At 35.9% G+C, this 72,089-nt stretch overlaps 1 long non-coding RNA gene across 1 annotated transcript; it reads right to left on the bottom strand.

Annotated features, from left to right (window-relative positions):
- Positions 1-34,802: 34,802 nt before the first annotated feature.
- LOC116588484 lies at positions 34,803-71,527 on the bottom strand. Its single transcript, XR_004284963.1, has 3 exons — positions 71,441-71,527; positions 35,226-35,517; positions 34,803-35,110 (listed from the first exon to the last, which is right to left on the bottom strand). It is a non-coding gene; the product is annotated as an uncharacterized LOC116588484 (long non-coding RNA).
- Positions 71,528-72,089: the final 562 nt, after the last annotated feature.

The following is a 72,089-nucleotide window of genomic DNA, read 5'->3' as shown; positions in this document are numbered from 1 at the left end:
CCCACTCTTCTGAGACTGAGGTCTATGAAAAACTTAACAAAAAGCAATTATGTAGCATTGACCCAAACAAATTAATAGAAGGTGCCCAGGAAATGAAGGAGGCAATAGAAGTGTATCACTATAAAAAGTAGACACAAAACAAAAGGAAAATATACTAACTAAGAGGATGGAAAGCAGTAGCAGCATAAACTATTGAACAGGGTAATTTGGGGGGATAAGATGGTGGGAGCAAACAGATAGTCTAACACTTATAGTCATAAATTACTAATTTAAAAAGGGCTACTTGAAAGGATTGTTGATAGTTTATATTTTAATCCAGTTAAATATTAAGATTTTTCACTCTGTTGGAATCTTAAATTTCTCTAACCACTGTCCCGTGTGCTCTTTTTTTGAAGGGCCAGTTTCCTCATGATTATTATATTCCAATTATGGCGTTCTCCTGCACAACATCTCGTAACTCTTTCTAGGTAAAATTATCGTATTGCTTCTCTCCTTTAATGTGCTGTAACACTTATTTTGATGGTGTCAATGTCAGTAACATGCTGCCTTCATGTTGTCATTTAACTATCATATCTGAAGAGCAGAATTACTCAGAATTTGTCTGTAGCCACCCGCCCTTGGACTGATGATAACATTACACATTTGGAATACTCCTGGCAAATTTTATTGCGTGAATAAATGCCTGGTACAGTTTTCTGGACAGAGGTAGTGGGACACAGACTAGAAAACAAAATGCTATATTAGGTGTGAGAGAAATTGATCTCAGCTCCAGTACCTCAGTTATAAACCAAGGTAGTCATTCAGGCCTCTGGGTCCTTATTTCCTCATCTATGAAGGGATCTCTAAAGCCTCTTCTAATTCAAGTCTTCTTGGAACCTATGGATCTTATCTATATATTGGGATAATACCTACAAAAAAGTACAGAAAATGACTAAGAATATGGCCTCTAAAGGAAACCATACGATTAGAGATTTACCTCCTTAGTGTGTACTTAAGATTTATGCCATGAGATATTTCATTGTATGGCACACAAATCTGAAAATAATTCACCGTTAAATATGCTACGTAAGCTGTAAAACTCCTCTGGCTAAAAATGTCCCAACTACCCTAAAAAGCCATGGAAACCAAAAGGAAAGGCCAGTTTAAAGGTGTGGAAAGTGATATTAGGAAAAGGTTACTGATACACAAGTTTCTTTAGTGAATAAGCTAAGTGTGGTATCATAAGTGTCACTTTGCCAAAATAAAAGAGGTTGCAATCCACTTCTGTTGTCGTAGCTTGTTATGATTCTCACATAAAAATGATATATGTCCAGGAACACCTCATTATTTTAATAGTATGCAAAGCTTAATGAGGCAAGTATTAATATCTTTATAACCCCTACATAAAACTGGACTTGAATTATATATATGTAATATATGTAAATATATTACATTCACTTATAAATAAATACACACATATAACATCTTTTTAACTTTGCAATGATGAGTCAATGGCATAATATAATTAAAAGTTGTATAGAGATTTTTTAAAAACCAATCTGATTATCAAAATATAGAAACAATATTTTCTGAGCCCTCACTTTCCCTCTCCTGTACAAATCATTTATAAGATCTTGTATTTACTGAAATATCAGAATGATGCCCCCATCTTCCTACATCTGGAAGATATAATCTTACTATTAATTCTACCACCATAATCAGGGTGGTAGAATTAATAGTCATAATCATAATCAACTATACTCTTTATAGAAACTTTTAGATAAATTTTGATGCTGTTTTTTCAGGCTGTCAGCCTTATCAATTCCAGAGAGTATAGTTTTGACCAGGTGCTGGAATTTGTATCTTGTGTACATAAAATAAAGGCTGAATGTTCTCTGAAGATCAAGGTATAGAGCAAGTTGATTAACTTGTGGATAAAATAAGGTCGATTTTTAAGGAACTAGTTAAATATGTGTGATTTATTTATTTATTTTCCCCTGAATGGTTGAATATTAATTCTCCATTAGGTGCAAACTAAAACACTAGAAATTCAACTATTTCATCAATATCATAGTCTAAGTTGAATCCTCCTTAAACTCCAAAATAAGAAAACAGTGGAAAGAATGTGGGCCTTGAAAGCATCCAAGCCAAGGGCACACATAGAACTTACCGAGTAATGAAGATGGCTAATATGTGTGTGTGTTTGCTTGTGTGTCATACACATGATGGAATGCTACTCAGCAATAAAAAGAAGCACATAGTGATACTTCTGAAAACATAGATGAATCTGAAAGCCATTTTACTTATTCTAGATCTTGTTTTGGTTGGTAGATACCCAGATGTAAGCAATTTAGTCAGCTTCAGGTGCTATTAAAAAATATACCACAGTCAGGGTGGCTTAAACAATAAAAACATTTATTTAAACAATAAAAATATTTATTTTTTAAAGTTCTGGAGGCTTAGGAGTCCAATATCAGGATACCAGCAACTCAGTTCCTAGTTGCTGGTGCGAGCTCTTTGCTGGTTTGCAGAAGCTCACCTCCCTGTAGTGTTGTCACATGCCAGGCAGACAGCTCTGATGTCTCTTCCTTTCCTTATATGAGCAATTATTCCATCATGAAAACTCCACTGTAATGACCTCATCTACACCTAATTATCTTTCAAAGGCCCCATCTCCAAATACCATCACATTGCGGGTTAAGGACTTTACCATATGAATTGGTGGGGGGACACCTTTTAGTCCATAGCAGTAACTGAGAAAATAACTGAACCAAACATTAATAATTTCTGAATTTTATTTTTATGTAAATTATACCTCAATAAAAAATTGTGACACAAATAAGACTAAATTTTTGGAAATATTTGGCAACTCTGAAACTCTACATCAGAGATGTCTCCAGAGAGGTCTGCTTCATAGCATTCTGCCTTTAAGTAGGGTGACATATATCCAATTTACCTGTATAGGCCAGTCTATACATGTTGTCTCAGCATGAATATGAATGGCTTTTCCTTTCACTCTAAAAAGTGACCACTTTGGACCTTAAATTATATTTCCCTTCCTAATAAGCACCTAGACTCAACCTCTGAGTGACAAGCCTAGGAACTTCTTTCCCCTCTCTGGATTCTAGTGATCACCAACACCAAACTGGGTGTTATGACATACTCTACCTCACCCACAATGCTGTTGTTTGTGACATAGGTGAGTGATTCTAATATTGGCTCAGAAAATATCTCAATCAGATAGCTCATTCCCACACCCAAAAGTTTGAAGGTAGAAATGTAAACCAGTCTCCTTTCCATTTAATCTAGATTTCTATTTTTATTAATTCTCTGAACTGCCATATTTTTCCATATTTCTCCAACAGAATCTTCTCAGACATTTATGAGCCTCATGCACCAAATAACATATTATTTCTTCCATCATCACCCCATTCCAAAACTTTATTATCTGCAAATTTTAAATCATCATAACAGCTGAAAAGATCCTCCATCTCTTTGATCACCTCTTAGGGGTATCTGCCCTAGATTTAGAAATAAGCTGTAAATGAGTGCCACAGGGTATAATTTGGAAGATGGCATTTTTATGTTTGGATTTTGTTGAAAAATGAAAGGGAGGAAAGAGAGAGGTGAAACGAGAAAAAGAAGAAAGGAAAGACAGAGAGAGTTTCTACATCAAATTGAGTGAAGAATTCGGTCAAGCTGTAATTTCAGCCACAGTAAAAGTCTACAGGCTTTTCATTGAAAGTTACCAGACACTCCTTTGTTTAACAACACATACCATGTGTTCAAAAGTGTGCCATTCAATTAGGAAAAGAAAAAGCTAATTGTCTGATTTCTTTTACACAATATGTGAAGGAATAAAAATAAAGATTCTTGATTCCCCTGTTTTGTTCTGTGATTTTCCACTGTTTAAGATGAATATTAAAGATGAAGAGGAAGAGAACACATCAATGAGAATATTGCAAATACTTTCTGCCCATAAAAATGGATAAGCTTTAAGATTCTTCCCCAACTCGAAGATAAAGCAAAAGTAAGAGGCAGAGATAAACCCTTGAATATATGCATAGATATCCACATGCATTTATTTGGTCTCCTGCGAATTGCATGTGGTTTTTAACTATATTGAGGGCCTCTAATAAGCCAAATAGTGAATCAGAGCCAACGGTACAACCAGCTGATTTAGAAAATTCATTCCAAGAGCTGATCAAATCCAATAAAACCAAAACAAGAAAATTAGCCACGTGAGCCATTTGGCTGAAATGGTTGATTGAGTTGAAAAATACACTCCACAGTGCCAGGCAGACTAATACTCAGTCCCTCATAGACAAGTTAAGGCAGCCTCTTATGAATGGATAAGTAACGGGTCTTTGTTCATCTCAGTCTGTCTTGGGACAGACCCAAAACAACTCCTGAGTTGCAAGGTTTCTACTTTTAAAAAGAAGCTAGAACAAACTATTATATTTTGCATAGAATTTTGACTGATGACAAATCTCATCACTCTTCCCCTTGGCTGGGTGTCACTTTCAAGGTTTATCTGAATATTAACTGCCATCAACAACTCAAATTTTCAGTTAAGTTCACTGCAGCCAAAGCACTGTGATATTAGAACATTCATGATAGAGATTAAACTGTGTAGCAATGACTGCCTGTCATCTTAACAACAAGGAGGCGTGCCTTTTCAGGGCATTAGCCATTGCTTGTTTCTGTGCATGAATAGGAAATATTGGTAAAATTTGTACTGTGAATGACAAGAGTAGGAATGAAAAAGTATCATTAAATGGTTTTCTATACTGATTAAGAATGAAATTTTTATCACTTTAGCTCTGCTCTTACATCTGTTTCCTGGAAAGAAAGAATTCAGTGCCAGTAACAAATATGCTAATTGCAATTTGGGCCATAGCTTCAAAATCTTTAAGTAAATGCTGAACACTTTAGTTCAGTCAGGAAATTTGCTAAGACACATTTCTTCTGACAACTGCCAAGGAGAATGTCTGTTTTTAATATTTGAAAGATACACCAGATTTGCACTTTTAAATAACCACAGTTTTATAGCTCCTATTGGAGTCTTATTGAGCTCTTGACTACACTTTCAGCATTGAATGTCAGAAAGAAGCCCACTTCAAATGGGTATTTTTGGTGCCAACCATACAACTACTCTAGACGGCATTTATTTCAGAGTCAAAGAGCTAATTATTTTGCTTTTCTTTTCCATGTAAATTCAGCATCACTGAACAATGACAGATATAAATGTCCAACCTGCTGGTATCTAGAGTGCCTAAGTCTATGAGCCCAGCCAGCCCTTTTATCATGACTATCTTTAGGGGCAGGGCTGTTCTTCATACTCAAATTTATTGTGTCGTGGTCCTCATTATTTTTAGATAGGCAGAAAAATCAACATTGCTATGTAATGATCTCTTTATTTCCCTCACTTAAAACTGGCATAGTTCTCCAAATGAAGCAGCCAAATTGGTGACAAATGGTAGAAAAGATTTTCCAATTATAGTTTTCCGGCACAATATGTTTATGAAGAAAGCAGTAAAGGCAAAAATAGGCTTAATTTCAAAGGACTGAATGCATTAATGTATCAAAGATTTGTGCAAATATTTCAAATAAACTTCTTTCTAGCCTCCACCTCTTCTTTCTCATGAAGATAAAGAAACCTAACTCCTGTTCATCAAGAAAGATTCAAATTTATTTACAACTGGATTTGAGCCAAGCTATGTTTCCTTAACATGACTCTGGCTGTCTTTTCAGTACAGGCCTACTCAGTATAGGATTTCAATATAGTTGAGATAAATGCCAACTTTCCTACAAAGACAATAGTCTGAATGTCTTGGCACTTTATGAGCAAATGGCATATTTTTCTGCTTGTTTCAATTATTTGGTAAAACCTCATGAGAAATAGTAAAAATAGTCAATGCCTTAAGATTGTTCTTTTCACATCTATAATGTTCCTTGGAACTTGATATTCTTCAGAGAAGAAGAAACAAACAGGTACCACTTAATCATCCTTGTCAGCATCATCAGAATTGCCCTCACCATTCCTAGAACCTACTATACACCAAGAATTGTATACTTACAGTCTAATATCTCAATCAATTTCCACAAAAATCTTATATAAGGTAAATACTATTATCCAATTTCATGGTTGAGGAAACCAAGCTTCAGAAAAGGAAAGGTCACCTAGCTATTAAGTGGCAGAAATGAAATTCATGTCTAGGTTTGTTGGATGAGCAATATTTTCTCTTTACATTAGGTTATCTCAGAGGAATGAAAGTGAAAGAGAGCAAGGCAATTTTCTCTCAGGGAGAATAAGGTAACAAAATATATGTCCACATTTTTTCCTATCTAATCCCCCAATGGTGTCTGGGCTTAAAATATTGGTAAAATGTATTTTGAACTTTGTAAGTTAGAAATCTTGCCTTACATGTCTCATATCACCAAAACATGGAACACACGTAGGGGTTTCAGTTTAGAAGATCTAGGAATACTTACAATTGGCTGCAGACTATGTCCAACCAAAGGTTTGGTCAGAAAGAACAGCCACAGAAACCACAAAAAAGTAGAGATGTATTATTGGAAGAATAAAGGACAGCTTAACTTAAAGAAAAATCCTAGATTTTCAGGTAAAAGGGATTCTAACAAACCTTCTAATGTGTAAACTACTCTTCCACATTTGATAATTTACTTGCGTATCTACCATGACAGTCTATTTTCTCTTGAGTCATTTATTTATTTACTCATTCAACACATCCCTCGGTATTTCTTGCAATTACTGCATGCCATGAACTGTGCCAGGCACTGAAAGGATAGACAAGTCAATCATCTTTTTCTTCTAGGTCTTTCTTATGTTGTCTCTTTCACTGCTACTTCCGATCTTAGGTATAAATTTTATCCTCTGAACTAAACAAAATGTGGTGTTCAAGGCAAAGCATTTCAATATCTTAAGTCATCCAACATGCCACTTTGGACGGGAGTTGGTCTTTCCTCCATTTTTATTTTTTTTATTTTTTTCCCTTCATTTTTAGAGAAATGAAAGTAGAAAAACTTCCTCCTATGGAGGCATCTTTGGTTTTGAAGAATGCAAAGGCCCAAAGGGCAAAGGGGAAGGGGGACAAACTGGTTGTTTAATGTGGCTCTAGTTTAGCTTCAAGGGATCACAATAAAGGGCATGCTAGATGTATTTTAGTATTATCCAGCCATTTCTAGCATTAGAAAGCAGAGGTTTGAAGGAAAATAATGAATATGTATTGGCTAGAGAGGCATCTGGGTAGCTCAGCCCTTTGATTGTCTGACTCTTGATGCTAGCTCGGGTCATGATCTCAGGATGGTGAGATTGAGCCCTGTGTGAGGTTCCACATGCAGCGGGGAATCTTGAGATTCTCTCCCTCTGCCCCCCCCGACCCGTGCACACTGTCTCTCTCACTCTCTCTCCCTTTTTCTCTCTAAAATAAATAAAATAAATGTTATGTATTGGCTGGAATAATCCTTGTCATATACCTCTTGAAGATCTAATTGCAGATATGAGTGATTAGATGGGGTAGAAATGCAGCAAAAGAAAGGATATAGTAAACTCATTTCCTCATATAGCATGGCATGGCTCCTGATTCTATACCTCTGAGTTTATTCTAGTTTATCTATATCGATTATTAAAGAAGGCTCCCCAAAACTGAACTCAGTATTCTATTTTGAATGTGAATGGAGGAAGTAAAGCAGAACAAATGATTACCTTGTTCTAAATACTGTATCTTAAACTAATATAACCAAGTCTTGCTTTGTTTTTGTTTTTTGTTTTTTTGGTCCCAGCACTGACTCCTGTAATAGGTTTATTTTTTTCTGTAACTCCATACTGTTTGTACCATCTACTTCTATACTAAGTTCCTGTCATCTTTTACATGTGCAGCTGCTGTTCAAACTTATTTTATTAGAAACTGTCTCTCACTCCAAATTTTCATCCCTAAATAAACTGTTAGCCAGAATAATCACACTATCTTCCTATTTTATTATCTATAAATTTGATGAGAATACCATATATAGTTTTTTCCACATCTTATTTAAGAATGGAAAAGAAACCCAGGGCCAAAGGTGTGACATTCTAACAACTACCTACGCTAGAGGGACAGAAATCTTACAATCAACTACATTCGCCATTAACCTCTTATTGTCCATACAGCTGATAAGTTTCTTCACTTTCTTCATGAGAAGATAAAAGTAGATGTCAACTCCCTGCATAAATTGTCTTTGTTTTTTTTTTTATCTAAACAATTTATTTAAACTAAAAAATAGAGTTTACTCATTTCTCCCTATCCTTTACCTCTTACCTCTGATAACTAGCAAACTGTTTTCTGTATCTATGAGCTTGTTTTTAATTAATTAATTTTTTTTGGATTCCACATATAAGAGAGATCATATGGTATTTGTTTGTGCTTTTAATTTTTTATCACACTTCCTCATGGTCCAGAAATCCAATCAAAAAAAAAAAAAAAAAACCAGAACATCTTATTAGAGAAGCATTATGAGCTCAAGAATCCCAATTTTTTCTTATAATACTTAAAAAATGTTACTAATAAATAATCACACACTACTGTTCATGAATAACTGAAAAATAAAGGCATGACTGGTGTACTCTTGATAGTGGAAGCAGATTTCTCTCTTGTTTTTTGTTTTTGTTTTGCCTTTTTTTTTTTTTTGAGAATCAGAACACATGCCAATTTTCTATTTCCATCTTATCTCATTCACTGCAATTCTTCAGAGACCACTGCCTTTATCTATTTAATATTTTATTTGTTCAGTGTTCTGAAATACAAATATTCCAGAGCAGGGGACTGGTATAAATTTGGGGATTCTAGAACTCATTGATAATGTCTTTACACTTTCTTCTACTTTGACTGACCAGTACTGAATATACCTCTGTCATATAGTGATCTATGGCCATAGAGTCAGTATCCAAATAGGAATTAAGGTCTTATGAAGTTGGGCCTGCTTTTTCTTTGAACAACTTGAAATCTTTACTAGGATCTATGGAGTTCAAGAAGAATGAATCAAAAAGAGAAAAGGTCAGGAATTCAGAAACAGCTTTCAGAGAGCTAAAGACAAAATGACTTTATAATTCTACTGCCTTACCCATCCTCACTATCAGACCAGTACATCTCACAAGTGTTGTCCCAAGACCAGCAGCAACAGCAACTGCTTAGAGCTTGTTAGAAACACAGAAAGGAATAAGGAAGGAAGGAAAGAAGGAAGGAAGGAAGGAAGGAAGGAGGGAGGGAGGGAAGGAGGGAGAGAGGGAGGAAGAAAAAAAGAAATACAGATAATCAGGTCTCTCCTCTGATCTACTGAATGAGAATCTCCAGAGGTGAGGTCTAGGAATTTGTATTTGATCAGTTTTCTGGGTGATTCTGTTGTATGTTAACTAATACCTTTCATTCCTCACATGTTTGGAATAGCAAATCTCCTAAGTGAATTTAAGGTGCATTAGTGGACTGAATGTGAAATCTGTATTAAGGTTGAGATTTCCTTACTCTTTGTTCAGACCCAATCCATTCATTTTCTATTCCTCCTCAAAATTCTCATTTGCCTTTTCTGAGTAATCCAATGGAACTGCTTTTTCCTCACTAAACTTCAGGATGTATCAGGAGCCAGATCCAGCAACATCTCTTTTTTTTTTTTTTTTAAAGATTTTATTTATTTATTTGACAGAGAGAGATCACAAGTAGGCAGAGAGGCAGGCAGAGAGAGAGAGAGGAGGAAGCAGGCTCCCTGCTGAGCAGAGAGCCCGATGCAGGACTCCATCCCAGGACCCTGAGATCATGACCTGAGCCGAAGGCAGCGGCTTAACCCACTGAGCCACCCAGGCGCCCCAGCAACATCTCTTTAAAATAATTTTTCTTTGGTATCTTTTCTATTAAAAGATCTTGCCAAGACCTTGTATTCCACTGCGAAATCATGTTGGTTCAGTTTACCGAATGTTTGATTGAGCCAAACCAGGGATGTGCTTTAGGAAGCGGCAAAGTATGGTGGAAAGTGCACCAGTTTCAGAATCAAATAGATCTAGATGCTATTTATGGTCTGCCACTTACTAGCGATGTAATCTTGGGTAATTTTTTTAATATCTCTGAATTTCAATGTCCTTGTCCATTGGATTTATTGTGTAATAAGTATTTCCTTATTTGCTTATTTGTCTGTTTATGGATTTATCTGCATATGTCTATCTCAGTACAAACAGCTGATGAAGCGAATATGAAGTGTCTAGCCCTTTGCCTGGAGCCCACAAGATGTTTAAGAGAAGTTAATTCTCTTTTGTGTTTTTGCCCTTATTTCTTTTGCTGCTGAAAATCTTTTCACAAAGAGTTAAAGCATCTGCAGAGCCAACCAGAGGTGTGCAGTAATTGGCAAACTGAATATCATAGTTCAGATAAAAGGATGAAAATCTAAGGTTTGCCACTCTACCTTTAGCCCTGTGGTATCCCATAGCTGGTCAAGTCTTCTTGAAGACTTGAAATGAGCCTAGTCTAAACTCAGATGTGATAGTTAGATGTAATTATAAATATGTAATAATACCAGATTTCACAGAATTCATGTTAAAAATAATGAAAAAAATCTCCCTAATACATTTTTATGTTTCTTAGGTATTAAAATGATAATATTTCAGATATATCAGGTTAAATAAATGTGCTACTAATTTCACTTGTTTCCTTTTACTTCTTTTAATGTTGCTATTAGAAAATTCAAAATCATATATGTGGTTCACCTTTATGGCTCTTTTAATATTTCTATTGGACAGAATTGCTCTAATTCATGGGGCTTTAGACTACATTTGCTCACCAAGTAAATAGTTTTGCATTTTAATTCTATTTGACTATTTTAAGTACAGCAATGCCAATAGTCCCACATTAATGTACTTTCAATTTGTTTTTAATAGCTACAGAGAGGACAACAAACTCTCAGTGAACTTGCTTACACAGCGCTATTTAAGAAATCAGAGGCAAAGGCTGGGCAAAATCAATGCATGCAAAAAATCTCTACCCATCTGGTTATTCCTAAGAGAAAAACCATTTCATGGCTGGTTTAGTAAACTTTTTACGTAGGTGCAATGCCTTAATGCCCAAAGTAGAAATTACAGCCCTGAATGGATATGTACTGGTAACGTATCATTCTTTTAACAACAAACATGATGGGCCAGAATTTGCATAGGTAGTACTATTTTTGAGCACATATATTACATTAAAACGATGAATAAAATTATCCATTTTCCCTTCACTTCTTCCCCCACATTAGAAATCTCTGTCTTCATCACCTTCCTTTGTCTATACCTTATCAAGACCAACATCACCTTTACTTTGTACCTTCCCTCATCCACCTTAGCCTCTCTGTTATTGGCAATCTTGTAACACTTGTTATTTGCAATACTTATATTAGCCTTTCACTGAACATGATTTTGTCAGTTTTTGTTTTTTAGTGTAGGTCTTATCTACCCATCCACCCCCTGATCTCCCCAAAGGAAGAGACATATCTTATGTGCCTTTGTGTCCCTCACAGCCTTTGTTTAAGCAAAACAAGTAGGTAATGTTGACTGTAATAATAATGATGAAGGTCACAAAGAACAATATAAAACTAACCCCTATGAAAATGTGCAATATGATGACAAGCTCCTTAGGTTCAAGAAATGTCCATGGTGCATTTTGATCTTTAAGTTATTTCTACAACTCCAATTTATCAGGGCTAAAATTAAATTCATTAATTTCCCTTCCCTAACTTATTTCTCTTTTGCTACCTATTTTAGTAACTGGTGCTACTGACTCAGGTTAGAAATGTATATATTCTTAGCTTACCCTATGCAACTAGTCCCCAAGTCCATTCAGCTAGTTCAGTCCTCACAATTAATATCTTATCTCATGCTTCCTGTCTTTTCCCAGCCCCTGGCCCAGTCAGTCTGAGCTATGAAAACACAAATCTGAGTATACCATTCCTTTGCTTAAAGTCCTGATACTTTTCCAAGGGATAAAATCTCAGTTTCCTCGTAACATTGATGAAGTTTTTCATTATAATGTAGTCCACTTATACTACTTCAACATTAAGTCTCACACCTTTTCTCCTGACCCGAAATATGCTAACATTATTTTGTCTGTTCTAATCAGGCTTTTCTTCCTTTATCTCTGGGCCTTTGCACATACTATTCCCTTCACAGAACACATTCATTCTGTGTTGCTTTATTAACTCTTCCTACCAGCTCCAGTCTGTTTCCTCCACTGAAATGTGAGCAGAGAAGTCAGGGTATATCTCTTTTGCCAATGTATTTATTACCTTTAGCAACTGTATCTGGTCCATGAAGGGGTTCAATATTTTTTGAAGAAAGGAAAAAAGAGGTAAGAGTTGGCTGGGGGCGGGGGGGGGGGGCGTGAAGAAATTAGGGAGGTATGGAGAGAATGAGAAAGAAAGAAATTTATTTTACTATTCTGCTCACTTTCAAATACTTGAGGGTCATTCCTTAACCACCATTTTAGAGAATACTTGTAGGCTGTTGCTTTTTATTCTTGATTCAATTATAGTCTCCTTCTTGCAATTAGTCTCATGCTTTTGTGAGGAATTGGTTGAACACAGTAGCCAACATTCATAAATCAAATTATTCCACCTAGGGATGAAGACCCACCCAACTCCAATGGACAACTACACTGTGCTTTTACAAACTCAGCTCACTGGCCTGCTCTAAATATCCATTTATTACTTCCATGGAGTCAGCCAATAGCCAAGTGAACTCAATCAATTAAAAACTTAATGGATGTTTGTTATACACTCAGCATTGCACTAAGCACTCAGCAAACAGTAAATGAGTGTGTGTCTTGAGAATCTGGAACATGCTCCTAAGAAATTTTGACAAACTAAGAAAATAAAGCTAAACAAAATACAAGAAGCAATCATAGAGAAATAGTGTGCCAAATACATGCTTCTGAATTCATGCATCAGAGTAGCTTAGAAAGAAATATCAAATTGATATTTGATCAATGAGTATCAAAGAAATAACATCAACTAGAACTTCAAAATGAGAAAGCACAAAATATTAACCTATAAAAAAGCCCAATTGAGTTAACAACTAGGTGGATGTTTATTCACCAAAATCTCTCAGTCAGTAAAGGTACAATCGTGAAGGCCTGCTCTGTTCTCCCAGCTATTTACATGAAAAGTAGAACACCAAATACAGGGCATTCAGCAATCACTGACTCAAGCCATCATCCGCAGCCAAAAACACCTCCCACATGTGTGGGGGCAGCAGCCAAGGTGTTTTGGTCAGGCCCTGTGAAATTGCCTTGGCTGACTAGGCTCTATGTGAGTCCAGCAAGGAAATAATACCCTGTCTTGTTGCCCGACCACATGTGCTCTAAAGGAAGAAATGATATCAAAGATTCCAAAACATCTTATCGCATTTTGTGCTCAAACTTTCAAACATGAAAAGGTAAAAGAGTATAAATGCTTTTGGCTACTTTCTTTTTCCAGCCAATAAAAGACAGTATTTGTTAAACTGTTGAAAGGAAACATGCCAGCTTCTAGTCTTAGATGGGGCCATTTCACTCTATAAACACTGAGTTTGATTAGAAGCCGCAGTTAATTCTACTACCTATAGAGATGGCTAATATTGGGGGTTAGGTGTGCAATGGAATGAGGCCATAGTGAGTAAAAATAGAAAGAAAAGGACAAGAACAGAGAATGTGTTCTGACGATACACTATGTTGGTTTAGTCATTAAGGTTATTTCTTGACTTGGGTTAAATATTTCAATACCTTATTTTCTTCTTTTAATAGCATAAGTGAGGGGCCCCAGGTGGCTCAGTTGGCTAAACATTTGACTCTTGGTTTTGGCTCAGGTCATGATCTCAGGGTCCTGGGATGGAGCCTTCTGCCTGGTTCTCCACTCAGCAACGAGTCTAACTCAGGATCTTCTTCCTCTCCCTCTCCTTCTTCCCTCTCCTGCCCACATGCACACACACAAATGGATACATACATCTTTTTAAAATAGTGTAAGTAAAGCTTATTATGAGACCAAGCATAAAGCAAAAAAAACTTTCTAGCTAACAAGCAAACATATTTTGTGGTCCCCATTTGCTATCAAATTAAATGATACAGGGGATTATAATAAAGCAATAAAGAGAAAAACATCTAGAGTTAGTCTTACATTTTGGCTCTGCCAATATTTACTCTTGGGCAATTTATCTGAAGCTCTCTGCCTCAGCTTCCACATCAGTAAAATGGGACTGATACAAATATCTTCTTCATACAGTAATTAGGACAATTAAATGAGAACAAATCTGTTTGGTACAATGCCTAGTACACTATAAGCTTTACTGTATATTAGCAATTTATTAATATATTTATACCTTTCCTTATTCCTAGTTCTTCAACATTATCTGTAGTCTGAATTAGGAATCAATTTCAAAACTCAAAGGATCTTTGATCTTCCATTAGAAAACAAGAGGATGCTCTGAGCATCTCTTTCTGAGTATGGAGAGACTCCTATCCAAATAAGCCCATCTTCCCAGCACCTAAGATCTCCTATCACATGGATAACCTGTATGTGCAAATACCTTAAAGTGATACCTACTCATTTTGTGTCTTCCTTTGGTAAACCTAGGATTTCTTATAGATTGATATCTAGCCTACCCAATTTGGTTTAATAATATCTCTAATACTAGTAAGCCGTGGAAAGATGTGTGGTTTTGGGGTGGGGGGAAGAAAAAGTTAAGTGGACTGACATTAGTGACTCTGGAGAAAAAAAGAAACTAAACATTAAAATGTATGAATAACTCCAAATGCTGGAAATAAGAATTTGTAAATATTTAGTGCTGGGATGGATCCTAGAGACCATTTAGCTCAATTCCCCTACAACCCCCCACACCTCAGGAAAATGAGACTCAGCAAGTTAAGCGACCTGCCCAGATTCACATACTAAGGTCAGGACAGAAAGCAGCTCCAGCAACTTCTGGTATGTGTTCTATTACAGTGTCTCTAATAGCTGGGAAACTGTTTTCTTAAATAGCTCAAATTGAGTATTTATAACAAAACTGTTTTATTTGAAGCAGATTTAAAATGTAGAGTCAATATTTTTCCCCCTGACTTTTAATTAGATGATTTTTTTCCCCTGAACATTATAAATGTGAATGTCTTAGTTCATTCAGTCTGCTATAACGAAATACCTTAGACTTGGTGGTTTATAAACAACAAACTTATTTTTCGCAGTTCTGGAGGCTGGGAAGACCAAGATCAAGGCACGAGCAGATTCAGTATGCGGTGAAGTCTCTCTTCCTGGTTCATAGACAGCGTATTTTCAGTGTCCTCATATGGTGGAAGAAGCACAGAAGCTCTGTGGGGTCTCTTTTACAAGGGCACTAATCCCATTCACTAGGGTTCCATTCTCATGACCTAATAAACTCCCCAAAGCCCCACTTCCTAATACCATCCCATTGAGGGTTAGAATTTCAATATATAAATTTTGGTGGTGACACAAACATTCAGATCATAGCAGCGAGTGATCAGCAAACTAAAGACGGGTTCCTCCGGCGCTTTGAAATTTGAATGGAAATGAGTAAAATGGATTGTTGTGGGTTTTTTTTTTTTTAATGTATCTCTTCACTATTCCTTCACTATGTATTTGCTTCTAATATTCTCTCTACCTAGCATGCGCTTTCTTCCTTCCTCATGTTTCTGAAGCTTCTTTTCTTTACAAATGAGTTCAAATTAGCATCTCTGAATCAACAGCTGTTCCTTCCAAGTTTCTGAAGAGACTCCACTCTTTTGAACTCCTGTTTCTCTTTGTTTGAGTTTCACTCAAGGTACTTTTCACTCATAACACTACTTAAATATTTTTATATCCCCTACATTCTCAAGCATGGTGTCTTGCACATAGTAGTTGTTCAGTATTTAAAAAAAAAAAAAAGCAATCAAGTCCGTATCTTAGTTTAAAATTTCCTGACCCAATTAAAAATGGCCATTGCTAATACAAATCCTTTCATTTGTGACAGAAATCCCAGGTTCATGAACCTGAAGCACTCTCTTTAGACAGATATCTCAAGAAAATATGTTTATGCAAATAAAATACTTTTTAAATTTTAACTTTTCCTATTATTTGATTAAAACTTAACATTGTCATTTAATATAAAGAAATCACTAGAAAATAGTAAAGCCCTTGATAACAATGTCACCTATTAATAATCATTTCTGTAATGTAATTGCATATCTTTATAATAGTATTTATAAAAACCCAGTTAAGCTGATACTAATTTCGTTTAGGATTATGATTTCCAATGATGAGAAGAGAGGATAGGAGAAAAGTACACCCTAGAGAACCAAAGAGTAGAAAGCCTCATTGCAAGAGGCTTAATTCCATCACATAGCTTACTTTATGGATTTGCGGGGGGGAAAAATACATACCTGGATGTACATATTTTAAAAATCATACCTTACATTCAAACATATTACTTAATATGCAAAGATTGTTACTATTACATTTATTTACCTTCCTAATAAATCTTTAGGATAGAATGAATAAATATTATTAGCTCTATTTTACAGAAGACTGGGATATGGAAAAAATAACTTATTTATTCAAGGTCATACATCCAGAAAATTCCAGCCTTGGTATTAGAAACTATGTCTCCTGATTCACAGCCTTAGAATCTTTCTACTACTCTATTTTGACTTAAGTAAAATTGTACTGTTGTACATTTTTATATTTAGGTACCTATGATCCCAGCGTCCTGGGATAGAGTCCCACATCGGGCTCCTTGCTCCGCAGGGAGCCTGCTTCTCCCTCTGACTCTGCCTTCCACTCTGTCTGCCTGTGCTCGCTCTCACTCTCTCTCTCTTACAAATAAATAAATAAAATCTTTAAAAAACCCCTCATGAGTAGCAAAAGTAGCAGTAGCAGTACCAGTTGTTGCTGTTGTAATAAATTGAGCCATCTTAAAATGTCTTTAAATGCCTCATTAGACCTTGTAAGAGTGCATTGACTTTCAAAGAGCCCCAGTGTTTTCCTTGAGCTTAATTTTAGACGATGTCCTTTTTCCTTTTCAGACGTTCTATTGCTTTAGAGAAATTTACAAATGGTGAACACTTAATTTCTGACCAGAGTATATATGAAGAGACTTCAAGAACAACAACAACAAAAAAGTCTTACGTGTAACTTGTACTTAATGTATTCTGCTTTCATAAAAGGAGCCATAAACAAACTCATTTCTACCATTGGCTGGGATTGTAGGCAAAAATCACCAGTTTCCTCCCACTTAAAATTTTCTGTTTCAAAAGTAACTTTTCCAAAAATAAAGAAATTAAAGCATTAGGAAGATTTCCATGACCACAATTCTTAATATTAAGTGACCCATTTGTTAATTTATCTAGCTTGTACAGTCTATACAGTTGACTCTTGAAAAGCATGGGTGTGAACAGCACAGGTCCAATTATACACACTTTTTTATGAATTCAGTATAATACTATAAATGTATTTTCTCTTACTTGTGATTTTATTAATAAAATTTTATTTTCTCTAGCTTACTATATTGTAAGAATACAATACATAATACATATACAAAATATGTGTTGACTGTTAATGCTACCAATAAAGCTTTCAGTCAATAGAAGATTATTAATAATTAAGTTTTGGAGGAGTCAAAAGTTTTACATGGTTAACTGTATTACTGTTTTTGTACATCTATCTCGGACTAGGTCTTTTTCTTATATGTCCTAATAAAATTTTATTATTTGAGAGTAGGAACACACATTAATTCACGGTAAAATATAAATAATCTATGAAGTATGTTGGGAGAGGATTGATTGATAGCATTTTGTTACTAATGCCTTTGTCAAAGTGTAATTCTTAGATCATGTGAGTCATAAGCACCTGTCTGTTTGTCAAACATGTAGCACCAGACTTCTGAATCAAAATCTCTCCATGGATTCTAGGATCTCTGTGGAGGCCCTGGAATTGGAGTCTGCCACACACTAGGGTTTGGAAATCAGTGAACTGAAGGACGGTGGGGAGGGGCATGGGCAAAGAAGCTACAAATATAGACACAGAGTAGCTTATAGTTAGGGCTGGCTAAGGAAAGGCAATGCACCAAAACCAAACTGCTCATCTCTAAACTTTGCCTGACTGCTTCTCAATTTCCTGCTCTGCAGGTTCATAGCACAAGTCATTTCTCACCAAAGATTATTAACTTTCTTATGTGATGTGATTTCACTGGAAATGTGAAATTGCTCTGCCAGAAACATTATCAGTGGGTTCTGAAGAAGCCAGTTCCCGACGGCCTGCTGGCTCAGTGGCAATGTGGGCAGTTATAACTGGGTTCCCCATGGGCTCAAGAAAGTGCTGTAGGTTGGGTGGTCTCTGTGAACAGTAGTTCAAGGAGTAGAACAGAAAACACTGAGTGTAATTTAATATAGCACACAGTCTCAACTCTGACAAGGCTCACCTCTGATCCATGGGAGGATCAGATTACCTCTCCGTCCACAGAGGTATACCCCTCCCCACCAGTGCCATTGGCAGAGTCTGTGGGAAAATTTACTAGCAGCTGTGTTACCTTATCTAGTCAAAGGAAAGAAAGAGGTCATCAGATTCCAGGGCTGCCAGTTGTTAAACCTTTATAAGAACCACAAGGACAGGGGAGAAAGGCCTAGAGGGTTTTAAGGAATAGATACACACAAATAGTTATAATTCCTTTGAGAGCATAATCCAGGATTTATTTTCTGAAATAAAAATCTGGAAGGAAAAATAAACACACATTAAACTATCAATGAGCAAATATCGCTTAGGGATTTGACTGTATTTTCCTTCCTATACTAATGTTATGGAGCCAAAGCCAAAATACTCAGAAAGACTAATTTCAAATGAAATTCAGACTGATAAGCATTTGATTAAATTTTATCATATTTATTTAATATATTATATTGGGCTGCATTAGTTAAGAAAAGTTAAATAAAATATAAATCTCTTCATCTAACAAAGAAAACATTGGACATTAAATGGACCTATGAAAAAGCCTTGGCATCACAAAACAACCCACCCATAAGATCTTCAAAACCAAATTAGCAATCAACCTGGCCTAGATAGTGATAAGTCTCATCACCAGAATGTTAACTGAAGCTAAAAGAAACCACACTTTGAAGTGATCATTTTGTTTTCAACTTTCTCTGTGAAAGCCTAAAACCAAAACCTCAAATTCTCCATTGTTGTTGTGTCCCCAAGTTACTACAGGTTTTCTAGAAGTCAGTGTACTTCCTGAGGGGCTGGTAGTAAATAATGTCACTCAGCTTGCCCACAGTCTCCAGGCTGATCCCTCTACAACCTTGAGACCAACTCTATTTTATTGTTATCTTACATGTGTTTACCCCTATTTTAAAGTTTAAGCTTCTCAGGTCAAGGACCCTGTCGTTGGTAGTTTATACTTTTTGAAGCAATATACTTCTCTGTAAATAATGGTGTTTGATCATCACGAGACACTTCAATCAGATTTTCCCATAAAAGAGAAAGTTCTTTAAAAGGTACTTTATAGTTAAAGCATAACAGAACACTTTTCAGCCTTTTTCTATGAGGCCTATCAATACACAATATAAGCTCAAAAACTCAAGGCACACAAAGCTAAAGTCACAATCAAGGAAGACTTAAGTATCTCTCAGAGCCTGAACTGTAGTCACAGCAATGCAGGCAGAATCCTCCAAATTAGGTAAAAAGTGATTAATCTGTTAATTATTGTATTTTGTCTGTTTGAGACCAAACAGACAGCTTGTTTTTTTTTTCCCAGTGAAATGACTATTATTTGTGATATTAAAGATACAGCCAGAATTTGTTCACTATTAGAAGTATTATCATACTATATATTATATATATAATATATATATTATACTATATATTATCATACTATATATTATATATATATATATATTATCATAGTAGATGAATTTCACTTTCTCTTTCTCTAGCATGTATTTATGTTGTGATTTTGAACTCAGCGGGGCATCAGAAACCCTAAGAAACATTTAAAAGGAGTTAAAATTAAAATAACAGCCAGATGTCAGAGCTTTGTCTACCCACTGGTAGGGTTTGGGAATCCACATACATGCAAAGCCCCAGAGGTAAGTCGGATTTCTGATGCTCTGCTGAGCTGGAGATCCCTATAGATGCCCAAAGAGTGGACCCCCTTGAGGTGCTTCCCTATACTTCTCCAAAGAACCTTATATGCAAAAGGAGGGTCTGGAGGCCCATTCTCAGAATTCAGATGCTCCCTCAATTCATCAGCACATAGTTACCTTATATTAGAAGATTATAACAGCCCTGAGACCTAGCTACACAAATAACTAAAATTGTCTTATAACTTTGGAGACATTTGGAAAGCTGATAAAGACATATGCCATTGGCTTATGCTTGCCTGTCCAATAAAGTTACCTGGGTAGCTTTATAAAATAATCGTGCCTGGTCTCTATCCCAAGAGATTTTGGTTTAACTGGTCTGAAGGAGGCCTGGCATTAGTATGTTTAAAAAACTCCTCAGGTGATTTTAATGTCTAGGCAAGTTTGAGACCCACTGGAAAGGATGAAATAATTCTACAAAAAGCATCAATGAAGTATTTATTTAACCAGTTACCTAGATTTTTAATGTCTAAGTCTCACAAAAATATTTTGAGGTAAGTAGTAAGAATCTCATTCAGCAGATGAAGAAGGAGAAAATATGCTACCGTCTTCCTACTCAAAGAGTAGTCCATATATCAGAAACACCAGCAATACCAGGAAGCTTGTTTGAAAAGGGCAGAATGAATCAGAATCTAGTATTTTAACAGGATTCCCCAGTAATTTACCTACATGGTAAAATTTGGAAGTCCCACTGCTCTAGGGAGGATTCATACCCAGGAGGTTTCTCAGAGGAGTGAATGACCCACCCCTGCACACTGCCTGCCTTGAATATGAAACTTGTATCACTTAGTTCCAACGGGAAGATTGTCTTCATGTGAGCATAACTGAAGTGGGGCTATAACACCTGATCTCCTCACCTTGGGTTTTTCAGTCAAATAACTACATATTACTTAATAAAGAGTATGCATATTAGAGAATCTAAAACAAAAATGGAATTGTCCAAAAGAGACTGACTTTTGTCAGATGTCCTGAACTAATGGCTTGTGTGTTACTTTGACCTTTGGCTACATGTCTGATACTTCAACCCCTATTTGAACCTTCAGCTTCTGGCTCTGACCCTGTCTCTCCCTAAATCTCAGTAGAGCGAATGATAAAAGGATCTTAAGTTCTACATACAGATGAAGTACTTGTGTTAAGTAGTATTAATTCACTCATTGTTCACTAACGGTGCACTGGGCATTGTGATCCAAAGACGAAGATGACAGCATTCTTAATTGTAACTAATTAATAAACTAATGGAAGAGGCAGACAATAATAGATCATTACAGCACATGTGACAAATGAGAATACCATATGTTAGTGAAGGCATGATAAGATCCATGCTTTGTACACTGCTTGTTCAAGTATGAGTTACCACAAACTTCCTGTAAGCAATTTGGTAATATGTATTAAAGGTCTTAAAATGCTTTTGAATTTGAATAGCTTATACATGACACATTAAGGAACCCTTTCATGAGGTTTAGTAGGGAGGATCAACCCAATTTATATTTTGGGAAGTTTTTACTTTGGCTTAATGTAGGCAATGGATTGGAGGGACGCAAGACTGGAAGTAGGAGTTTAATTAATAGACTGCTGTAACAATCAAAAATTTTTCTAATCTAAGAAAATATGAACACCTGGAATGGGGCATACTTATGTTTGGCTTCTTTTTTTTTAAGATTTTTATTGACTTATTTGACAGACAGAGATCACAAGTACGCATAGAGAGAGGAGGGGAAGCAGGCTCCCTGCTGAGCAGAGAGCCAGATGTGGGGCTCCATCCCAGGACCCTGGGATCATGACCTGAGCCAAAGGCAGAGGCTTTCACCCACTGAATCACCCAGGTGCTCCTATGTTTGGCTTCTTTGAACCTAATATGTATCTAGTTTTACCTCAGAAATACTAGGAAATTACCAGACATGGATGAGCACAAACCAAATTTACAATGGTGTTTACTGTTGTGATGTTTCTGATAGTGAAAAGCAAAACAAAACAAAACATAAAAATACCTAAATATCCAATATTCAAGTTAACCTTAAACAAATCATGATATATTAATTTTGTAGAATATATAGTCATTAAAATAGTATTTATGGAAAATTTTAATGAAGTGAAAGTAGGCATATGATATAACACCAGGCAAAATCCCGTGATCAAAATTATCCAAATATCTTAGTATGGTCTACAAATTCACTCAAACTCTTATTTCTACCTAACTTGTCTTATGTCCATGATACTTCCTCTGTACCAAAATGCTGGTTATTCTATAAACATAGCATATTCTATAATAATCCCGTGTTATTGAATAGGCTACATTTGTTTTGGGTTTTGTTATTATTGTTGTTGTTATTTACAAAAATACTTTTTTTTCCTTTACAGTTCTGAGGTATCCATAACCACTTCCACTCTTCTGTCCCCAAGGACAGCCCAGGTCCCTGGAGCCATCTTTTAAGTTAATTAGTTAATGATCTATTAAATTATCCCTTATAATTTTACACATGAGTTGTAACTTACTTTCCCTCACCTTAGCTCTGGTAGGTACACTCTACCATAAAACTTGTAATTGTATACTTTCCATGCTCATCTCCAATTTCTCATTCAAAGCCTCTTCTTCATGCAGATTAACTACCTTACAGGAATAAAAGACTTCTTAGAGGAGCCAGACCTTTTCCTTTTGAAAATTTGAAAGCCACCAAACAGCACAGAATCTATCTTAAATATGCTATTCTGACTTCTTGAGAGATTGAATAAAAATGTCCAGACATAAGTTCGTAAATAAATATGTCAATAAAATAGAGGGAAAAAATGTTTTTGGCAAACAGCTTCATGATAAATAAAAATTTCATCATTAAAAATAGTATGCAGAAGAAATTTCTTTCTTATTAGAAGAACAAAAATTATAAGGCACCTCAATGAAGAGACTGGCCTTAGAAGTTGGATCTTAGGGGAAAGTGCAACCTTAAGAGAGAAAACAACTTAAGGAAAAGTCTGAAAGTGGGATATTGTCAAGCATGTTTGTGGAAAGGCAGTGGTGGAGAAATTTGATTGAAAAATCTATAAAGGGCCAAATTTTGGTGTTTGATGCCCATTTTGAAGTATTAAAACCCTATTTTTCATATTCTGGGGATTCACTGAAGATTTTTGTATATAGGCAATGACATGATTATATCTGTATATTGTAATGATAAATGAAAGTATGTAAGAAGTTTAGCAGGAAATAGAACCTAGAGATCTGATAGTTCCCAAATTGATGTCTTCTGCCCACTCTTTCACCTGAAGTCTAGACCCATAAACTTATCTGCTACAGGGCAGCTTCATATACTTAGACACCAAATTCATCATGCCTGAAATAGAGGTTATGAAAGTTATTTGTTTTTCCCATGAACTAATTTGTTCATGAACAGCTAAATATATACATGTAATTTAAAAAAGTTCTTAAGATGTTGATTTCCCCAAATAACTAGAATTAGGGGTCCAGAGTCCTCTACTGGGGCTCTTCTGTCCTTGGAACTTAGAACAGTTAAAGATGAGGGATATCACTTGCCAGTAGCTATAGGGCTTAGATGTAAGGAGAAAAATACAGAAGGCCATGTCTTGAGGTGAACCTCATTTGATCTGGACAGACTTTCCATCCAAATCAACCTTGTAAAGGGCTAATTAGAAAGGGATAATCTGAAAAACAAGGGGAAACAAATGAGGGCAAGAGGATTTGAAGTAGAGGTGGGGAGAATGCCCCAGGGCAAATAAGGAGGAAGCCTCTAAGGATGACTGTGGAAGCTCCCATAGAGGACTTTAACCCATAGAGCATGGCCAGCACACATGTCCAAATTTCTGTCCTTGCTTGCAGTGCGTTATTCTTTCATCCCCCACTTTTTCCCTGCCTCATTCTATTTCAGCTTGTTCTTACTTTCCTTTCGCTGTTGTATTTGTGACATCTCAGCATATAGGCCTTTAAGTTTGAGCTTTCCTTCCTCCAACATTGGTTTCTGATTTGTGGTACACACAACTAAGAGTTTTCTAGATCAAAAACCAACATGAAAATGAGGTAGTGCTCTAGTACACTTAGGAGGGCTAAGCCATGCCCTCAACCTTTATCTTCTTGGCTGGGTCCAGGCATCCTCTAAGCCTTTCCCAAATTCATTCCTGAGCAATTATCCTTTACCCTCAGGTGATGCCTGGGTCATACTATAAACCACTGACCATTCAGACTTGCAACACTGAATTCTGCAGAAGAAAAGAGCTGTGATACTCTATCATCCACAGCTCAAGTGTTGCAGTAAACACTAGGGACACAGGGTAACTAAGACTTCTGTATTCTAAACTCTGTCTTCCAAGGGTTATCCAACAACAACATGTGTCATTACAATATGATATAATAGATATAGATACACACACACACACACACACACACACACACTGAATTGATATTTTTTTAAAGTTGCATCATGAATTGAGTTCTCAGGACAGGAGGCAGGACAGGAGACTGCACAGGAGCAGTGACTTCCTGCTAGGATAGCTGCACTTGGTTCCAGTGTGGACCAGTGCCTCAGGCCATATGTATACTTACTCACCAATGAGTGATCTAATTCCCATTTAACTTAAGCATTTTCATTTGGTGAGTAAATTAAAGCTCTGTTATATTGGCAGTGGATGCATACACCAGAATGTAAATTATGCATTGGTTTCTATACTTTTTTTTTTTTGGTCCCCAGATTTTCACCACTATTGAACTCACACCCTCATAAATATGAAAGGGAACAAATTATTTCCACAGGAGAGAAAAAAATGCTAAAAATCAAGAAAACTTCATACAGTCTGCATGAAGTGGTTGGTCATTAGGATTTTTGTGACTTGATGCCTCCATTAGCAATTCCTCACACTGCACCAAAGAGATCACGTGAAGTTAGAATATGGCACTTCCATTGACACTTGACTTGGAAGAAGTTGATTCTTCATTCTTTCCTTTGTGATGTGAGTGTTTAAGGCCTTGGTTTGCTTTTTGAGCAGCTGTGGGCCTTCCAAAATCCGCTCTTCATATTCAGTGAAAAGTAAATCACATATTGTAATAATTTTATTACCACTGCCTAAGTCATCTTTACATAGTGCTTGACAAATATCAAACTAGTTCTCTAATATTGTTATTTGATGATCACAGTAGCCCCGTAAAATGAATACAGCTGATTTTTTTAATGTTCATTTCACTTATGAGAAAGTCTGGCTTGCTAAAGGCCACAGAATTGGCAAAATCCACAATTGGCAAAATCCAGATCTAGGGTTTTCATACAGATGGATTACTATGTATTGTTCAAAACATTTTTCCCATTTACGGTGTATGAGTCTTCTCCAAGCTTCACATGTCTTTTATTTTCTAGGTTTCTAAGACAGACAATAACCTACACACTGAGGTTTTCTTACAAAGGAAATATTATTTCAATGCATTGTTATAAAGAGCTCTAGTCTGATTCTGAAGAGAAATAAAACATTCCTTATTTTTACTTTCTTAATAACTTACTTACAGGAAATGGGAAAACAGACAAAACAAAAATACATCCAAAATAAAGAAAACTTCCAAATTTTTTTCTGAAATATTATATCTTGAGAGACAACATAGGTCTGTGTATGAAGCCTGAGTTTAGAAGTTAGTTATGCTGCCAGACCCAATTCTTCCCACCTTGTTCCAATTTTCCTTTTGCCTTCTCATCGCCTTCTCACATACCACAAAATTTATACTTTAATTATTTTGACTCATTGTCTCTTCTCTCCAATTTGAATGTAAGTTCCAAGTGGGCAAGGCTCTCTCTTTCACCCTCTGAACACTAGCATAGTGTCTGGCATATACTAGGAACACAGTAGTTTGCTGAGTGAATGAGTGGAGATAGACCTGGGTTGGAATTCTCACCTTACCATTTATCAAGAGCAGAAATTTAGGAATGGAATTAAACCTTTCTGAGTACGTGTGTGGTGAAATGTACATAACATAACAGTCACCATTTTAGCCATTTTTAAGTGTACAGTTATGTGATATTAAGCACATTAGTATTGTTTTACAACGATCCGCACCACCCACCTCCAAAACTTCTTCGTCTTTCCCAGCTGAAACTCTATACCTGTTAAACCACATCCCATGGCCTCCTCCTCCTAACCGTTGGCAAACATGGGTCTACTTTTTGTCTCTCTGAATTTGACTATTCTAAGTAACGCATATTAATGAAATCATATAGTATTTATATTTTTATGACTGGCTTATTTCACTTAGCATCCTGTACTCAACATTCACCCGTGCTGTAGTTTGTGTCAGAATTTCTTTTCTTTTGGGGCATCTGGGTGACTCAGTGGGTTGAGCATCTGCCTTCAGCTCAGGTCATGATCTCAGGGTCCTGGGATTGAGCCCTGCATCAGGCTCTCTGCTCCGCGGGGAGCCTGCTTCCCGCCACCCCCTTCTTTGCCTGCCTCTCGGCCTACTTGTGATCTCTCTGTCAAATAAATAAATAAAATATTTTAAAAAAGAATTTCTTTTCTTCTTAAGGCTGAATCATATCCCATTGTATATATGTATACCACATTTTGCTTACCCATTCTTTTGTTGATAGATACTTGGGTTCCATCCACCTTTGGCTATTATGAATAATGCTGCTATAAACATGGGTATACAAATATCTGTTGTGTCTCTGTTTTAATTCTTTTGACTATATACTCAAAAATAGAGTTGCTGGATCATATGATAATTCTATTTTTAATTTTTTTTAAATTTTTTATTTTTTATAAACATATATTTTTAGTCCCCAGGGGTACAGGTCTGTGAATCACCAGGTTTACACACTTCACAGCACTCACCAAAGCACATACCCTCCCCAATGTCCATAATCCCACCCCCTTCTCCCTAACCCCCTCCCCCCAGCAACCCTCAGTTTGTTTTGTGAGATTAAGAGTCACTTATGGTTTGTCTCCCTCCCATTCCCATCTTGTTTCATTTATTCTTTTCCTACCCACTTAAGCCCCCATGTTGCATCACCACTTCCTCATATCAGGGAGATCATATGATAGTTGTCTTTCTCTGCTTGACTTATTTCGTTAAGCATGATACGCTCTAGTTCCATCCATGTTGTCGCAAATGGCAAGATTTCATTTCTTTTGATGGCTGCATAGTATTCCATTGTGTATATATACCACATCTTCTTGATCCATTCATCTGTTGATGGACATCTAGGTTCTTTCCATAGTTTGGCTATTGTGGACATTGCTGCTATAAACATTCGGGTGCACGTGCCCCTTTGGATCACTACGTTTGTATCTTTAGGGTAAATACCCAATAGTGCAATTGCTGGGTCATAGGGCAGTTCTATTTTCAACATTTTGAGGAACCTCCATGCTGTTTTCCAGAACCTAACCAAAGAGGCACAGAATCTATACTCAGAAAACTATAAAGTACTCATGAAAGAAATTGAGGAAGACACAAAGAAATGGAAAAATGTTCCATGCTCCTGGATTGGAAGAATAAATATTGTGAAAATGTCTATGCTACCTAAAGCAATCTACACATTTAATGCAATTCCTATCAAAGTACCATCCATCTTTTTCAAAGAAATGGAACAAATAATTCTAAAATTTATATGGAACCAGAAAAGACCTCGAATAGCCAAAGGGATATTGAAAAAGAAAGCCAACGTTGGTGGCATCACAATTCCGGACTTCAAGCTCTATTACAAAGCTGTCATCCTCAAGACAGCATGGTACTGGCACAAAAACAGACACATAGATCAATGGAACAGAATAGAGGGCCCAGAAATAAACCCTCAACTCTATGGTCAACTAATCTTCGACAAAGCAGGAAAGAATGTCCAATGGAAAAAAGACAGCCTCTTCAATAAATGGTGCTGGGAAAACTGGACAGCCACATGCAGAAAAATGAAATTGGACCATTTCCTTACACCACACACAAAAATAGACTCAAAATGGATGAAGGACCTCAATGTGCGAAAGGAATCCATCAAAATCCTTGAGGAGAACACAGGCAGCAACCTCTTCGACCTCAGCCGCAGCAACATCTTCCTAGGAACAACGCCAAAGGCAAGGGAAGCAAGGGCAAAAATGAACTATTGGGATTCCATCAAGATCAAAAGCTTTTGCACAGCAAAGGAAACAGTTAACAAAATCAAAAGACAACTGACAGACTGGGAGAAGATATTTGCAAACGACATATCAGATAAAGGACTAGTGTCCAGAATCTATAAAGAACTTAGCAAACTCAACACCCAAAGAACAAATAATCCAATCAAGAAATGGGCAGAGGACATGAACAGACATTTCTATTTTTAATTTTTTAAGGAACCACTATACTATTTTACACAGTCCCACACCATTTTCATTCCCACCAGCAATGCACAAGGGTTCTGATTTCTCTACATCCCTGCTAACACTTGTTATTTGGGGGGGGGGGGGTTGTTTATCTGTTTGTTTTTAATACTAGCCATCTTAATAAATGTGATGGAAGTCTGTCCAAGTTTTAACAGCTTCATCTATACAGTGAGGATATACGCAGAGACTATCAATTAGAGTCAGAGTGGGTGTTAACCAAAAGGAGAATTTCTTTTGTTTACTGTTATATTGGGGAAGAAAATTCCCACATAAATGTTGAGAGTTACTTCTACTTTTCCTGTTGTTGTCCAAAATTCACTCAGAATGGCATACACACAAATCAGCCATAACATATAGGAAAAAATAGAGAGTCTTATTTTTATTTTTTTCTCTTTTCTCCCATGAAAGAGACTACTACTGACTGGATCCAATGGAAAGAATCTAAATAATTAAAAAGTGAGACATAACTTGAGTAATTTATATTTTCATTTAATGATAAAGACTTCTACCTCTTCTTTGCCTAATTTACCATAAAAGAAAAGAAAAATAATGTCTATATGTCTAAGTATGTCTCTACCCATGAATACAGTAACAAAAATAATATAATAATCTTTAACAATTTCAAAATACTTAAAAGAGGATTGAATTATTATGGTAGAAGGAATACATAGATCTAGCTGCTATTTTGTCTAAAATATCACAAAAGAATATCACCATATCTAAAAATATCTATATTTAAAATAATAAATCTATAGTTATTCTTAAAAATGGGAAAGAAGTAGGTAGTTATATAATTTGAAGTATTTCCATCCCAAATCACTAAAAGCTTATGATAAACATAACTAGAAGTCATATTCTAGTAGACAGGGATATTTGAATACAAAATTTTCAGAAAACAAAAGAATTACCAATAATTTCAAGAAAACCAAAACCAAGAAACTTTAAGAAAGCAAACAACCAATAACTGTTAAAAGGGAACAGTAACAAAAAAGAGACAGATACAATAAGTAAAACACACTTTTAATATATCCTCAGCTCTTTGAGAATTCTGTGTCCATAAAAAAGGAAATAAACTTTGTAGAAATGAAAGCTAAGGAAGTTGAAGTGGAAAAAAAACAACAACAACTCTGCAGATGGATAGAATAGAGAATGGGCACAACTAGATAGTAAGTCCATGAGCTGAGGATGGAGCCAGGGAAATCTCCCAGAACACAAAAGAACAAAGAAATGAAAAGAATGAGAAAAAAGTTAATAGACAAGGACAACAAATTCCAATGTCCATTTATTAAAAGCTCCAGAATGGGGCACCTGGGTGCCTCAGTTGGTTGACCATCTGACTCTTGATCTCAGCTCAGGTCTTGATCTCATGGGAGTTGAGGCCCCACACTGGACTCTGTGCTGGGCATGGAGCCTACCTTAAAAAAAAAAAAAAAAAAAAAAGAGCTCCAACATGATCAAAGAGGCTGGCATGGGAGAAACAACAAGGAAATCACATAAATTATAAAAGAAAATGTTACTTGGCACAACTGAAAGATCTTATGGAGTATCAAGAAAGATGTACCAAGCAAGATGAATAAAAAATAGAAATATACCTAGGCCACCATGCTGAGGTTCCAGAATCCCAAAGATCAAAAGAAAAATCCTACAAGATTTTAGAGTGAAAAAATAGGCTATTAACAAAAATGGACAAGAATCATCTAGGCAATACTGACAGCCAGAAGAGAATTAAGTTTTCTTTAATGCCATCAATAAAACACCTGTTTTAAACCTAAAATACTACTCTTAGGTAAACTCAAATTGGAGACAAAATAATGACATTTTCAGGTGTCCAGTGATTCAGGAAGTCTACCACCCACAGCTGTTCTCTAAAAAATCACTCCTAAGTATAGCACAGGAAAGAGAAGCCCAGGAAGTGGGAAATACTAGACCATCAGAAAAAGTGGTAAGCAAAGAAACCAATAATTCTAGTTAAGTTTAAATATTTGTTGAAGTACGATGTAAAAAAACCAAAGAAGATCAAACTTTTGGAAATAAAATCTCTGGTGATTTTAACAAAACTTTGGTAGAGGGCTGGGAGTATGAGCATGAGGGAGGGAGTCAATTTGTAATGTCTTAAGTTTCTTATCTTTTCACAGAGTATAAAAATTCAACTAAATGAATATATATGGATATATAGATATGATTATATATATATATAATTATGGTAAATGATAAAATTATATATCTAAGCAAAAACAGAGATAAGTTCAACATAAGACTTATGAATAATTAATATTAAAAAGAAATTAGTTGTATGAATTGCCAAAATCACTAGTGAAAAAAAATGGCAAAAACACATGATTCACTTGATAGAAGAGAGGGAAAGAGAAAGCACAATAATTTGGCAAATAAGTGCAGGCATAATTATTCATTATAAACATGTACATGTACAAAATAAACATGTACAGTATAAAATTATATATATTCAATTAGGATTATGTAATTTAACACCCAATGAAAAATAAACAATTATTGAAATTAATTGATAGGTCTCAAATACCTGAAACATACAGAACATTATTCTTTACACTATAGAATGGTATATTACACAAAAGTGCTGTGTTTGCTATCAAGCCCATGATAGAAGAAAAAGTTTTAAAAAGGCAATTTAGTGGACTGCTCTAGTGTACAATAGCAAAAATAGGAACTCTGAGCAAAGTATCAGTAAAGTTATTGAGGAGGATTTAGTCCATAGCATCAAACTCATTATAACAGGAACTCTATTATTTTATTGGCTTATAGGATATCATCAGTGATCATATAATTGTTCTCAAGTATTTATCAGTGATGTTGCATTGTGAAGCTCAAATAAAATGAAAGAAAATACAAATTTCTGTATAAATCATTGCTCCTAGATATAGAATAAAAGAAAAACCTTTTGACAAAAATTGCAAAGTGGTTGTATTGCTATCACCTAGACCCTTGCTGACATGGCACAACTCACTCTTAAAGGTCACAACTGGTACTTTTTTATTCTATTAGCATTTCTTGATAAAAGAAAGCATTGTCCTAATATCTGTACTTAGTCCTGCCTTTCCATATGATATAATAGTAAATAATGACTGCACCAAACCTCAGTAGGTTCTAAGACCATGATAGGGCAGAGAGGCCACTCCAAAGAGTAGTACTATGGACTGAATTGTGTTCCCCCAAGATCTTCATATGTTGAACCACTCACCCTCAATGTGATGATATCTGGAAGTTGGGCCTTAAGAAGGTATTAGGTTGATGAGGTTATGAGTCTCTCATGATGAGATTAGTTATCTTTATAAGGAGAGACATAAGAGAACTTCTATTCTCTTCTCTCTCTTTCTTTCTCTCTTCTTTCCTTCCTTTCTTTCTTTCTTTCTTTCTTTCTGTCTTTTTCCCTCTCTCATCAAGGAAATCCATGTGAACACACAGTGAGATGGTGGCTGTCTCCAAGGCAGGGAGAGAAATCTAATCAGAACACAACCATTCTGGTACCCTGATCTCAGACTTCCAGCCTTTAGAGCAAAGGAGATAAATTTCTGTTGTTTAAGTCACCTTCTATATGATATTTTATTATGGCATCTTGTGCTAAGATAGTATCACAAACCAGTCAAGGATGAACAAAATATTCTGGATTAAATCACTTTATTTATATAGGGATGAACTTATATAAAAGTACACTCTTATATCAGATATTTTTTATAACTCATCAGGTATCAGCAAAAGCCCCAGTAGGATAGGGGCAGATAATATCAGTACAGGTCTTTATGCTAAGCTGTTTGGTAAACTTCTGGATTGCTCTAATCAAGTGGAATGGTATAGATCCCATGTCATGAATCAGAACTTCATAAATTGTTCTTGACCAAATTCTCAATAGATCCTTTCACCCAGGTTTCTGTACGAGACCCTAGAAATGGCTCACTTAACCTATACAAACCCTCAGTAAAAATATACTTCCAAGAAGCTGTTACCAACATTCTTTCTTTTTCTAATTTTCACACAGATATAGAAGAGACAAAGTCCCAGAGGTGCTGCAAGTCCATTAATTCTGCTTCTGTGGTCAACCGAATAGAATGGGATCTTCCTGACAGAGGGTACCTTCTATAACACCCAGTTCTTAGTCATCCTGCTGTCATCACCCTTTGAAATAAACTCCTAAACCTGGATGCCAATGACTGAGAAATATGTCTTTTTTACTTGAATCTTTGTTATCCTTCTTATCCTTATTTCCATCTCTTTCACTTTTACCTGATTCTATATTTAATAAAACTCTTGTAGTATTTCTCCACTTTCTTACCCATGATCTGTCCATATATATTTTCCTTTTTTCCAACCCATTTTAACTAACCTAGTTTTTTGGCTTAAATTTCTTTTCTTTCTCTTCATCCACAAATTTCAAAGTGTCCTGCACTATTAGAAAAAAAAAAATGTAAGTGGTTGCATCCCATTCTTACTATAAATGACCTACTTCTTTTTCCATCACTCCAAGAATGCCCACTTCAGCCCTCTAGCTGCCATGATCCACAAAGCTCCAAATGTTTGTTGGTCTTTGACTAACAAAGATGACCTGCCCTACCTAGCTAGAGTGAGATTAAAGACCAGGAATAGAGCAGGATGAATAACCATTTGAGGCCGAAAAGGGGAATGAAGTAAAAAAGAAGGTGAAGATGCTCTTCATCATGGAAATGGTGTCTACTAGGGTACCAGAGAAGACTTGACAGGTAGGTAGGTGCTGGTCCATTCCCACTGCCACTGTGCTAAAGCCCATATCCCTTCTGTTTCCAATTAAAGATGTGTGACTTGAAAATATTCTTGATAGAAATAATAATTTGGTGTAAAAACGTTTCTTAAATATGTTCACTTTCCCTTTAACAGCTTAGTTGCAATAACATGAATGAAAAAATAGCTCAGAACACCCATAGTCTCTTGGTCTGGGATTTACTATAAAAGGAAGAAAAAAAATAGACTTTTAAAGCACTTATTCTTACCAAAACGCAAAAGCTTCATGCTTTAAAATCCAGAATCTCCTGAAAGACTGTATAAAACTTTTGTTGCTTGTCAATAAGTGATACTGAAACACTGACTGTTACTCTAGACAATAAAGACTCCCAGTTTCTGAGATATAACTTTGGTCATTTGTGTGACTAACAAAAATGTTGGACTAATAATTACATTTCACAGTGGCTAAGTTTTTCCAACAACAAAAAGTTGTTAATCTAGCATAGTGAAGTAGTATGTACAATGATTGGACCAAATGCTGCCAATATTCCAGTCTTGGTTCTGACCTTTTCATTTATTTTCTATGTGACTTTGGGCAAGTTACTTATCTCAGCCTTAGTTTCCCTTTTTAAAAAATAACAGTTGTAAGTACTTCTTAGAATTTTTAGAGAATTTAAGGAGTTAATACATAAATACAACTTAGAGTGGTTCCTGATACATAAGAAGCACTCAATAATTAATTTAGCTATTCTTAAGAACATCTCAGTCACCTCCTTTAAATCTACAGAGTGAGTCCTCTAAGCATCATTAGGTAATACTGCTCAGTTACTGGAAGGTAAAAATTCTTCAGTACTCACATTAAAGATGTTAGTACCTGTACAGAAGTCAAACAACATAAACACAAACACAGATTTGTGACCCTGAAGACAGAGAAATCTGGAATCAGAAATTCTGGTGTTTTATTTTGACTTAAAAAAATGCCCATTCATCAAACATTTTTATTCCTTAATTTCAGCATTTATAAAATGTAAACATAGAGTCTGGCCAAGCTGAGAAAATATGCAGCATGAGCTTTAAATTATGAACATGGGTCATTTATTCATAGATTCTTATATTCTTTAAAATTAAAATTATAATAGCTTATTTAATCCTTATATAATGACATGTTGCTGGTAGTTATGCTCCTAGGAAGTTATGCATAAATAATACATTAATCTGTAAACATTGCTTTTATAATATTATATTACAGTTTAGCTTTTTGCTAATATTTGGAGACACTGCATGGATTTAAGATGGCAGACATTTGAAACCATTCTCCACTACCTACCAACTAGCATGAGCTCAAGCAACTTACTTAACCTTTCTGTCTACCTCAATTCCCTCATTGCAAAATGGAGAAATGGCTAAATCTCTTCATTGTATTGTGGTAAGAGCTTATTCATATAATATACATAAAATACCCAGAATATAGTGGCAGCATCATAGTAAACACCCCAAAATTATCAGCTTGAAATTGAAATATATTTATTTCTCATTTGTTACTTTTACATTCTTTTTTTTTTTAATTTATTTAGTCACATAATTTTTAAAAAAGGTGGGGGGAGGTTAAGTCACAGTGGTTTGGTAACTTACTTGAAAATAAAAGTGACCTCTTTTGGTCATCTCCATGATCCATGACTGCCTCTCCTTGGGCACCATTTGAGTTCTGTCCATCCTCTTTTCTCCAAAGAGATTCATTGAGTGTATACTCTGGGCTCAGTGTTGCAGGATCAAGTATTTGAAGACAGGAGGGCTCAAGATAGCAGATTCTTAGGATCCCTGAACTTTTGAGTCTTTTGAATTCCTTCCACAGATTGTCTGCAAATTTAAACATGCTAAGACAGAAGGAAAATTCCAGAGACCTGAGATGAAAAAGAATAGAGAATATAGGAAAAATAGGCTTAGAATTAAGGCAGCATTACTTAATGCTAAAGTTTAAAAAAGGAAAAGAATAATAAGAAAAAGAAAAGGACTTACCAGCCCTGGCATCTTTTGGGTACTTCTGATCAACCAGGCTCCAAGCATTCTTAGACTAAGCAATTTCAGATTTATGGCTGGATGCTGGAGAGTATGTGTTATCCTTCCCTTATTCTGGTTCCTTAGTCATTTTTCAGTCATCAGTTCACTCAATACATTGTTTGTAACACCTTCCCTGGGCTAAGCCTTCATTGTATTAGACATTGGGACCAGGAAAATAGAGAAGTGGTTATCAAGATGAAAAAAGGCATAATTCTTGACCTCGAAGAGTTTGTAATCTGGTGGAAAAAAACTGAAAAAGGCCCAGAAACATTACAATAGAGCCCTGAGTTAACAAATATAAGTACTAGGGGCTCACAGAAGGAGTGATGAGTTCTGCTGGGAAGGCAGGGACATTTTCACAGAGGATTTAGCACTTCAGTAAGTCCCTAAGGAAAGCTAGGTACTCCCCAGCCTGAAATAAATCATGTTTTCTAGAGCATGAGGCAGGCAGAAGCATGTGTTCAAGAAATAGTTATTCACTGTGGCTGCAGTAGAGGGAGTATGGGTGGAGGCAGACATTTAGAGGAAGAGGTGGGGTAGTTGAGAAACCATGTGCCCAAATAGGTTTAATATGTCTCTTTCATCTTCTCCTCCCCCGCCTCCCCCCCACCCCCGTCCCGGGCCAGCCTCCCTAATATGACTAAATGAGTGATGCTTGGAAGTTTCTGTTTCTGGTTCTGCGGAAGGCAGTGAATCCATGCAACTCTTAGAAAAATGGCCCTGAGTGACCTGAGCATCTGGAAGGGCCATTTTCAGTCTTAAAGCTGGGACAGTTGAGTGGCTAGTAGTGTCCGCAAGTGACTCAGCTGGACTGGGTCTGTTATTAAATTTTATCATGTCACAGCCAATAGTATCAGTAAAACATACAGCATTACTTAGAAATTATTGTCAGATGGAATTTCTGTAGTTGCTTTGTTGAAAATATCCACGTATGGTGCATTGGTATAGATAGCCAGCCCTGTGTGTGTGTGTGTGTGTGTGTGTGTGTGTGTGTGTGTGTGTATGCATGTTGTATATGTTAGTGTTCACAGCCTGTAGTCCCCAGAAGTCCTAAAGAACAAGCATGCCCTTTTAATATTCTTATTTCTTCACATATCTGTATATTCAGGACAAGGGTACAATACTGGCTTTTATGCCTATGGAAGTGTCATAACAAGGATGAAGGGACCAGGAGATGCTGAGAATCTAAGGAGACAAGACCAGTTGTTTCTTCTCTGGTGACAAAAATGTGGCAAGGGCTCTGCTTTTCTCTAGCCAATCCTCTTCTTAGCTCAGGCCTTTAGGTATGGTTGAAACAAATACTCCTTTCTCGTATGTGTTCTAGTCTAGATTGTGCAAAATCCCTCAATCTGGCAGAAAAGGGCAATTCAACCCAGAGAATTCTTTGCCCATGTTTTCCTGGGACTCTCCCCAGTAATACTTCCTGGAAATTCTGCCTGCCAGGCTATATGAGAACACTGAGTACCTTAGCAGAAAAGGAAACTGATATGAAAAGTGAACACGGAGTTGCCAAAAGAGGTCTCTCTTGAATATAAGCATAAAAACATAAAAAGTCTTAATTAACTAACCAGTTTCCTAACATATTAGGAAATAGCTCAATATCTGGCTACCCGAAATCGTATGAAAAAAAAGAGAAAAAAATTAACACCTTAATTTGTACAATATGAGGTGCATATTAAATCTACTGGATGGTGATGCACCACAAAATAAACTTCCCATATTTTAATTTCAATATGATTTGCTCTTAAGGTACCAGAAACTAAACCTGAATATACTTTCCATTGGCATCATATAAAAAGTTCTTACAGAATCTCAGTCTAATAGTTCAGCACCAGCAGCACCAATTTTGTGCAGTTCTCCTGAAAGCTTTCAGCAGTAAATCTCTAAAAATGTCCACTTAAGCAGTAGAGGTCATAAATACTTTGCAAGAGCAATAAAATAGAACAGAATTTTGGAAGTTATAATTTTAGTGGATATAACTGCACTATAAAAGAAAGGCCTCTGGGACCCAGAATAAATGCAAAACTCTGTCTAAGTGAACTGCAGTACTAACCCATCTGCAAGCGGTAAATTATCCCCCGTCCCAGGTGTGGTGCATTATCCTAAGGGTGTCCAGTGATTAAAGGTAAGAACGTGGCTAAAATCCAAGGGAGCACTGAACATTAATGACGGCTGGAAATTGTCGACAATTTCTCTGGAAGTTTGATTTGGTCTTACTTGCTCACAGCCAGATCCAAAGTTCAGTGGAGAGCCTATGGTCAGTACAGATACTCCAGTGGAAGAAGCCCAGAGGGTAAGAAGATATTGGCTCTTCATTTACCCCAGGAGTTCTCACAGATGAAAGTAGGTCCATAATCCTATTACCTATAAGCTCTTTAACTTCCGACAAAGACCAGACACTCACTGAGGCCATTGTCTTAAAATTCAAATATTGCAAAGTAACATCAAAAATTTCATTATGTTTGTTCTCTATCACTTATTCTCATTAGTACACATTTGCAATGCATGTTCTTTTAACATATTAAATCTGCATTAGGGTCTTAGAAACTCCCAAAGGGTCAAGGATATGTTTAATTGATTTCCTAAGCTCTTCACCTATCACACACACAAAGGACATTGTGCATTGCTGAATGCAAGTGACTATTTCATGATTACGTTCATAATTTTTTATAATGTTTGGGTACAAAAAGCCACAATTTTTTATACATTTCCACCAAGTTCTTGAATTGCCCCCATGCCCCAATCTAGTTTTGACCAGTACAGTCTAGAAAACTGAGGAGTACAATATTGAATGAAGGTGGCAAGGATAAGAAAGTTACATCTGAAGAGCAGATGAAGACAATTTTCATGCAAGGAAACCCAAGCTTCCAATTTTTAATGAACATTTGATTGTGGCCTATTAAAATGCCAGATCACTTTGCAATATTGTACTATGCCTTCACAGCTTAAAATAGTCACTGTGAAATAGTCATCCCACCCCATTTTCCCATCTGAAAATAGTAACACATTGTACCTTTTGCTGTTGCTTCTAATTTTTGGGCTTTTATGATTGTGTAACTGAAATGTCATCCTCCTGCATCTAAGGGTCACCTTCCAGTTTATTTGGAAAATAAAAGAACAAGAGGGTTTGTCCCCTGTCAACTCCTGAGTCATCCGCTTGGCAGCTGTTGTCTTTATCACGCGCTCCTCTTGGCTCTGCTTTCTGCATCGACTTTGGTCACTGCTCTGTTCACTGCCGTTTACCACCTGAAACTTGGGTCTTCCTTGGTGGTACACTTGGGCCACACTTTCCATCTGTCACTTTCCTTCCATTAATACCTCACCACAAAGTTTATGGCTGTTAAGGATTTTGCTGCAGTTTTGGGGACTGTTCCAAGTAAAACTCTCTAGTTCTCTCTCTCTCTCAAAAAAATTGCCCGATACCTATGTGGATTGGTTTTACCGATGGCTTTTTCTTAATCTGGGCATTCTAGGGCTGTAATAATCATCCCACAGGGCATTTTCCAAATCCTAAAATAGGGAGTACAAAGTAAGACCATGACAATAATAAGTGGGAGCTGCATTTGCAGGGAGGAGGGGCCACAGAAAATAGTGTATGGTGACTCCTTCAGTCTGGTTACCATTCAGCCCTTGCAGCCAGTATGAAGCGTATGAAGCGAAACCAGCACAGGCTGTTGGGTGGACCAGTGTTGTTTCTGCATACCTAGTATCACTCTCCTTAATCTTTTAATAGTGTCTTGACTTTCCTTGGGGATCAACCTCCACCCACTTTCATTCCATGTGGTTTAGGTGGGGCTAGCCCAACCCCTGGAATCAGAGGTGAGCTCATGACCCAGATCTGGACAATTGGTATTGTGGTCAGGCCATGGTGATTGATTAATCCCCTTTTGCTCTAATCAAAGTAATCCTAGGAATTTTTCTGCAGCAACTCAGAATGATATTTTGGTTTTGGGAGTTTTTTCTAAGAGTGCTAACAGAGAGGATGAAGTAAGTCTGAGCTTCCATCAGGCACATAAAATCATAAAAATAAGGCCAATCAAGGGGAAAGCAGGGCAGAGATATAAAGATAGATTGGCTCTAATGATGGCATTTGAGACTCTTGGATCCAGACATGATTAAAGTTGGTAGTGCTGGAATTTTCAGTATGGAAACCAAGATTTTTGTTTTAACCTAAGCCAATTTGAGTTGATTTCCTGTCACAATCCAAAGGTTCTTGAATAATATATTCTTGAATTTTTCCTATGGCACAAGGTCTCCCATGGATACCAGAATAAACACACATACACACATTTATCCCTCCCAAGGATAAACAATAATTTTAAAAATATGGCAGTCTAAATCTACACTTAAAGAGAGAAGCATTTTGGGGGGGCAAATATAGTAAAATCTATACAGAAAACTTTGTAAACAATAACTATAGTGCTTTATATTATTATGCACAAAGTTTTAGTTTCCATCTCTTATTTCTACGCAATAATCCTAAATCTTAGTGAATCAAAAGAAAACAGCTCTATTAGATTTCCATGACAAATGACAAAACTACATATTTCATTAGTTATATAAACATTTGGAATTGAGATTAAAATATTTGAAATTCAAAGTCAATTTAATAGTCAGGCATCCCCCTCCCCCCTATCTCACTATGTGTCTCTATAAGCAGTAGTTCCTGGTATAGAATTTATTTCCCTGATCCAACTCCTCAGATAAAGGAATGAGAGAGAGGTAGGCAGGAGCCTGGTTCGTCCAGTCACATCTTTAATTTAGGCAACTTTAACCAATGATTATAAGGAACACAAAAGGATAGCCTGGGTGGCTCAGTTGGTTAAGCATCTGCCTTTTGCTCAGATCATGATCTCAGGGTCCTGGGATTGAGCCCCAAATCAGGCTCTCCCCTCAGCAGCAAGTCTACTTCTCCCTCTGCCTCTGTGATCCTCTCCTTCTGTTATTGCCTTTGCTCTCTCTCAAATAAATAAATAAAATCTTGTAAAAAAAAATAAAGAACACAAAAATCTATGTACATTTCTCCAAATTCATTTATGACCTTTCTTAAACACATATATTCATCTCCTTTTCTGAGGGAAGAGTGGTTTAAATTAGAAACAAACCAATGGAGGGGATGCCTGGGTGGCTTAGTTGGTTAAGCATCCCACTCTTGATATCGTTCAGGTCATGATCCTGGGTGGTGAGGTTGAGGCCCTTTGCTGAGCTCCACGTTCAGTGAGGAATCTGCTTCTCTTTCTCTCCCTTTGCACCTTCCCCCACTCTCTCTCTCTCAAATAAATAAATAAATCCTTAAAAAGTAAAATAAATAAACCAATGGAGGAAGGAAAAGTTGAGAGATCACTATACTACTCCAGAACAGATGGTATTAGGAAATCTTTATCACTGAGTTAAAGACATAATTATGCTAAATTTAAAGAAAGATTTCCAAATTTTCTTACTTTATGTGGAAAATACAGAGTTTGAATACTCATAATTCTATTAATATTTTGCTGGTGTGATGTATTTGTGTGTGTGTGTGTGTGTGTGTGTGTGCGTGCGTGTGCGCGTGCGCATGTGCCTGGTGAAGGCAGAAGAGGAAAGGCAAGAACCACTGTATCATCTTGCTATCTCCCTTGAAGGAGAATGAAATTGGGGAACAAGAAATGGAATCCCAGTTTGGGTATCAGAAAAAATTATTTCCATTCCAAAGGACTCCAGTCTATGTTTCACATTTATATAATACCAAATAACGTGGACTTCTTTTCATGGTCAATGAGGATTAAATGAACTACCTACCTCCAGGAACCTGGCAGCAATATGGAAATTTGCTTAGCTAATCAATAGTTGGCTCTCCGTCCAGTATGCATTCTGATTTGCCATATCTATTTAGTTTAGTTGTGTTTTTTTTTAATTTTAAAAAAGTTTATCATTTTTTGTTTATAAAAGGAAATATATCAAAGTATTGAGGTATCGGGAAGAGTGAATTTGTGTCTTCTTAAATACCCTTTCTGCCTTCTGGCACCCCACTTCATTAATTCTTTTAGCCAATCTAAAATAGATATAAGGCTTTTAATTTAATCGGAGTAAAATACAAAGTTATTTACTTACCTTAGGCTTTTTTAATAGCCTGGATCTTAATCTCTAGAAGATTGTTGACTTTAGTGTAATCTGTTGTACTAACCATTCTTTGGGATAAATACCCTTCCCCTTCCTGAGTAAGCAAGTCTGTTCCAGTCCCATGAGTTGTTACCTGTTTGTTTTGACTACTCACTATTTGTTCTTTTCCTAGGCTTCCCCACTTATAATAGGCCCATCACTGGCTCTGCTTTACCTCCCAGAGTAAAATTCAAACTCTAGCATAGTATATGAGAACTCCATCATCTTGAACTCTATTTCTATTAGATTGAACCATCTATATTTCCCACTGATACAGACTTCTGTCTCCCTGGTTTTAAATGCTGAGGAAATTCTTTATTTATATAAAATCATACACAAATATGTGATCATTTTAACTTTTTAATGATTATTACCTAATAACATTTTTTTTTAAATTTTCCTGCTAATGCATGGGATTTTGCTAACAGTTTTCCTATGTTATACAAGCTTGTTTTTTAGACCACAAGGTCACAGCAGATAATTATTCCAATGTTATATATTCTGTTTTAAAATCTTATAGTTTTCATTAAAATATTCATAGAGAAAGTTGAATTATATAATTTTTGACCTCTTTGACTTTTGGTACTAAAGCAAAATATATTCCTTAATGTGAAAGGGATAGTAACATATTTCACTTTTCTATTTTTTCAAGCTCATGTAATACTAGAAACATTTATTCCGTTACAGGTTTTGGAGAAAAGTCTTTAGGAAATCAAGTTGAGATAATAATTTTAGAGATAACTCAATTTCTTGTTCATCAGTGTGGTAATTTTATATTCTTTTTTTTTAAGATTATATTTTTTATTTGAGAGAGAGAGAGAGAGAGAAAACAAGCAGGGGGAGGGACAGAGGAAGAGGAAGAAGTGACTCCAGTGTGGAGCCCGATGCAGGGCTTGATCCTAGGACCCTGAGATCATGTGAGCTGAAAGCAGGTGCTCAACTGATTGAGCCACCCACATACCCTGGTAATTTGGCATTCTTTAAAGGATCTGTTCTATCTATAAAATTGTCATATGTGTTAGTGTATTGTTTTTTAATAAGAAGAATAGCCTTTGCCTTTCCTTAATGACTGGTTGGCATACCCATCTAACATAGTATAGTGTTTAAGAACACAGACTCCCCAAACCAGACCTCTTCCAATTATTATGGTCAGTTAGTTAAGTATTAAATCTTGTTAAAGTATTAAATCTTAAAATACAGACAATGATGATAAGAGTACTCTTATTGCAAAGTTGTTGTGAAGATTAAATGAGCTAGTATATTGAAAGCACTTAAAAATGTTTTGTGTGTAGAAAGTATTAGTGATTCCTTTATCCACTGTTGTTTAAAAAGCACCTCAAACTTAAAAGGTCCAATACAGAATTCTGATCTGCTCCTGACCCCCCAAATCTACTTCTTCTTCTATAATCCCCTTCTAAGTAAAAAAAAAAATACATTTTCACAGTTACTCAGTCCAAATAACTACTAGCTATCATTGATTCCTCTCTTTCCATCATCTCTCACATCTAATTCTTTAGCACATTTCATCATCTGTCAATTTAAGTATCTTCTAAATTGAAGAGCTTCTCTCTACTTCTATTATTGCTGTCCAAGTTCACAGCCCTACCTCCTTGACTACTGCCATGGACTCTTAGATGATGTCTCTGGCCTTACTCATTTTCCACTTCATTCTGTTCTCTACACAGCAGTCAGCGTCTCTTCCTTAAAAGACAAATCAGATCAAATTATCTCCCTGCTAAAAATTGCTTGAGTCTTCCAATAAAAATTAGAATAAAATCCGAATTATTTATCCTGACCTTAAAAGGCTGGATATACCAGACCCTGTTTCATCCCATCCTCATTCCCTGGCACAGGGTCTTCTTACCAGTGTGTGCCTTCAAAACATGCTAAACTGTTTTTTATTGTGGAAGTGTTAAGATGTGGAGGAGAGGTATTCAATTGTTCTATGACTAGGTCTCAGTCTTTTGGTGAGCCTATGCTCCTGGACTTTGAACTTCACCTGTGCTTCTCATTTTTCTTTTCTCTATTTAGGTAGGACAGGATAGCCGGAGGGAGCTGTAGTTGTGTGTATCCCTTTCCCAACATGGAAGATTGGAGGGAGCTGAATTGGGTATTTTCCTTCTCCCATGTAGAAGACTATTGCTGACTAGAGTTGGGTATTTTTCTTCCCCCAGATAGGTCAGGCTCTGACAAAACCCCGCAGATTAGGCTGTGGTAAAATAGTTTTTCCAGAGGGATTGTCTTGTTAAGAAGAGCACAATGCCATGGCATATTTCAAACATGGTTCTTCTCCCCCTTTTCCTGCTGGAAGCACGAGCGGATTTTTCTCTGACGGTCACTGTGGGGATCTGGTGTTGCTCCTGGAGGTAAAATTTACAAAAGCGTGGGAGCTCTCTGATGACTGGGTACTCCTGATTTTTTAACTCTCAGACTCATTCACACAACCTCCAGCAATTTGTCAATTGCATTTTAATTTTTCCTATCCTGGCACGTGTTCCTGGGGAGGTTTTGCTCTGGCAAATTGATAGTCTCTGTGTCCTCCATCTGCCTCTTCAGTTTTGGAAGCAGCAATTTGCCCTGTGATCTCATTTCTTGGACAGCTCTGCGTCATTGGTTTTTCAGTTAGGCTGAGTGGCAACTTCTGTGCCCCTTACATGCTGGACTGGAAACTGGAAATCCTCTTCACTGGATGTGTGTAGAGGAGATTTTTCAAATTTGAATTCCTTTTAAGTTCTTTGTACAACTTGTAAAGTGAGAGAAAGAGTTGTAGTAGAAAAATGTTATTAATCATTGAAAAAACAAAAGCATTAAAGGATTGGACTGAGTTGGTATTTAACCCCAGCTGTAGAAATATTGGGCACACAGAGGATCTTCTAAAGGAGATTTAAATTCATATATTTGAACACAGGACTTGCAAAATATTATAATGATATTTACATAGAACTTATCACTAGTTTGAGAGATTTATTGAACATAAAATCAGGCTATTTGTAATCCCAGTAATAGAATAAAGAAACCTGGATGTAGGAAAATTTAGTAACCATCCAAGGTCACCCTCTGATCATCTGCTGTATACTATAATAAATCTGAACATCTGAACATTAATATTCTTATTTCTTCCATGAAAATTGATTCAGAAATATATCTTTCTTAATTGCTTCTCCACAGGATTTATCTCCTAGTGATAGGTACAAGAAGAATTAGACATGGAAGCAACATTTAAGTATCTCACACTCAGGCATGTTTCTCACCTATTTCATAAACACACCACCATTGGAAAACCCCCAGCTACCAGATTCATCAACATATTCCTTCAGAGGATGCAAGGAAAGATGTGGAATATAAGCCTAAATTTTATAATTAAGGGAAAATTATTTAATTATTTCACAAAATGTAATTTGAATGAATAAACATATATATTTATTTATATTAATAACCATGTCTAAAACATCACATGAAGAGAGTTCCTAAATGAGGGCAAAGTTCCAGTGCATTTTGAGAGCCTGGTAGGTTTCCTATAGAGTTCTAAAGGAGAAACAGGGTCCATAAGTAACATCTATCAATGATGATTAGCAACAAGGACATAAGGTTGTTGAGCCTCCTTTAGATCATTTGGCTGCTAAAGATTTTATTTAATTCAGTCTTTATCATGATAATGGAGTCAGTTCACAACACAGGGCAGAGAAGAGATGTCGGAAAAAAGCATTTTTCCTTTTGCCAGAATAATAAAGTCAACACTGGGACAGGTATGATTTCTTACTCTAAAGGGCTTGTTTTACACGTAATTAGACATTCTCTGATAGTTACTGGAGGTATTGATAGTGAAATATTGACAGTGAGGATGATGTGGAGAATATGCAAAGATATTTGCATAGATAGTATAGTGGATGGTATAGTGGAATAGTATAGTATAGTGGAAAGATAGTATAGTATATACTAGATAGTATAATGGAAAGATAACTCAATAGCTCAAAATCTGTAGTTTAATATAACAACATCTGACTTCAAGAGGACAGACATAATTTTATACTATTTTAAAGCACTCACTCCCCTTATTGTAAGTGCATTTGCATCAATGTCTGTCTCCCTCCACGGGCTTTTCTTGGCCCATGGATCAAGGCTTTTTTTATCTTTCATCCCTCAGTTTCCAATGTAAGTTGTTTGTTCTCAAATCTGTAACCACAAAAATGTGCTAAATGAGTAAACGAAAGAATACCTGCATCTGTAAGTCAAAGAAGTATTTTTTTCTCCTTTCTCTGGTGAAAGGTAGTCAGCATTTCTAACGGTTTTGGAAATTTTTACTGTTTTATATAATATAGGGAAGAGTTGCCACCATTACTTAGAAACATCTTAAGTAGTTGATAAAACAAAATACAACTGCTTAAAATTATTTTAGATGATTAAGATATGATAGGAATAAAGCATTGGTATTATAGAAAAGGGAACAAAATGTTGAGACTTGATATTGAAGTCGCTTTTTTTCCCTAAGCACAGTTACACAAATCCATGAATTTACCATTGCTTTCTCCTCTCAAGGAAATACAAATTAGTTAAGGATAATAAAACCAACATTCAGCTTCATGTTTGTGGGTTGAGTTGCTACATGGAATCAGAATGTATTTTTTGTGGCATAATATTTTTATAGTGAAGCAGCCAAAATACCACAAATGCATAGCACAAGTTGCAAGTATCCTGGCCCTTCCAGGCATTTCTGTGGTTTGGCGTTAATGAATGTAGGTAAGATATAGGTTGCAGTTAGGATCAAATTACAACAAGCATGGAGTTTTCCAAAAATATAAGAAGCTGGTAAAATAGCTTCCCTATTACCTTGGGAGAGGATGCCTATCCATCAACAAGCTGACTTTAGAGCAAGTTCTCACAACTGGGTCTTTTGAGCTCAGTCAAAATAAAAGCAATTACGAAAGACCTTTCCCTCACATTTCCACAATAGCCTTGTGTAGCAAGCACTAATATACAGTGGGACTTGCTTTTCCTCTTCTTTCTTGTTTCTTAATTGGGTATTTTTGCCCGTCATTGAATTTAAAAGAATTGGGTGATTCCCTTAATTTCAGAAATGATCAAAAAGTACTAGATGAGGGTGTATATTTATTCTATAGAACACTACTTTGTCGGGCCACCTAATAATCACACTTATCACTTATGTAATTTCCTAATGTACAGGACATCATTTAGAAGCCTGCAATTTGTCCATGGGTTATTTTTCTTTGTATTTTTTCCATCAGTTTCTCCCTAAACTGGTTACATCAGATAATGACATAATGTAGCTTGGCACCTACAATATGCACAGTATCTTGTGGTTATTAATAAGACATTTAAACATAAGATATTTCTTAAGATTAGAGAAAAATAGGGCCTCTGTTTTTTTTTTTTATATTTTCATATGATTTTTTTTTTGTTTTTCTGGTATACTGAATGTGAAGTATATTCTATAGTTCTCCGATGTTGTTACTATAGCTGAATACTAGATTTTCAGCTATTCTTTGTGACTGATAATATAATATGGAATTTGTGTTTTGAAATAATGTGGCTTTTTCTGAAGTTGATATGTTTTAACATCCACCATTTCTCAAATGGGTCAATTTCTCAGTATTCTGAGAATATTTTTTTTTTAAAGATTTTATTTATTTACTTGACAAAGATCATAAGTAGGCAGAGAGGGAAGCAGGCTCACCGCTGAGCAGAGAGCCCGATGCGGGCCTCAATCCCAGGACCCTGAGATCATGACCTGAGCTGAAGGCAGAGGCTTAACCCACTGAGCCAACCAGGCGGCCCACTGAGAATATTTCTTGATAATAAGTATTTATGTGGATTTTGATGTAGCAACTAAAACTCTCATTTCATTTCAAACAATAAGCCAAATATTATAGGGATCATAAAGTTAAACTGTGCTATACTTAGTTCTACTTTATATGAAAAAACATTTTAAAATGGTGCTGAAAATGATACTAAAACTTTTAGATTGTTCTCACAGAACGAAGCCCTCAACACATCATCAATCATTTTCTTTTGTTTCTGTCTCTATGATGTCCCTTTATACTACTTTCAACGAACTCCCTGTGGATATTTTGACCGTAAGACAACTGCCACCATTCTTATAGCTACACAAAAAGACATTTATTACAGTCAGATCAATGCAAAACTGATGCAGTTAAGCCATTTTCTAATTAGCTCCCTTTCCAATTAATCTCTGATGAATGATTTCCACTAATTCAAAGATTCCAACCAATGATGTTTTGTTCTTTTGTCTTTATTTTGACAAGGACAAACTGAATTTCTCATTGCCCAGGAATATATTCGCAACCATTAAAATTATTTATATTTGCACTGTTAAATATTTCAGCCCTCTAGAACATTTAGTAATAAAGGACCTCTCGTGTTGGAAACAGTAGAAAGACAGTTACCACATAGTCTCATTTCAGCCTTTGTATTGAATACTTCCATTAGCAATGTAGAAAACGGTATAAGTTGATTGTAATCAAATTGAATATATGAATCAAATGAGACAGGATAGATATCGGGCAATGAAACAGCTTTCTAACTTCCACACCACTTATGTGGCCCTATGAAGTCTGACAGACTCTTAATGATTCATTGCCTCCTGATATTGGAACCAAGCACTTGAGTCCTGAAGTTAGGAAAGAGTCTGGGTAGCTCAGACATAGTTTTGACAATGCCAAAACAAGCTTGGGAAGGGAAACAGTATAACCAAGGATTTGGCAGCATAAAAACCCAACAAATATGTTAATTGATGTTTGTTTTAATATTGAATATAGTCAAATCCTTTTTATGTAAAACCACCCCATTAAAGAAGACACCCTCTGAAGGAGAACAGTTGAGCAACAGAGGTCAAAATGTCAACTGAGCCATTCTTTGTTAGAAGTCACAAAAAGAGGCTGAAACTTTTTGATGAGGGTTCAAAATGAGATGGAAGGGAGAAGTGTATAAGAACTATGCTTTCCTTTAGATTGTATATATCAGCACTAGTTACAATTTGTGGGATAAGAAAAATTTTCCTCACCAAGTTTTGGTGCTCAAAGGCTATAAAACGTAAATGCATTAGCCAAACATCTGCAAAAGGCCTTTAAAAGATTCAAATATTAACATTTTATTTTCACAGTGAAGATCCATATAGTTGTGAAATGTTATACACTGAGATGCAAAATTTTGGTTTCGGGAATTTGTCTGCATTGAAATGTAGTTTCAATAAACCTTGTTTTTCTCTTCAAACTTTCTCTGGGGTATAATTACCAACATGTTGTGAGATATATAAATTCAGTTGATAAAACCATGGCAGGTATAGACACCCTGCTAATTTCTAAACACACCCATTATATTGAAAACAAACAACAAATACACTATGTTTGATACATGACTGGCTATAGCTCATTCTATTGTTAAGTTCTACTAACAATGTCTCCTGATAAAACAAGGTGAAAGTTATATATCAGAAAACACGTAGCAAGGCTAATAGCACTTTCGTTTAACTAGGAATGAGGTAGAGCATAATTATGATGATAATAATGATAACCGTGTTTGAGGAACCCACTGAATACCTACGCACAATATGGCAATTTGGATATTTTCTTATATTTAATTATTAAACCAATCTTATCATCCCCATCTTATAGATAAGGAAGCGTGTTAAGTAGCCTGTCCAAAAATAATCACGCAATTAATGTGAAGCCGAAACCCAGATCCAGATCTGACTGTACTAAAAGCCTATGGACTTTTTGCTCAGCAATCCTGCCTAAAAAAATAAAAATAAAGTGAAACACCAGGGCTAAAGAGAGAATATGATATCTCTGGTCAAGCCCATGTTGTGATTTCATGCTTTGAGGTCAGATTCCCCCATTCCCAGCCCACTCCAAACACAGCAGTTACAAAAAAGCAATTTCAGGGAAAACAATTAAATAATAGAACCAAATTAAAGAAAATTCAGACAGAGATCTCTGTGGACCTGAAGTGGAAGAGAAACCACCAGAGACTAGTGGGCATGTGTGTTTTTACAAGTAAGTGTGGATAGGTTAGGTATGGTGGTCATTTGTTTGTGCTCAAATCTATCCCCTGCCTTTCTTTTGTCTATATTGCAGGTAGCCACATTTCCCAAGCTCTCTTGACAGCTGGCTTTGGCTAGGTTGGCCAATAAGAAGCAATAACAAGAAACTGGAGAATAGGAAAAAAGGAAAAGTTAGGGTATCTGGCCTCCTATCTCTGCCTCACTGGCATCTGGCAGTGACTATGTCTCTCTAGCGGTTCATGGTCTTGCCAGACCCATTCCTTCCATGGTCCCAGCTCCCCACTCCCCTCCCAGGCGGCTTCTGGTTTCTGTCCAGTGGCACTAGTAGCTAGTCTCTGATAACAACAGCTAGAGTGATACAAGAAATGGTGCTGGAGTAGAAGTCCCAGGATGGAGGAGGGACTCAGAGGAGGAAACTGTAAGCAAGAAATGGATAAACACAGAGAGAGGAACAGACAGAGAGAGGGGGAAGGAGAGAGAAACAACCTTACCAGATTAAAGTCAAAACTAAAATTTCAAGCTAATTAGAACTAAATAACCCTAAGAAAGGGGGCCTGAAATTTCAGGATGTTAACACATGTAGATAAAATGGGGAGAAAACAGAACAATCTCAAAAAAACCTATTATAAATTTATAAAATTAAGATCATTAAAGAGATAAATAACAAATAACAAATAAGATCAATTAAAAAGAAAATTATAGGAAAAGAATAAGATCATGAGACTAGAACTGATGGTTATGAAAAATAATAATTGGTAGAAATAATAGATGTCATATACCTCATCCCCCCAAGTCTTGAAATATCAGACTTATCAAATACTTATTCTAAAAAAACATAATGACTATGTTTTATGCCACTCCAGTGGGATAAAACAAAACAAATTCAGCATACTATCATTTTCTCCTTCTGATATTACCATACAGCAAGTCAACTCATTAGGACACTGAGAGCAACCAAGTCATATTGGTGGGCTGTGATTTAACCAAACCAAATGTGGTGTGAGTACATTTTTCAGATTTTAAATGGCAATGGGTGACATATCTTGGCTTTTGCTTTGAAACATGTGCAACTGGAAGTCAACTCAGCTATGTTTTAAGTTGCTAACCTTTGAGAATTTACAGTTTATTTATTCATATACTGTAGAGGATGATCGATTGATCGATCTATCTATCTACTTATTTATTTATGCCTAAAGGCAGTCCTGGAACTTCTAATAATACTTGTGTGACCAGCATTTGTTCCCAGAGTCTTAACTATCTATTTACACAAGAGTCCCGGTTTGCATCCTCAGTTTTCACAATAAATTTATCAGCTCTATCATTTACTTCACTTTCGTAAATAATTGCATTTCTATGGATCAACAGTAGAGAGTAACTGGATTGCAAGCCCATGTCAGAGAATAAACATTCAACTTTTTCTTGTCCTCTATTTATCAAAAATTCTATTGAGATAAAACATATTTATGGAAGGAAACATCAAAGAGAAATAATTCTCTAGTCTAATTGGTTTACTTAGTTCACCCTGCACTGCTGGAGAGCCATAAACACCAAAGTACATTATCATAGCTCCCTACAGACCTATTTTTACTGAATTGTACATTGGTGTTGTACTCTAGACCTATACTGAGGGCTGCTGTAAGAAAAACAAAATGAAAATCTCTTTGATTAGAGTAGGTTAATGTACTTTAACAAACAGATCCAAACATCTGTAAGTGTCTCAAACACAGCAGAAGCTTATTTCTTCTTCACCTAATAGTCCAAAATGGGTACTCCTTATAGGTGTACAATTTTCATCCATGCCATGATTTGGGAATATTTTGTGGCTCTGTCATGCTGTAGTTCTTCATCATCATGTTCATCCAACAGGTAGACGATGATGGAGAGCCTGTTTAAAAGCCTTAGCCAAAAAACAAAAACCAATAATCTTATGCTCACTTTCCACTGGTGGGCACTACATGAACAGTCATATCTCATTGCAAGGAGTGCTGGGATATGTGGTTCCTAGGTAGGCAGCATCTTCCTATTGATAATTCTATATTTTGGAAAGACAGGATAGAATTTGGTGGACACATGTGTACTCTCTGTCACACTGTTATGGGTTCTAAACACAGCAATATGTAGATGTCATTGATCATGACTTTAAAAAAAAAAATGTGTAAAATTTCTTTCAAAATAAGCCAGAGTAAGCTTTTCTTTCCTTAAGAAACTGGTATACCTTTCCTTTTGAATGATATAAATTGTGTAAATGATCATGATTTTGTTGTTGTTTGTTCAGTTACTATTTCTTTAATTTTCTGTTTGCTTTGATGTAAGGGAAGCTTAAATCAAATTGTGGTTAAAATTTAATAACTGTGCAGGATCTTATGATTTGCATAAAACAAAAATAAAATTTATGTATTTATTATATAGGTAATATATGAACATGGTAAAGCACTCAAAAAGACGAAATGATGTCAACATTTGATTATCTCTTCCCAGAGCCAATGACTTTTATAAGGTTTTTTAGGACCCTTGCAGAGCTATTTCCTGCACCTATAATCACATGAAGTTTTTTTTTTTTTCATTTTCCTAAAACATGTGGTTTCCTCTGTCTAAACATGCACATCTTACATGTTTCATACATGCATGAATTACACGTTTAATTTTATTCCTAATTATTTTCTCTTTCATTGCTGTTTTAAGTGGGGTTTTAGGGCTTTTCCTCTATTACATATTTTAATTATTATATGAAAGGTGAATGCTACTAGGTTTCAGCTGAGCCTCAGGTTTTCCAAGTATACAGTGCAATCAAGTCTATAATAATTATAATTTTACTCTAACCTAAACACTCGTATTCTTATTCTCTTATTTAAGTTAGCCAGTACTTCTAGAACAATCTTAAATAATAGTTATGATAGCATATTTGTTTTATCCCAGCATAACTGGGAATGTTTCTGAGAATTCCCCTTTTAGCATTTCTCCATTGGATTAAGATTTTTTTTCCTTTTTTATGGTAGAATTGATTTACTTTATATGCAGTAATTTTTAATTCATTTTTAGTGCTATTAGCTATTAGTTTGGTTTAAAAAGTAATGCTACATTGATTAAACAATTCAGAAATCTGTTTTCTTTTTCTATGCTCTAGAGCAGTCAAATTAATTAGAGTTTTCTGCTCCATACACTGGCTTAACATTTTAGGGTAGAGTGGGTAGTTAAACAACATAAATTCTTTCTTACCTTTTATGACAATTGAACTATTTGTTTTTGGGGTGGGGTTGCTTTGAAATATATTTTTTTTGTAGAAAATCTCCCATTTTATCAAGATTTGTGTAGTTATTTGAATAAAGTTAAGTAACATCAGGTGGTCCTTTTATACTTCTCTCAAGCTATAGTTATTTCCCCTTTCTCAATTCTTATTTCTGTATTTGTATTTTCTCGGTTAAGCCTCTAACTCCTGATTTCAGTTCAGGTCATGGTCTCAGGGTCATGAGATTGAGCCCTGTGTGGGGTTTCACGATGAGCATGGAGTGTGCTTAAGAGTCTCTCTCTCCCTCTTCCCATGCCCCTCCCCATTTGTATGCTCACTCTCTCTAAAAAAAAAAAAATTAAAAAAAATTATTTGTTCTTGTTTTTAATTTTTTTATTTGCTCATAGTTTTTTTATTAACACTTTTTCACTGTTACCAAGGGAAAGGTGTTGAGGATATAGAAAGAAAGGCCATGCATACAAGGGAACACAACACAGCATCACTTTAGATTTCAGGAACCAGTGAGCATCTATCTGATGGTTGTTTGGGGAAATGGGAAAAGGGGGAAATCACTAAAGAGAAAGACCAACTCAGAGACAAAAAGAGAGGCTAAGAAATGGAACATCTTCCTGGAACCACACTAGAGAGACTAAACGAGGTCTTCATTTCCTTTTCAGGGATTGTAACTTCTCACCCACTGCTTGCTGTGGAATTCCTGCTCTCACTGCACCTCCATTGCCTGCTTCAGACACCGGGCATCTGCCGCATTCTCAGCTGCCTGCTTCTCAGCTTGCAGGAGCTGCTGGCTATCCTGGGATTGGCCGTTTCTGTCGTTATGACTGATGCTGTTTCAGATGTTGTTTTTCATTTTTATTATTGAATTGTATTTGATACATTGCTGTATTAGTTTTGGGTGTACAACATATTGATTCAACAACTCTATGCACCTGTTACCATACCAAGTTATTACAATATTATTGATAATTGTTCCTTTCTGCCTCCTTGAGATACTCACTTTGTTTTTTTTATTACTATTTTTTTATTAGTATAAAAGCTGAGAATTTTCCAAAATTTAGCTATACTTCATAAGTTCTGATATAAGTGCTTTCTTATCATTTTCTAGGCATTTTTCATTTTGGTTTTAATTTTTCTCTTGTTCGAAAAAGGTTTTTGTTGGAGTGCCTGGGTGGCTCAGTCCATTAAGTGTCTGCCTTCGGCTCAGGTCATGATCCCAGGGTCCTGGGATCAAGCCCCACATTGGGCTCCCTGCTCAACAGGGAGTCTGCTTCTTCCTCGCCATCTGTAACACTCACCCCCCCAGTGGTGGCTCATGCTTTCTCACGTGCACCCCCCTCTCTCAAATGACTAACTAAAATCTTTTCAAAAAAGGGCTTTTGTTTGTTTTTAATTTATAAGTGAAAGCATTTGTCACTTTCCAATTTGGTCACTTTCCAATTATTTCTATTTGTATTATACTGTGATCAGAGAATGTTGTCCGTATTATTTCTCCTATTATTCATGTATTGAGATATTTTTAATGTCCTACACACAATTAAATCCCATTAAATGATCATTGTAATAAAGGCATATAGTTTGTTTCCAAGGTAATCCAGAGTTTGTCAGGTCAGAATTATCTTATCCCTTGTTTTATTTTATTTAGGGCTTCAGTACCCTTAAAAATCTTTCTCTAATAAAGGCATCAAGGACAAAGAGGAATGAATAAAAATAAGGTATCAATGTTTGTGTATTTTTGTATGTGTTTGAGTTTGTTTTTGCTTTAAGAATCGTGATGCTATGTTTTTGGCAAAAAGATATTCACAGATGTCATGTTTTCACTGCAGAGTGCACTCTGTCATCATTAAGGATTCCTTTAAGTTTCATTCAGTGTTAGTGTGCCAATTTTAACCATGTCTGATATAATGATACGTGTCCTGTATTTTATTTTCATTTGTTTGGTATGTTCTTTTCTGTCATTTAATTTTCGATCTTTCTGACTCACATTGTGTTAAATAAATCTCTTGTTTTTGCTGGTTTTGCTTTGTGATCCAATTTGAAATGCTTTTCTCTTAAATGACTCTAGTTCGTTTGCATTTGTTAATATCTCTTTCATGTTTATTCTTAGCTGTGTCATCATACTTTATATTCTGTTTTCTGTCTCATATTTTAAACCTCCCACTGTCTTATTAGTTGTATTTTCTTCGGCTCTGGTATGTTTTGGGGTACACTGTTAAACAGTGCTTATAATATATTGTGGTATATTTACATAGTTAAATGTGTGCACACAGAATATATACATATTTATGTACATGTATCCATTTATAAATTTCTCTGTCAAATAAAAAATTTTACAATACTCATATCACAGATGGCTAGAGGAGCAATTCTACAATAGAAAGAACGCTCAAATAAGACTCAAAAGACCTGGATTTTTGTCTGGGTCCTTCTTGTACTAGCCAGAATACTTTAGGGGTATTATTAAGTTTCTCTATAATGTTAAGATAATATTTCTCTTATGGTAAAGTATTTTAAAGTGTACTGTTAGAATTACCAGCTCTGTCTCCATCTTTTTTGTATTTCTTAAATAATCACCCAAACAACAAAATGAAGAGTCAAAACCTTAACCTCGACATTGCAAGTGAATTGGAAATTTTCATATACACAAGCTCAGAAATACAAACATTCTGTAACCCCACTGAATTTTATCAGATTAGTGACCCTCTGCAATGATTCTGACATTAACCCATTCAGAAGTCCCCCTGACTGTTTATGTAATCTGCACAAATGCTTCTGGTGACTTTTAAAGACAACTGACAGAGGCACCTGATGATCACCATGATGAGAACATATTATTGAGTCTTTTATGCAATGGCAGCCGGTGGCTTTAGACCTGGAAAGACATAAAGTGGGAGGTTCTCAGTCTTTTAGAATCAGTCATGAGGCTGCAGGAGGAAGCTACATGTACCACAACATGAAAATAAAATAGCAAATGTTCCTCACACAATAAAGAAATGAGAAGAAGGGCCCAAGCATGAAATGTAACGTGAGCTTAGCTGGTGTCTGGGCTAGTACGTCATCCCTTTGTCCTTTGTTATGCCTCAAAATAGAAAACAAAGGCCGCCGGCACCTCCTGTGCAACAATCTAAATCTACATTAATTTATAATCTCAGTTCCCTTGTCGCCTAGGAACCTCATGGGCATAAATCATCTCTGTAATGTTACTGTAAATAACAGCCCTCTGGGCTCTTGTTGATTCATTAACTTCTCACTGTTTCTAACAACACTCCATTTCATGACACAAGGGATCACCACAGGCATAAAGGAAAAGGTTATTAAGTATTTTTAAACACACCTCACTGTACATTACATGTAAGGCAGGGCTGTTCTTTTAGATATATCTTTTAGAGGTAAATTAAACTAATTGGCTTTAATAACTGGAACAGTTATTATACCTCTAAATCAATGTGTGTACAAGAAAAACATATATGTTAGAAAACACAAGACGCTTTTATCAAATTGAAAGTTGAAATTCTACTCAAGGGTAAAAAGAAGGTAGCAATTATTTAGTGTCTTCTAAGTGCATTTATATGTGCTCTCCTTTTGTATCCTTATAGCAAACTTGCACAGTATGTGTTAATGTTCTTATTTTAGAAGGGAGACAACGGAAGAACAGAAAGATTAAGTATGTTTCCTATAGCCATATAGCTCAGGAACTGCAAATAGAGGAATCAAACCACGGTGTGTCCAACTCCAAAGCCCTTCCTTTCATTTTTTTCAGTATATTACATTATTTCCTCTAGGTCATATTACATAAGAGGTACCTATGCAATGTAAGGTACTTAAAACAGATAATGAAGGGTCTATAACACAATCTATGTCAGAAAATGTGAGGAGATATTTACGATAGTAGTAAGGGACTGAAATAAAATCTATATCAAATCTGAACCACAAAATTCAGAAAAGAGTTCATGACAAAGATGACATTTCAAATGTTTTATAAAGTATTGGAAGAAATTGTAAAGAAAAACTGCATCATTAAGCCTATCTTATAAACTGTATGAAGTTGGATGTGCTCTTTACTTTCTTTTGTAGACGCATGGCCATTTTACCCAGTGTGTTTTGTGAAAGAAGTCTTCAGCAGGCAAGAAATTATTGCTGGTAAGATTCATTACGTCTACACTGAAAACATGCCTGGGAAAAATCTGGAGGTTTTTTAAATGAGTTTATCATATTTGGATATTAGCCAGACTTAAAGTTACAAATCTGTTCTCAAAGAACACACCAAGAAAGGATTCAACAAACCACCAATCACGAAGAAGAATTTAGCAGAAAGGTATGTCAATTAAAGTTCTAAGGTATATATTACAATGTGTATATATTTAACACCTGGAAAGCTTGTTCTTGGGAAATTGCACCAGCCATCTAAAATTCAGCTGTGTTGAGGTTCTCGGGTTAAGATTGGACTCAAAGGACTCCAATAAGCCTGGTAATCTTTAGGACAGTGGGCCACATTCTTACTCAAAACTGCCACTGACATCACAGAAAGGAATGAGACTTCAGCGGAAGGTGACCTTGAGTGATTTGGTGCAGCACTTGTCCCCAAATCCACTATTAAATTCATTTAAAGTGAATTTAGCCCACAGAAGCATGCAAAGTCATATTTTAGCATCATGAATAAATCATATTCTGCATCTGTAGGATCACTCCACAATAACATGGGTTAGTGGAAGGACTGCCCTCTGCTTGGATTACTTCTCACTATAGGAACCACAGTACTCTCCACAGAAGTCTAGAGCATATGAGATACTTCTTGTTCCAGAATGATTTCTTCTATCTAATTTTCTTTAAAAAATCTTATTTTTCTAGCTGCTTTAGGTTTAGGTTAAACTATATTTTAACATTTTCCAGGGTAGCTTTGTTTTTGGCTTAGTTTTGTCATTTATGTTACTCGCTTTTATAAGTATCTTTTCATTGATGTAGCAATGGCATTGCCTCTTTCTTAACTGCAAAAGAAGATATGCAGATTGTCAATGGGATGGGGGAAAAGGTACTTATTGCTTGTTTCTTTGTTTCCCTATTTCTGTCACTTTCATATATGTAGAAGCTGAACACAGTGGCAGCTGAAGGCAGCATTTAATGCTTGAAAGCACACTGGTGGGTGAAGTGCATTCTGTAGGAATCAGGAAGCTCCATAAATATGGTCTATGAACAGTAGATGTGCAATGAAAGTTCCTGGCCAAGTTCACATCAACAAGCATCCTGTTTTCTTTCAGAATCTCAACTCTTGCTCTTTTCTCCTTGCTGTAAATGCTCCAGACAAACAGAACTACCTTCAGTTCCTACCAGTCATTTCCATTCTCACCTTTAATCCTTTTTATGTGCCTTTACTCAGACCCCACCTGTTTCAAATGGCTAACTCTACTAATCATTCAGATTTCAGTCTAACCATCATCCTCCTGTTCCCTACTCCTGTCCCCCATGCCCCACAGATAGGCTCAGTTTAAAGCCCTTTGTACTAGTATATCTTACATGCCATCTTTCTTCAACATTTATAATTGCCTGCTTACTTCTCTGACTCTTACCTGTTAATGAAAGCTCACTGAGAGGGGCATATTTTGTTGGTCTTGTTCACAATTATACATCTCACAGTATTTGGCACATATCAGGTATTCAATATTTATTAAATGAATAAATGAGTGAGTGAATGAACAAATGACTCTCATGTTATACCTATATGAGGTATGGCAAGGTATATTTGCTAACTCCATATGCAATGATTGATATTCCTCAAATCTATTGTTATTGTGCTAAGCAGGCAAATAATATACAATATTACAACTTTTAAACAAGCCAGATAATAAGCAATTTGGGCCTGGGTGGAATTACCTATATAGGTAGAATTTTTAAAAGTAGTCTTCTTGATATTTCTAAATTTATCCAATTATGCTAAAGTGCATCTGGTCTAGTCTTTAAGTTATTAAACATTCCAGAGTAGTTCAACAGGAGGTTAAGTCCATTGAACATGTGTACTGACTCCTTACCCTGGCCTACACTGCTGGATAGAAAAGTGACAGCTTCAGGACCACACACCTGAGAGTATTCTTTTTCAGTACTCACCTGTAACTATGCTTAGCCAGAATGTTTGTGACTGCTTCTCACAGAGTTATGTCAGGCATCTAGCCATATAGATCACTTTTAAAAGCTCCAGTGCACTCTTGGCTAAATATTGATGGATTGGATGAGACATCTTTAACTTTTACCATCCTTTCTACTTTCTGACATCTGTGAATGACACATTCAGAAGTTTAATGCAATTTTAACTCTCCGATAGAATGGAATGTGGAATATTTTGGAATCTTGGGGCTAGGGAAGGGGAAGAAAAGATGTTGGGATTAAAAAAAAAAAAAAAAAAAAAAAGACTGTGAATGGAAAGGGACCAGGACGGCAGGGGAGTAAGATTGTCACATATAATGAAGATTTAGTGCTTTAGCAATAAATCTAATTCAGCTAGAAGAGCATGCTGCCAAAACACTGTGCAAGAAATACCCCCAAGGTATCCAAAGGGTCTCTTTAAATCCTGTTCACTTCACATTGCATATTTGAACACAGACAGTTGGAGTTCAGAGAGCACACATCTGGGTCATTGTGCAAATCCCCATTCTCCTTTAAAAAAAAAAAATACATATGCACTCCACCTACTCTAGACTTACTCTACTGCTGAGTCTGCCAAGGAAAACTATTCCATTTTGGAATACAAAAGCCAAAATACAAAGTGGAACCAACCCACATGGAGTCATGCTCTGCTACTTTATGTATCCAAAGAAAGAAAAATATTCAAGGCACAAATTCTCAGATTACTACTCCCACAGATCACTGTACCTAACTTTTTTTTTTAATTACTGTTCTCTTCTGCTCCAATGTGGACCAGAAAGCTTCAAGAAATCATGAGCTTTTATTAAGCAGCATTTAGCACCATCTACTTCTCTTGCACTTAATGTACAATTAATCTCTCTATCATGGTTTGACATATATGCTATTGGAACATTATTCCTAGGTTCATCCTGATGACGTAAGAAGAAGGGCTTTGTAAACTTTAAAATGTTACTTCTATAAAAGGGGAAAGGGAAAGGGAAAGGCTATAATGATTATAAGTTGCTTTCCTCTCATCTTTATTTTATACCTTGATACTTTAATATAAGAAAGCAAATATGCATGATTGTCTCATTTTAAGATTCTCAAGCCCAGTTCTGTATATATAAGTTGCTGTATGGAAACAGAACTTCTGATCTTGAACTAAAGTATATCTTATGTATTTTCCAAAATTATTCAATTAAAGAAAAAATGGTATAAAAGCAGATGATTGCTAAGGGAATTTCAAAATTATAGTAACACAGAGAACCAAGCTAAAGCAAATCAACTGTTGTTCCTAATAGGGGTAATCTAGGGTATACACTAGTTTTTGTGTTGTTGTTTTTTATTTAAATTCAAGTTAGTTAACAGATAGTTTAGTATTGGTTTTGGAGTAGAATTGAGTGATTGATCACTTACATATAACCCTTAGAGCTCATCAAAACAAGTGCCCTCCTTAATGTCCATCACCCATTTAGCTCATTCCCCTACTCACCTCCCCTCCAGTAACCCTCAGTTTTGTTCCCTATAGTTAATAGTCTCTTAGGGTTTGTCTTCCTCTCTGTTTTTATCTTATTTTATTTTCCCTTCCCTAACATATTCATCTGTTTCTTTTGTTTCTTAAATTCCACATATGAGTCAAATCATACGGTATTTGTCTTTCTCTAACTGACTTATTTCACTCTAGTTCTATCCATGTCATTGCAAATGACAAGATTTCATTCTTTAGATGGCTAAATTCATTTATAAGTTCTAACAGATTTTGATAAGAGTCTTTAATAGAATTTTCAATGTATAATATAATGTCATCTGCAAATAGTGACAGTTTTACTTATTCCTTTCCAATCCAGATGCCTTTTATTTTTATTTCTTTTTCTTGCCTAATTGCTCTGGCAAGGACTTCCAATATGTTGAATACAAGTGGCAAGAGTGGCATCCTTGTCTTATTCCTGATCTTAGAGGAAATATTTTCAGCTTGTCGTCATTAAGTATGATGTTAGCTGTGGGCCTGTTATATATGGCCTCTATTATGTTGAGGTATGGTCCTTTCATATGTACTTCGTGGAGAGTTTTTAATCAAAAATGGATGTTGAATTTTGTCAAATGCTTTTTCCACATCTATTGAGGTGATAATGTGATTTTTATATTTCATTGTGTTAATGTGATATATCATGTCAATTGATTTGCAGATGTTGGATCATCCTTGCATCCCTGGACTAAATCCCACTTGATCATTGTATACTATCTTTTTAATGTATTTTTGAATTTGGTTTGCTAATATTTTATTGAGAATTTTTGTGTCTATATTCATCAGGTATATTGGCCTATAACTTTTTTGGATGTGTGGTGTCTTTGTCTGGTTTTGGTATCAGGCTAATTCTGGCCTTATAAAAATTTTTTGGGAGCTTTCCCTTCTTCTCAATATTTTGGAAGAGTTTGAGAAGGATAGATATGAAAGCTTTTTTAATGTTTGGTAGAATTCATCACTAAAGCCATCTGGTCCTGGATTTTTGTTTATTTTGAGTTTTTTTTTTTGTTTTTTTGTTGTTTTTTTTTTTGAGGTTTTTGATTACTGATTCAATCTCCTTACTAGTAATTGGTCTATTCAGATTTTACTGTCTTTGAAGATTGTAAATCTCCAGAAAACTATCCATTTCTTCTTGGTTGTCCAATTTATTGGTATATAATTGTTAATAGTAATCTCTTATGATCCTGTGTATTTCTTTGGCATTATTTTTAACTACTCTTTTTTCATTTCCGATTTGATTTAGTCTCTTTTTTTCTCTTGGTCAGCCTAGTTAAAGGTTGATCAATTTTGTTTATCTTTTTGAAGAACCAGCTCTCAATTTTATTGATCTTCTCTATTTTTTTTTTAAGTTTCTATTTCACTTATCTCTGCTCCAATGTTTATTGTTTTCTTTTTTCCATTAACGAACTTTGTTTATTTTTCTTATTTTAGTTTCAACAGGTGTAAATTTAAATTGTTTACTTAAGAATTCTTTTGTTCTTGTGGTAAGCTTATATTACTATGAATTCCCCTTTTAAAACCACTTTTCCTGGATCCCATAGATTTTGGTATGTCATATTTCTGTTTTCATTCGTCTACAGGGTTTTTTTTTTTAATTTCTCCTTTGATTTTTTTCTGACTCAGTAATTTTTCAGTAATATATTGCTTAATCTCCATGTATCTGTAGTTTTTCTACAGATGTTTCTAGTTTTATACCATTGTTATCAGAAAAGATGCTTGATATGATTTCAATCTTCTTTAATTTACTGAGACTTGTTTTGTGTGATCTATCCTGAAGAATGTTCCATATGCACTTGAGGAAAGTGTGCATTCTGCTATTTTTGAATAGAATGTTCTGTATGTATCTATTAAGTCCATCTGGGCTAATGTGCTATTTAACGTCAATGTTTCCTTATTGATTTTCTGTCTGGATGACCTATTGATATAAGTGGGGTTTTAAATTCCTTACTATTATTATATTACTGTCAATTTCTCCTCTTAGATATAATATTTGCTTTTATATTTTGGTGCCCCTATGTTGCGTGCATATATATTTATAAATGTTATATATTTTTGTTGGATTGACTCTTCTATCATTATATAGTGACCCTCTTTGTTTTTTATTATAATGTTTATCTATTTTTTTAAGATTTTATTTATTTATTTGACAGGCAGAAATCACAACTAGGCAGAGAGGCCGGCGGAGGTGGGGGGGGGGGTAGCAGGCTCCCTGCTGAGTAGAGAACCTGATGCGGGGCTTGATCCCAGGACCCTGAGATCATGACCTGAGCTGAAGGCAGAGGCTTAACCCACTGAGCCACCCAAGTGTTCCACAATCTTTGTTTTAAAGTTTATTTTGCCAGACATAAGTATAGCTCTGTCAGCTTTCTCTATGTTTCAATTTGCATGAAATATCTTTTTCCATTTTATTTGTGCGCACTTACTTCTGAAATGAGTCTCTTGTAAGCAGCATATAGATATGTCTTTTTTATTTTTAAATCCACTCAGCCATTCTGTGTATTTTGATTGGATTATTTGGTCCATTTAAATTCAATGTAATTACTGATATTTAGGTACTTATGGCCATTTCTTAAATTGTTTTCTGGCTGTTTTGGTAGTTCTCTGTTCCCTTTTTCTCTTTCTCTCTTTCTTTTTGGTTTAATGATTTCCTTTAGTGTTATGTTTAGATTCTTTTCTCATTTCCTTTTGTGTATTTACTATTAGGGTTTGTTTTATGGTTACCATGAGGCTCACATATACCATCCTACATAAATAACATTCTATTTTAAGTTGGTAGCAACTTAACTTTGAACACATTCCAAAACTCTATGTATTTACTTCCTCACCCCCATTTTATATTTCTGATGTTACTTTTTACATCTTTTTATGTATCCTTTAACTAATTATTGTAATTTTAGTTAATTTTGCTACTTTTTTCTCTTAAACTTCTTTGTAGTTTTATAAGTGATTGATCCACTACCTTTACTATATATTTACATTTTCCAATAAGATTTTTTACTTTTGTATTTTTTTGTTATTAATTAATGGATTTTCTTTTCAGCTTAAAAAAGTCCTTTTAATATTTCTTAAAAGACTACTTTAGTAGTGAGGAGCTCCTTTAGCTTTTGCTTAGCTAGAAAACTTGTTATTGCTCCTTCAAATCTGAATGATAATCTTGCCAGGTAGAGTATTCTTGCTTGCATTTTCTTTTCTTCCTTTCAGTACTTTAAATAAATCATGCCACTTTCTTCTGGTTTGTAGTTTCTGCTCAGAAATCTGATAGGTTTATGTGATTTCCTTTATATATAACAATTTGTTTTTTTCTTGCTACTTTTAAGATTCTCTCTTTATCCTTTTTGACATTTTAAATATAATGTGCCTTGATATGACTTTCTTTCACTTCACTTTATTTGGAATTTTCTGGGCTTCCTCAGTGTGAATATCGTCCCTAAGTTAGGAAAGTTTTCAGCTTTTATTTCTTCACATAAATATCCTCCCCCTTTCTTTCTCTCTCTCTTCTCCTCTAATACCCTTAAAACGCAAATATTCTACTTGATGTTGTCAGACAGATTCCTTAAGTGATTTTTTTTTTAAGATTTTATTTATTTATTTGTCAGAGAGAGAGACAGAGAGAGACAGAGACAGAGAGCACAAGCAGGCAGAGTGGCAGGCAGAGGCAGAGAGAGAAGCAGGTTCCCCACTGAGCAAGGAGCCCAATGTGGGACTCAATCCCAGTACCCTGGGATCATGACCCGAGCCAAAGGCAGCTGCTTAACCAACTGAGCCACCCAGGTGTCCCAAGTGATATTTATTTTTGATCTTTTTTTCTTTTTGCTGTTCTGTCTAGATGTTATTGCTTTATATTCCAGATTGCTCATCTATACTTCTACTTTATTGAGTCCATTGTTAAACACCTCTACTATACTTTTCAGTTCAGTTATTGTGTTTTTTATCTCTCTGTTACTTTTTTATGTTTTTTACTTCTGTTTGTTACTTTTTCATATTTCAAAATCTTTGTTGAAATTCTCACTGTGTTCATCTGTTCTTCTCCTGAGCTTAGTAAACATCTTTATGTCCATTACTTTGTGTTCTTTATCAGGTAGCTTACTTCTCTCTTATTATTAAGTCTTTCTTTGAGGTTTTGTCATGTTCTTTCATTTGGTACATATTTCCCTGTTTTCTCATTTTGCTAGACTCTGTGTTTGTTTCTAAGAATTGGGTGTAACGGATACCTCTCTTAGTCTTGAAGGAGTGGCCTTGTGTGGGTGTTAATTTTCATTCCCCTTTGTCCTAGCTTTTGGTCACCTCTTAGACCTTTGTAGCTGCCTAAATTTCCTGTTTTATTCTTGATATGTTCCCATTGTTGGGAAGTGTCAAGACCTGTCAGTCATCCAAAGGGAGGATTCTTATTGAGCACCTAGATTCAGAATGATTGGAAGTAAGATCCTCAGGTAGCAGTGCTTAAAGTATGTGAATATATTTAGTCCTGTGGTCCACAATCATATCCCTGCTGGCCTCTAGACTAGAAGGCCTGAGATATCCCCTGGAGAATTGTTGCCAAAAATTGGAGCTCTTTTCTAGTAAGTGTCATCAAGCTGTACTGAGGCCAAGGAAGTGTACAGGATGGTGTCTCCCTGCTTGTTTTCTGGGAGCACCTCCCTAGCTTTAAATATGTAGGAAACCTGAAGGCTGTTCCTTGGGCAGAAGCTCTAGGCTAAGTAAATAAGTTTGTTTGTTTGTTTTTGTTTTGTTTTCATAGAAAAACTTGGGTTGTGTTTTAGGCTGATATTGCTGCAGTGCCCTAGTAGTGGTAGCCTGCCAAGAGCTGTCTTTCTAATTTTTTTAGTCCTGTGGAGCTCAAGAATGCCAGCCCTTTTCACCACCAGAGCCATGCAGTCAGAGCCTGTTTGATTGTGTACTTTTACTGGCATTAGCAATTCATCTGAGACATCTTCACCAACTTCAAAAGGGTATCAGGAAAATGTGTTTTCTATTCATGCCCATGGGCTTTAACAATTCAGTTGGAGAATGCCTTATGTGTGCTTGTGTGCCAGTGTTAGACTGAAAATTTAAGAATGTCATGACTGTTTGTACTTGACAGCCCCAGCCAGGGGCCCAAAGAGTTTTGCAACCACCCATTCTCACAGACTTAGATAGGGAGTGGAAGAATGTCATGACCATTTGCATTTGTCTACTCAAGCAAGGGAGAGAAGCACTGCAACTACCCATGCTCTCTGGTCTCAGCAAGTGCCACTGCTCCTCACCTTTGCCCATCCCAGCAAGGCAGTAGAAGGCACTGCATTCAAGCTTGTCACTTGTGTTAGCAAACTATGTGGAAAATGCAACAATGGCATCCACCAGTGACTCTATCTCCATAGAATATCTCCAATGTCCACCATCCCTTTGGTCAGTGCCCCCAATCAGCAAATGAATTGCCTTCATATATAATCTAGGCACTTTTCAAAGTGATGTTTTTTTCCCCTGGGTCTTGGGGTGAGTAAAACCATACGTGAATCTTCCAAGAGGAGAATCCCAGTTTCCTATAGCACTTTGGGACCCCTGGACATCAGCCCCATTGATCTCTTAATGACATTCTGGCAGTTCATCTTTTGGGAGCAGATCCCTGGGACCAGGGTGCCTGATCTTGGGTACTAATCCTTCACTCCACCAGGAGAGGCACCTTTGGTAAAATCCCTCTCTACTGTGTATTTCTACATGTGAGACCATGTCTCTGCCTCTCCTACCCATCACAATGTAGCCTTTTCACCCTTTGTTGTGTAGGGCAGTTCATGTAGTTTACAGATCTTTTTTTCAGAGGGAAATGATCTCCATGTAACTATGGATTTGGTGTCTGTGAGAGAAGGTGAGTTCAGGATCTTCATCTATCAACATAGTGGTCCCCCCTCTTAGGCACTTTTAATATCTCCATTTAAAATATGGAAGAAATGAGTTAGAGTCAAAATTTTAGCATTGACCTTCACAGGGTCAAGCCCAGAGGCTTCCTCAGTAATCATCTATGCATGTTTGGGCAAGTTGGCTTATATTAATAGGCAGAGGTTCCTCATAACAAAAATTTGATAACTATAGGGGCACCTGGGTGGCTCAGTGGGTTAAAGCCTCTGCTTTCGGCTCAGGTCATGATCTCAGGGTCCTGGGATTGAGCCCCACATCAGGCTCTCTATTCAGCAGGGCGTTTGCTTCCCCCTCTCTCTCTCTGCCTGCCTCTCTGCCTACTTGTGATCTCTGTTGAATAAATAAATAAAATCTTTTTTAAAAATCGGTAACTATATATTAGATTCCATTTTGAAGCTATATCTAATATTATTACATAGTATAACTTGATGGTTTACTACATATCTGAAGTTAGCCTGTTATCACTTTACTATATGACCTCAAAAATAAAAGAAATCATGTTCATTTAAAATATTGGAAAAGCTTTAAAAAGTAATGATTTCAGTTATAAACAGAGTTCATAGGTATTTTTTTAACCTCCAAGTTAGGTAAAGCAAAACCAGATTGACCTCTAGTAAGATAAAACAAAATAAGGCTCTAGGTTTCAATAATTTTATGATGGTTAGAGAATACTTTTTAATTTTATCAACCATGAATTTATAAAAGGAATCCAAATTTTTATGTTTCAGGAACTATATTCCAAATCTTGCTTAGTTCAATCAAAATAAAATTCACTATGGAAAACTTTGTGCTTCTACTATTCTTCTAACAAATAGTACTATGATTAATTAACAAGCATCAAATCTACAGTTAATAAAGTACAAAAATAATCAATATACAATTTCTCATTCTTAAAAGAGAATTCAGGTCCCATATACATTCCAGTCTCGTGTATTCTTTAAGCTTCTTGTACCCTAAAGAGTTTGTATTTAAGTGTAACTATCAAAGGTTCAGTTCAGTTTTAGAGAGGAAATGGACATGACTGAACTTTGTTTTAGAAGAGCCCTCAGGAGGCAATTGTGGAGGATGGACTTGAGAGGTAAAAGATTAGTAGCAAAAGATACAATTAATCAGTAATAGGTAATGAGTCAAAAGTCATAGCAGTGGGGATAGAGAGGCAGAGAATAATAATAACTAGCACTTAAATAATGCTTACTGTGGGGGAACCCAGATGTCTCAGTTGCTTAAGCATATAACTCATGATCTCAGCTCAGATCTTGATCTCAGGGTTGTGAGTTCCGAACCCATGTTAGGGCCACACTGGACTTGGAGCCTACTAAATAAATATGTAAGTCAATAAATAAAATAAATAATGATTACTATGTAGTAGACAATGTTTTAAGCACTTTATACTAACTCATTTAATCTTCACTGTAACCCTATGAAGTAGTGTTATCAATTGACTTTTTCTGGATAATAAGTCAAGACACAGTACTTTAAAACAACAATCATTTATTTAGTAAATAAATCTCTAAATTGGCAGTTCTTCTGATTTTGGCTTGCATCACACATACTCTTTAGTCATTTGCCTGGTTGACTGGGGACTGGCTGATCTATCATGGCCTCAGTCAGGAAGGTTTGCACATGATATTTCTTTCCCTAGAAGACTGGCTCAGTCTTATTCACATAATAGTTGGGCAAGTTTTCAGAGACTAGTAGCATTAAGTGCCTCTTAAGACCTGATACACACAATATCTTCTTCATCCTACTGACCAAAGCAGGTCACAGTCTAGCCCTTATTTCAGATGGGAAAATCAACCTCATGTCTTAGTGATAGATTTTGCTAAGTTACATTGCAAAGGGAAGGGTAGACTGAGGAAGAAAAGGTTATGGCAATGCATGTAGTCTACTCTAGGTGGGTATTAGCATTATCATGCCCATTTGCAAACAGGGAAACAGAAACACAAAGTTGTTAGGTAATATACCTTAGATCATTCACTAAACATTGCAGTGTCACTGTTGTCAGAGGAACTGACCTATACATCTCTAAAGTTGTTTTTGGTTTTTGTTTTTTTTCCAAGGGTGGTTGACTAGCGAAGTATTAGGAAGAAAAATCAGTATGATTTAATGATTAATTAGATTGGGAGCAGAAAGTCAGAGAAAGAATAACAGAGCATCCAAATTTGGAAAAGTGGTAATATTATTAAGAGATGGTAGCATTTGTTGATGACCCTATCCAGAAATTAAATAATATAGCATTATGATTAACTCCTAGCCAGGGATAGGAATAGGCTAATAAAAATGTTGATTTATACATTAAAGACAGGTATCTTCAAGTTATTTAGGTGGATACATCTAGTGGACTACTGGAAATTGAGTGTCTTACTTAAAAGAAAGAGATCTGGATAAAAATGTAGATTTTGGCTCCATATAGTTAGTCTGGTAATTGAAAGCTGGTGACTAGATTAAAAGACCCAGAAATATTTTAAAGAGAAGGCCAAGAACATAGTTCCAGAGAGGCATAGAGGCAGCACAGAGGAAAAGGAGTCTTCCAAGAAATATTTAAATGATAAAACCAAGAAATAGCAGTATAAAAGCAGTAAGGGAGGAGTAAGGTATTCCCACTAATGGAAGATAAAACAATTTGTCTCTGACTGAAAGTAATTAGAAAATCTAGATAAAATATTTTAAAAACTAAAGAATCACATTCTAAAATAAACCAGAGAACCAGCATGATAATAAAGGATCTAAAATAAGGAAAGAGACCCACAAAGGTAAGCACGGAATTTAGGGTTATTTTATCATGGGAGAGTTTGACAATTACAAAGAAAGCTTCTAAGAGTGTGGGCTGTGCTTTTGACAGCCTTACAGGTCTACAAGATCTTGAATCCATAGTCTACCAAGGTAAATGCCTTCAATGAATTCTTTACACTATAGTCTGGTACCTTAAAAAGTTGCCCTCTAGGTGTAACAGTAAACCAAAAACTGACCATTCTTCTCAGAGCACTGAAGTTTCTCTGAATCACCTGTCTCTTAAATCAGATTAAAGAAATTTATTAATGGTGTATCACCTGTAATATCACCAGGCATCCTCCAGAACATAAGCACCTGGCAAAAACACACTCAAATTTAGAATCTTTTTGTGATACAATAATGTTGTTCTAGTCTTCAAGTTCTATCTACAAAATACTTAAATCTGAGATCCTCCACATGATCAAAATAACCAGCCATACTAGAAGACAAGGCAACATGAGCAAAGACAAAACAGCAATAAAAAAGAAAAAGCAAACAACAGAGAAGACCCACAGGGGCTTCAGAAATTGACAGTTATGGATAGAGATATTAAAATAACTTCAAATGCTATCCATGGGATTAAAGACAAAATAGAAATTGATGAAAGAACTTGAAAATATTAAAAGCATCCAGATAGAAATTCTAAACTGAGAAATTCAATAAAACAAAATTAAGAATTTAATAGGTGGCTTTGCTAACAGATTAACACAATTAAAGAGATAATTAATAGCCTAAAGAAAGATCAGGAAAAGAACAGCCAGAATAAGAGAATAAGGTGTGTAAGATACAAAAGTATATAGAGGAAACAATGGTAAGGACTACATAAAATGTTTTGGAATATCAGAAAAAAGAAAGTTACCTCAAAGGTAACTTTGAGGTTTTAAGATTTTATTTATTTATTTGACAGACTGAGATCACAAGTAGGCAGAGAGGCAGGCAGAGAGAGAGGAGGAAGCAGGCTCCCGCTGAGCAGAGAGCCCAATGTAGGGCTCGATCCCAGGACACTGGGATCACGAGCCGAAGGCAGAGGCTTTAACCCACTGAGCCACCCAGGCACCCCAAGAACAGGTATTTCAAAAAGATAACATCCAAGTGATCAATAGACATTGTTAATGTGTTAACTTCGTAATATTCAGGAAAACACAGATTGAAAATACAAGGAGACAACAACTACATACCAAAATGACTAAAACTTTAAAAGACCAGAAGTACCAAATTTGGCAAGAATGTGAAATAAGAATTCATGTAACTTTCTAGTCATGTAAGGAAAAGAGGAAGCCACTGATGAACAAGACCTAAGAACTGGGAAGAAGCAAATAACCAAGTGGAAGTTTACTTGTAAATCATCAGAGGTAAAATGTACCTTTCTTTTGAGAGGAAGAAGTGATGTATAGAGATATAGATTGTTTTGGAGCCAAAATTTTGAGGAAGTTCTGAGTGTATTCTATGCTCTTTGTCTGTGAGAGTGAATCCATTGATTAAGGGGAGGAAAGCAAATGTGTGTTAGTTTTCAAATGCTACAGAAAATTTTAGGGTGGCTGTCATGTGGAAGTTGGAGTTGACAAAGCGTATGTAAAAAGGTAACAGAATACTGAGAAGTAGGCATATAATGAAAACAATGCAATTTGGGTGATTCCAATTTTAGCGTTTTAGTGATTTCTATGGTCTCAGTGATGCAGAAATATCTTGGTTAATGAAGTCTGTCGTATCATTCCAGTTATCATTCATTTAGTGAGAAGTAGAAATTCTGTACTCACTATAAAAGGGCATTATAGATCTGTTCAGAATTAATTGTACGTAGTTGTACAGAAAAACGTGCCAAGAAAGTGAAGACGAAGCATTTACATTGAATCTGGAATAGAGTGGTGACCTTGACCTTGGAATGGTGTTTAATCCACATACTTGCCTAGAAAGAGTTGGCATTTAAATTATTTTAGGCACTCTAGCATCCATGTCCCCTAAGCCATCTCAAACAAAATGGTGCAGGTCCTCAAATGTTACTAAACTTCCAGCAAGAGAGATTCAGCCAACTTCCTTTGCGGACCATTCTAGTTTCTCCCAATTCTCATGGCCTGGGCATACTTTCTTATATGTTTCACGGTCTATTTAACTTTCCCTGAAGTCTGGAAAACCTCAAAAGCCTGTTGACAGCAAGGATTTTTAAAAGTCTTTCCTAAGAAAGCCAAAACTATAGCTCATAGCCAGCACAGAAACAATTTTTTACAAGCAGACCAGTGATATAGGTTTCCCTCCCACTCAATTACATTCCCTCATTTCAGTTCAGCTTTGCATATGAGTTTTACAAAGCTGAGTTTGACGAGATGAAATGTTGTTAGGAACTAAAAGGCAGGATCATGGAAACACCTCACCAGAGATACATTTAATTAAAATGACTCACCATAACAGCAAAAGAATAGGCAATTTGTAGGTTGTCTCCCAAACTTTCTCCTTACCTTACCACCAAACTTCATATGGTCTTAAAAAATATAAATCCCAACAAAGGGTAGATAGAGTCTGGAAAGGAATACATGTTAGCTTGGTACTCTTTTGCACTGTGTTATCCCTCTAAACACCAGAACAGGCAGGACCAAGTTTGCAAGCCCAAGAGACACTTTCAACAGCAACCTTATCTTGTTGGAGAGTTTGCTCTGAGGTCACATGGGGCGAGCCAGAGCCCAGCTGACAGTGTGTCAAAAGGCCTCAAGCTAGCAAAAGAAAGCACTGTGAGTGCACAAAGGTCGAGCATCTTTGGAAGTGGGTAAATTAAAACAATATGATATGCCTTGCCTAGAAACATATCCCATTTTCTAACTGCAAAAAGTAGTTTGTGATCTGGATTCTTAGCAGTAGAGGAAATGAAAATAAATAAAATTAAGTTAATGTCAGAAGTGTTGGACTTTTGCTGTTGCTGCTTATGGTGATATTAAAAATGAAAATAACAGAAGCACATAGCTAAATATATAGACAGCAATTCCTTCTAAACCCTGAAAACTTTAGGCAAGCCCAAACAGCATGCACCTACCATCCAGTTCAGGGGGAACCAGGACAGCATTGGATTTCACAGATAGCACCACAGACAGCTATTAAGCTCTAATTCGGTGT

Source organism: Mustela erminea, chromosome 4 (assembly GCF_009829155.1).
Source record: "Mustela erminea isolate mMusErm1 chromosome 4, mMusErm1.Pri, whole genome shotgun sequence".
NCBI classification, from domain to species: domain Eukaryota; kingdom Metazoa; phylum Chordata; class Mammalia; order Carnivora; family Mustelidae; genus Mustela; species Mustela erminea.
This window is presented reverse-complemented; position numbering and strand designations above follow the sequence as displayed.